This window comes from Mesoplodon bidens (genome assembly GCF_964165515.1).
Source record: "Mesoplodon bidens genome assembly, chromosome: X".
Taxonomy (NCBI): Eukaryota; Metazoa; Chordata; class Mammalia; order Artiodactyla; family Ziphiidae; genus Mesoplodon; species Mesoplodon bidens.
Window position 1 is genome coordinate 52,375,704 of NC_138163.1, and position 72,089 is coordinate 52,447,792.

Genomic DNA, 72,089 nt, shown 5'->3' on the forward strand with positions numbered 1-72,089 from the left:
GGGGTTAGAGTCTTCTGAACACAAGCAGCCAGTTCTCCTTGCTTGGCACCCAGAAAACAAACACTGTACTTTCCTTCACCGACAACCCAGCGTCAGTAGATTGGCTTTGCTGTGCAGCAGGCGAGTGGACCCAACTTCTGTCCAGTCTCGCAACTGCAACTCTTTCACCATTGTGTGCCATGGAACACTATGATTCATCCTCTATTACCAACTGGGTCCTTACTATCTTCAGATCCACCTAGACCGGATAACCTATCCCCGATCCCCACTGCCTTCAGGGCCCTTTGCTTGCAAACAATTTTGGTGTCAAGTACTCTATTAATCAAAGTCCCCACTTCCTTATGCCAGATATTCATTCTGGTTATTTTATAAAAATAAGACATCTTTAATAAAACATATCACACAGCTTACAAAAATTCTGTGAGGGCCAGAAAAGTGGGCTTGGATGCTGCACAGCCAGGGGAAGCCCCCTCACGCCGTGGGACTGGTATAGCTGAAACACCCCTGCTGCCTATGAGCTAACCAACATGTATGACAGAGACTGAATTCCAGGCACTCTGCTGTGGCTGCCCATAAAAATCAGAGATCTCTCCCATCATATGTAGCTGATCCTGCTTGTGGCTCCCACATTACTCAGTTCTACCTCCAAGATTCACTATGGTGCATAGGCTTGATACACAGAGGTCTTCTTTGGGACCCCAGACAAAAGGGGGTCTAGGAAACACACACACACACACACACAAACACACACATACTAATGTAGGGCTCCATTCTTGTTTTTAGCTTTCCAGTTCTCTACAGTACAAGAAAACATGTAAGAGTGTTTATGAGTGTTGGAATACTTGCCAGCTGAGCCAACTTGAGGTATATTCCACAGGACTAATTTTTTTGCTATCGTAAATGGTATATTCACTTTGAAAATATTATTTTCTATTTTGTGCAATTATTTTGTGTATATTAGTCTTTCATCCAGTAAACTGGTTAATCACTATTATTATAATTTTCCATAGATCCTCTTGAGTTTTATATGAAGACAATTATACTCACAGTTTTGTTCCTTTTCACTTTTGCACATGTATTAATTAATGTATGTATGTAATTTGGCTTACTGCAATGCCTAGGAGACTCAGTAAGATGTTGAACAGAAGTGATTATATGAATCATCTTTGCCTCTTCTGATTTAGAATGGAATGATTTAATGTCTCATTATTACGTACAGTGTTTGTTATAGATTTCTTAAAGCACACATTATCATTTTCAAGAAATATCTTTCTATTCCCAATTAGCTAAGAGTTATTTTTGTTGTTGTTTAAACTTGATTGGTTGTTGAATTTTATTGCATGCATGTTTTTCTGGAATCTTTGTGACAATCATCCTTTTCTTGCTCCTGTATACTATTAATGTGTTGAACTACATTATGAATCTCCTAATGTTAAACCAACATTGCAAGTTTGGTATAAACACAACTTTGCCCTGCTGTATTATCTGTTTTAGCCATTGCTGGATTAAGTTTGCCTTTATCTTATTTGTAGTTTTTGCATTTTTATAACTAATTAAGATTGACCAGTAATTTTGCCTTCTCATGCATGCAATGTCAAGAATAAGCTGAATATTTTGTTTCCCCAATATAATGTTCTTTTTTCTAAAACTTACCCATTTAGTATTAATTTTCAAATTATCAGCATATCTTTTTCATAATATTACCTTTTAAATCTTTACCGTAAATACAAGCAAGACACCTTCTTCAAAAGTGGCTTATCTGTGCCTTCTAATTCTCTTGACCCATATTGCCAAAGGTTTCCTTATTTTTTTATATTTTCAAAGCACTAACATCTAGCATTTTTATTCAACTCTTCCATGTCTGTTATCAATTTCATTAATTTTTGCTCTTATTTTTATTATTTTTTTCTTGCCAATATGGAAATGTATGAGATGATTTTTATCAAGTATGTGACAAATCCACAGTCTTTTCATCTACCATCACGTTTTCTTTTATAATTGCTGTCCTCGAATAGCATGGATATCCAAATATCCAGTACATTTCATTACTTGGAAAAGACCTGTGGCTTACCGATGAGGGGGGCTTAACTAAATCCATTGTTGGAATATCAGATGATTAAGGGAGATGGAACTGCAGCATTGAAGCAAAGGAACTTCTATGATAAGTACATATGAACTTCACTGAAGAGGACAGCATACAATATAGAAAGGAGTAGGAACAGAAAGAACACGGACTTTGAAATCATATATCCAGAATGTGCACTGTCCCTTACTGCGTATGTGATTTTAGGCGAGTATTTTACCTCTCTGAGCCTCAGTTCCATCATGCGGTAGTGCTGTTTGCCATGTGTTTCCATTTGTCCCTGTTCCGGGGACCTGGAAGAGCTGTAGTTCTTGACCTCCTTGGTTTGGGCAGGGCTGTGTATGTGACTGGTTCTGGCTAATGCGTTGTGAGTGACATGTGCTATTTCTGGGCCAGAACATATGGTTGTTGGATTGAGACCTTGCAGGGTCCTCTTCTCCTCAGGCACAGGGACTGACAATTTCCTAGATGATGGCTGCTCTGTCAGTTTGGGTCTCCAAGTCATTCCAGTAAGAATGGCTCAGACCCCCAAAGTCCACCATCCTGTGAGGGGCATGCACCTGCCATGGACATGTAGTCAAAGTGAGGAATAAGCCCCTGAGATACGGGGACTGTCTATTACCACAGCATAATCTAGCCTATCTTGATTCTTGTATCTTATCTGTAAATTAAAATAACATCCTCTCAGGATTTTTCTGAGGATTAAATGAGAAAAATGGTATGACAAGGTTTCCACAGTCCTTGATGTATAACAGGAAGTCAAAAAATGGCAGCTATAATGATTAAATAATAATAACAAACTAGTTTTGAAAAAGTGTGGAAAATTGGTATAAAATGAGAGCTATTTCATCCACTCATCATTACAGTAAGTTGTATCATCGTTTCAAGAGTGGGGCATTTTATTTGATTTTTAAGACTTCCTGATGACTAGCACTTATGCACTTATTTCTTGCCATCATGATAACAGAAACATAAATTGAGGTTATATATAAAAGAATGAAAAAGTGGAAAGATTAAGCAAAAGAGAGAATGACTAATGGCATAAGATAAAATGAGTTGGCAATAAGTAGTTTCTTAATGAGAAGAACAGATTATAATTATTAGTAAGCATACATTCTACTTAGTAAACAAAGGTACAAGGTATTAATGTGGCAGAAGAGAGTTAGTTTGAACAGGCTTTCCCAAAATGTTTTCTGAGGAACACTAGTACTTCCAGTGGACTGTGGGAAAATGTTCCATTCCCATATAGCTTGAGGAAACTACCTGCTACAGACTGAATATTTATGTACCAACCTAGGCTCCAAGGTGACAGTATTTGCAGGTCGAGTCTTTGGTAGGTGATTAGGTCATGAGGGAGGTGCTGTGATGTATGGGATTAGTGCCTTTATAAAAGAGGACCCAGAGAGCTCCCTTGCCCTTTCTGCCATGTGAGGATACAGCGTGAAGACAGGCCTTTAGGAACCAGGAAGCAGGCTCTCACCAGACACTGAAGCTGCTGGTGCCTTGATTTTGGACTTCACAGACTCCAGAACCATGAAAAATAAATTTTTGTAATTTATAAGCCACCCGGTCCATGGTGTTCTACTACAGCAGCCTGAACAAGCTAAGACACTACCCTTCTCTTTGAGATTCAAGTGGCATATTATCTAAAAAATATGACAATACAGAAATTCTTTTTACCTTCATTTTTGTATGTCCCATATTTCTTCAATGGATAAAAACATTTTTGTTGTTGCTGTCTCTCATACTGTCTTATAGAACAAACCAGAAAGTGCTGAAATGAGAGGAAAGAAATGGCTATTATATAATTTAATAAATATATCACCCCTTTAACCGTCTCTCAAACAATATTTAAATCCCTCACAAATGTGAACACCTTATTTTACTTGCTACATTTTACTCATTAAGTACCATCTACGTGATTTTTATGAAATGTATCATCTATAATTTTACTTAATATGGTTTTCTTAAATAAATTCACTGTTTTTTCCCACCTGAAGGAAAGGGGAGAGTTTTCAAGGAATGTAACAAGGAATGGTTAGAAAATCAGGAGGAAAATCAGAAGCCAATAGTGTCTGGCTGGACTAATTTAAGCCGTTTAGAGAGTCCAAGCAGAAAAAGATTATGGCATCCCACCCCACATACACTTTGAAAAACTACTAATCGGCAAAGCAAATACAGAAAACAAATTCTGAACCTTAACGTGCTGGCTACTTTCACACTTTTACTGAAAAAATATCAAATTTAAAAAAGTCTCTCTCCTTGCCTCTCTCTGCAGAACAAATTAAGAGACAGAAATTCAGATCAGATTTGAAATCATCAATAGGAACTGGCATCTAGGAGTTCTCTGCTGTTCCTAATAACAAACGTGGTCAGAGGAGCGCAGAGGACGCCATCACATGGCAGGTAGTGAATACGGATACGAAACAGAGATAAGCAAGAGTAGGGCTTTAATGTGGGGGTTGGGAAGGAAGGGGGAAGGGAGGGGTCCACCCAGTTTTCCCGAGCCTAGCTGCCGAGAGCAGCCCATGAACGCCTGCCGCCCGCTGTCCCGCCAATTCTGAGTGAACCTCTAGTACCTGCGGGCGACCCTCCTACCCGACAACCGCCCACCGCCTACCGTGGCAGAATATGAAAGTCGGTGGAAAGCTTGGCATTGGAGCCAGAGCCTCATCAAAGTTCCCCCTCAGCCAGGACAAGTACCTTAATTCTAAAGGTCTTCTTCACCTCTCGGTCTGACTCCTCAGAAGGCTAAGCCGAGCTACCCACCGTTCGGCAGGCTCTCCTGCACGCTGAAAGGGCGCCCCCCGTCGATCGCGACCTTACAGCGTCACGTGACTGCGGGATCTACGTAACGTAACGCGCCACTGTGGGGCCCTACCTGACTTCCAGGGGCTTGGCTGGCGGAGGCCACAGAGTAGAAGGATGCGTGTGACATCAGGATTCAGGAGCCCTCAGTTGTGAACTGTGACCGAGAGAACTGAGCCTCAGAAGATCACAGCATGTCCCATGACCGAAGAATATGCACGAACAACAGCCGAAGGGAAGGTGCGGTGTTCACATGACGGCAGGTGCTTTGCCTGCCATGTGATGGTAGCGGCCACATCCATGTTGACTCAGGGATCTGAAGATCCTGGTAGCCAGCAATCTTCAGGAGATTAGAGATCGCTGAGCCTGATGTGTGACCAAGGGGGATATGTGATCGACCACAGCATCCATACAACTCTCAGAAGCAGGTCACCTTTGTGACTTGGAGGGCTGAGGCTTCCACATGCCACTAGCTCCTGAGGGCCACATGACAGGATGAATCCACATGATGGGCAGGGTTTAGGAGTCTGCCATGCTCTAGCGCCTTGAAAAGCTGGATCCACCACATGATCATAGTGGCAATAGGTCCAGAGAGACTACACGAGCTCAGGGTTTAAGGGCTCATGGTGCTGACATGGCCAGTAGGTCTGGGCCTGCCACATAACTGTCTGGGCCTGGCACTTGATGGCCGCATCCACGTGAACATAGCCATAGGAGCCCACGGTGCTCAAAAGCTGCGTCAGCCTCCTGAGTGTAGCATAGTGACAGTAGGGTTCTCCCGGCTGCGTGTTTCAGGAGGCTGTTCTCTTCACGAGAGCTGGAGATCTGAGATTGCCCACATTCCTGGGCTTCCCCATTGATGGTGGTGCCTCCGGATGATCTTCCTCACAACACAAGCTGGCTTCACCTGCCCCAACCCCTTTTAATGTGCTAATGTGCTTCGTTCGTGTGCTAATTTTTTTTCCTAATAACACGTGAAATTTAACACATAAATTAACACATAGCAATGGACTAGGTCCTCCCTAAATCCATAACAATTGCCATATTTTAGGGACTACTTCAAAAACCTAAGTGGTGAGTACAGGTAAGCTCTGTTGCCATAATTTCATGCAAGTCTAAGAGAAATTAAAGCAAACTCAGTAAGTGAATTTTAGCTGTTAATTTGAAAAAAATATGTATATAATGATTACTATGTGTCAGGCACTTTAAAACATCAACTCCTTTAATAGTGGCAATTCTATAAACTAGGTACTATGATTATTATTCGAGTTTTCACAGATGAGAAAGTGGAAGCACAGATGTGTTAAGTCACTTGCCTAAGAGGTAACTGAACCAATAGGTGCCAAACCAGGGTTTACTCCCAGGCACCCTGGCTCCAGACTTTGTGTTTGGATCACCCACAAGAGTCTCCAAAGAAAATTGAGAATAAATCAGTCTTCCTTATTCTGACGAACTGGAAATCCATCCGCAGTTACTGAAAAGTTGAGGTCATAGAGGACCTCTTTAAAGTGCCATTTAAATAATTTCCAGTACTACCAGTAATTAGAACTAATCAAAGCTGAAGCCAGTTAAGGCCCTTGGATTCATTTTAAGGTATAAATATAAACTTATCCTTCATAAGTGAAGTACATGTGTATATAAAAGGTGGTATAAAATGCTAGACATTAGTTGAAAACATTTCCTTCTTTTATTTTTAAACACTCTAAAGATAAATATTGCAGACTTTATGGCTCTTTTTCTCCAAAGAGAAATATTGCAGACTTTATGCCTCTTTACGGAATTCCAAAAGTTAAATGTGAGCAGAATCTGAATTAGATATCACTGCACTTATATTTTGTTTGCATCTTCCTAGAAAGGACAGAGAAAGGGAAAGGAGAATATACAATAGAGTTTTCGGGGTTTTTTTAATTGCAGTTTTACAAACACCTCTTTTGCTGATTTGTGTGGAAAACGGAAGATCTGTGTGTATAGCCAAAAGAGGTTTGATGTGATCTTTCCCGTTTGCTGGCTTAGGCAAACTTAATGCTATACAAGCAGTGGTATTATTTTGCTGGCACCCTGCAACGTGGCATGGCTACATAAATAACCTGAAGAAAATACAACAGACCAAATTTTGCACCATGGTTAAATTTGAATATACTACCAAGGATAACAGACTGTTTGTAGTTCTAAGCCTATTGAATGAAGTAGTGATTTTTGGGAGTGACTCTGTTTGGGCACATTGGTGTTACTTAGATAATTTTGGTAAATTATTTATGGGACACATGTAAATGCATGGAATGAAAATGTAGCCACGTGTTTACAATGGAGCCTGTTATGAAACCTCAAGATGGATTTAGGAAGCATCTGTATACAATCACTGGATGGAATCCGCCATCAAGACCTGATGTCTGTCCCAACTGTAGCTTCTGTGATGGACAAATCCACTAATGGTGATTGAGGTCAACTTCTTTCACCAAAAGGCAAACCCTGGAGTTCTAATTATAACTTTTCTTGGGAAGGGTCAGATATTCTCCTGTCAGAACTAATGGTCGTATCATTTATTCTTGCCCTGCGATGATTACCAGGAGCTATTTTAGGATTAAAAAATATATTTAGTTACACCAGTGGGTGCCTGTCAGATCTTCCTTACATACATTGGGGAAGGGACGCTAAGGCTATGGATAAACCCCTATATGAACACAGCTTATGTGAGCTAGGCAGCTTAGGCACTGCACGTATCAGGTGCTGTGTCTGTTTAGGTGAGGCAGGCTGATAAGCTATTCTTCTTGAATGTTGTTTGGCAAGGTTTACTGGGAACAACTTTTACTTCTTTTATATTTCTGTTTTGGGGTGGACGTTTTGGAGGTCAGTGCTAGTGGCTTTGTTTAACACAGAGAAATGGGAAAGGAGAAGAGCAGACATTTGTGATGCTGCTAAATTAAACACAAATACTCAAATGCTTTTGGTTCAAACACAAATATGTACAACTCAAGTAGAGGTCCTATGTGAATTTACTTTCAGAAAGGAAAATTGACTTAATCTGGTACCATTATCCGAGAGAACTTATCAGATATTGCTGTACATTTATAGAAATGGTAATCGAAACATGTTTTTCTTTGTTCCTTTAAGAACCTTGTTAGTTAACTAGAAGTGACTTTACTGTCCGTGTCAAGCAATGGGAAAGAAGAGAATGAATTGTAGATAATGCTCCCTGTCAGAGTACTCAGTGTGCTCCCTTCCCCCAGCACAGTGTAAATTTTCACAGCTGTAGGTGATGAGCTCATTCCTGGGGACTACCACAGGGTGGAAACAGAAAATTACAGAAAAATGAAAACTTCTTTTGAGGGCAAAGGATGGAAAGGGGCGAGAAGGCAGGGATTCCTTACATGCTTTTTGCTCATAAACTATGTCATTTGTGATGGTATGATTCTCTGGCACAGTTTGAAAATCCCTTCCGGGTGAAGACCATTTAAAAATCAAATAAGTGTGTTTCAAGGCTTTAAAAATTATTAGGGAGAATTGAAGTGGTCCTAGCGTGCCTCTGGTTATCCACTCATTGTAACTAGTTTTTTTGCCACACCCCCCAAATAATTCTAACTATAGTCTTTGAAAGTATTGTGAGATGGGTTTTTACGTAAACAGCCACATTGTTTTCTTGTTATGATATCACACTGCCATCTACTGCTGGTGGATATGTTCCCATATGATGTAAAGGAGTGACATTTGCCAGTTTTCTTTAGAATAAAAGCAGGCTTTGAAGACTAAGTTATATCAATGAACTCTGTATTTCCGTAACATCAGCAGATGATGTTTTAATTATTTACTTCATGTAGCCCATTTGGGTCCAAAGATAATCTAAAATGTACATGATGCTCTACCTTTTTTTCCCCACAAAATCTGGAAAAACCTGGCATATCCTGTGCTCTCTAAAAACTGACATGCACTAGCAACAGTTGACTATCACTGGATTCTGAAACTCTAATTTAGTCTAGTGTTTCTGTTTTTATATGGGACACGTTGATGCAATTCAAAGTTTCCCAAATAGGGAGGGGGATCAAGATGGTGGAGTAGAAGTATGTGGAGCTCACCTCTCCCCACAAACATATTAAAAATACCCCTACATGTGAGGCAGTTCTCACAGAAAATCAACTGGAAACTGGCAGAAGATCTCCTACACAACCAAAGCTGCAAGGAATATCTCTACATATCCAGGAAGGACAGAAAAAAATTTTAAAGACATGAGGACGGTCCTGGCCCCCCTGGGGGAGATCTGTAAAGGAGGAAAGGTACACATTGGCAGACCATTGCCCCAGGGAGCCCCTTTGCCTGCTGGAAAAGCCACTGGGATAGATGGAGGGGCTGGAAAAGCCTAAATTCTACTCACAAGGAATGCATGCATGCTGGCTTGCTAACAATCAGGGCAGAGAGAGACTGGCACTAGCGGCTGCTGCCTTGCTGCACTTCCCAATCCAAAGCACACACAAGGTGGTGGGGCCACAGATGTACACAGCAACTGAGCATTGAATCTTAGCTAGACAGGTCCAGGGAGAGGACTTGATCTAGATGTGTGGAGACAGCCCGGAGGACCTGGGGTATGATCTGGGCAAAACCAAGGATCCCATTGTCAGCCCGCACATAGTGGGGGCAGGTCCTGCCACAGTGCCCATTGTCAGTGTGCACACAGTGGGGTCAGGTCTGGCCATGGTGGACTTTGCCAACACGTGCGCCAGATGGCACCACGGAGGGCACAGCAGCTGGGCACTGCATCTCGGTTGGACGGGCTCTGGACAGGAGTATGGAGCCGTTCATTTCACGGTGGGAGCACACTGGCCCCGCTCACTCTACACCATAGCTTGGTGCCAGATCTGGAGCTGACAGGTCCTGGGAGAGGTCTGACACAGAGGCAGCCCAGGTTCCAGGCAGCGGCACAACCACCTCAATTCCTGTAGCCACAGGGCCACGGCCCCCAGCACCAGCCTACTCCACACCACATCCCAGCACTAGGTCTGGGGTGAACACAACAGAGAAAGGGATGCAACCTTGGGCTGCTTCTGGGCAGAACCATGGATGCCTGCACTGGAGGCACATAGGTTTGTGGTGACCACACGGGCCTCATTACCTTCAGTGATCACCTCCTTTGCATCAGGGCTTGTGCTCAGGGGCAGTGGAACGTGACTGAACCTGACCTCAGTGCTTCTACTCCAACAGCTGGGAAGCAGACCCCAGCCCCAACAGGGCTGTGACAGCCATAGAGCAAAGAGGAGGCCCGAGCCAACAAGCAATGCAGGCTCTGGTCAATACAAATTCAAACACACCCCGTATCAAGGGAACAAGGGCCAGCCCACTTTAAGGAAATACGTGGCAAGCACCACACCATAACCAGCCCTTGCACCTTAAATATTGAACTCATGCCGTCTACACCGGGATCCTCCAACCTAAAAAAACCCCCTTCAGGAACACAGTAGATTCATGCCTGTCCTAAATTCAGAAATGAAGAAAGTTAAGTAGAATGAAAAACAGAGGAACCCATCCCAATGAAAAGAACAAGAGAAGTCCCCTGAAGGGACAAATAATGAAAGAGACCTCACCAGGCTACTAGACCCCAGATTCAGAAAGGAGGTAAGAAAAAGGCTAAAGAAATTAAGGAAGATTATTGATAGAAATGCAGATCACTGCAACAAAGAAGTAGAAGCTATAAAGAGAAATCAATCAAAACTAGACAATTCAATTGCTGAGATAAAAAGCAAATTAAAAGCAATAAATAGCAGACTAACCAAAGCAGAAGAATAAATAAGTGATCTGGAAGATAGAATAATGGAAATCAGCACATCAGAACAGCAGACAGAAAGATAAATTTTAAAAATGAAGAAAACATATGACATCTATAGGATAATATACAGCATGCGTAATATAAATAATCATATGCATAATGTGCACAGTCATATTCATAATAGGGGTACCAGAAGAAGAGAAGAGAGGCAAGGGGATAGAAAATGTATTTGAAGAAATTATGGCTGAAAACTTCCCAAACCTAAAGAAGAAAACTGATATCCAGATACAGGAAGCACAGAGGGTCCCACCCAAGAAGAACCCAAATAGAGTGACAGCAAGACATAGCATAATTAAAATGGCAAAAGTGAAAGATATAGAGAACTACAAAGTCAAATGGAAAACAGGGTTTAAAATGGCAGTAAGTTCATACTTATCAATAATTACTGTAAATATCAGTGGACTAAATGGTCCCATCAAAAGACAGAGTGGCTGAATGGATTAAAAAAAAACCCCAAGAACCTACAATATGCTGCCTATAAGAGACTCACTTCAGGGCACAAGACACAGACAGATTGAAAGTGAGGAGATGGAAAGCTATTTCATGCAAATGGAAACAACAAGAAAGCGGGGTTAGCAATACACATATCAGACAAAATAGACTTAAAGTCCATAAAGACAAAGAAGGACATTATATAACGATAAAGGGATCAATAAAGAAGAGGATATTACACTTGTTAGCGTATATACACCCAATATAGGAGCACCTAAATATATAAAGAAAATAGTTACAGACATAAAGGGAGAAATTAACAGGGATACTCTAATACTAGGAGACTTTAACACCTCACTGACATCAGTGGACACATCTTCCAGACAGAAAATCAGTATGGCAACAGAGGCCCTAAATGACACAATAGACCACTTGGACTTAATTTTTACCTACAGGACACTACATCCCCCAAATAAACAGAATACACATTCTTTTCAAGCTTGCAAGGCACGTTCTCTAGGAGAGGCCACATACTAGGACAGAAAACAAACCTCAACACATTTAAGAGGATAGAAATGACTTCAAGCATCATTTATTACCACAATGTTATGAAACTAGAAATCAAGCACAGAAAGAAAAATGGGGAAAGAACGAATACATGGAGACTGAACAACATGCTACCAAAAAACCAGTGGGTCAATGATGAAATCAAAGAAGAAATCAGGAAATACTTCAAGACAAATGACAATGAAAACACAACCTTCCAAAATCTATGTGATGCAGCAAAAGCAATTCTCAGAGGGAAGTAAAAAGCGATTCAGGCCTTCCTCAAGGAACAAGAAAAATCTCAAATAAACAAAAAGAGAAAAAGAATTCGAAAAAAAAGAACGAAAAAATTCCCAAAGTCAGTTCTTTGGGAAAGATCAGATGGAAATAAATAAAATAGAGGTAAAAATAGAAAAGATCAATAAAACCAAGGGCTAGATTTTTGGAAAGACACACAAAATTGACAAACTTCTAGCCAGGCTCACCAAGAAAAAAAGAGAAAGGGCCCAAATAAGCAAAATAAAAAATGAAACAGAAGCAACAACTAATACCAGAAAAATACAAAAAAATAAACTCACAAAAACCAAAACACATAAGAGAATACTATGAACAGTTATATGCCAACAAATTAGACAACCAAGAAGAAATGGACAAGTTCCTAGAAATATACAGCCTGCCAAATTTGAGTCAAGAAGAAACAGATAATTTGAACAGACCAATCACTAGAAGTGAAATAGAATCTGTAATTAAAACAAAACAAAAAAACCTCCCTGCAAACAAAAGTCCAGTACCAGACAGCTCTACCAGTGAATTGTACCAAACATACATATAACTTATACCTATACTTCTCAAACTCTCCCAAAAGGTTGAAGAGGAGGGAACAGTCCCAAATTCATTCTATGAAGCCACCATCACCTTGCTCCCAAAAGCAGACAAAGACACTACCAAGAAAGATAATTACAGGCCAATGTCTGTGAAGAATATAGATGCAAAAATCCTCAACCACATATTAGCAAACCGAATCCAACGCTACATTAAACAGGATCATACACCGTGATCCAGCTGGATTCATTCCAGTTGCCCTGATAGCCTTATGGGAGTTCCCCTGTATGGTATTTGTTGCTTTTCCCTCGCTGCTTTTAATATTCTCTCTTTATCTTTAATTTTTGCCATTCTAACTCCAGTGTGTCTTGGTGTGGTCTCCTTTGGCTTGACCCTGTTTGGGACTCTCTGTGCTTACTAAACCTGGATATCTCTTTCCTTTCCCAGGTTAGGGATGTTTTCAGCTATCGTGTCTTCACATATGTTCTCTGCCCCTTTCTCTTTCTCTTTCTCTTCTCCTTCTCAGCCCCCTGTAATGCAAATGTTAGTACACTTGCTGTTGTCCCAGAGGTCTCTTAAACTGCCCTATTTCTTTTTCTCTTTTTTCTTTTTTTCTATTCTGCTTCAGTTATTTCTACTACTCCATCTTCCAGCTTGCTCGTCCATTCCTCTGCATCATTTCATTTACTGTTGATTCCATGTAGTGCATTTTTCATTTCCGATAGTGTTCTTCTCTGTGTGGTTCTTCCTCATATTTTCAAAACCTTTGTTAAAAACTTCTCACTCTGTTCATCCAATCTTCTCCTGAGTTCTTTGAACATCTTTATGTTCATTACCCTGAACTCTTTATCAGGTAGATCTCCTATCTGCACTTCACTTTGTTCTTCTTCTGGGGTTTTATCGTGTTCCTTTGTTTGCAATAGATTCCTCTGTTGCCTCATTTTGTCCAGTTTGCTATCTTATTTCTCTGTATCTCTAGGTTGGTTCCATTTCCCCACTGTACAGAAGTGGCTTTTTGTAGGAGACGTCCTGTGTGTCCCAGCCGAGCTCTCCCCTCTGGTCAGCAGAGCTATATGCTCTAAGGGTGTCCCTGTTAGGGCTGCGTGTATCCTTCTGCTGTGACCGGCACACTACTGTGGATGGTGTGGTAGGTGTGGCTGGCCCCTGGTCCAGTGGGCTGTCAGGCCCTGCCTTGTGCAGAGGCTTGTGGCCACTGGTGAGTGAGGCTGGGTCATGAGGCTGCTGGCTGCAGTGCCCCAGGAAGTCCCGGGTTTAGCACTGGCCCACTGGTGGGTGGTGCTAGGCTCTGCAGAAGGTGGTGTTGGGGTTAGAAGTCCTGTATCTAGTGTCAGCCTGCTGGTGGGCAGGGTCAGTTCCACATGGCTGGCTGCCGGGTATGGGGGTGTCCAGAAGCTGGTGTTGGGCCACTGTTGAGTGGGGCTGGATCCTAGGGCAGCTGGCTGAGGGGTCCAAGGTGTCTTGGAACTGGTATTGGCCTGCTGGTGGGGGCGGCTGTGGCCCAGGGAGTCCTGGAGCTAGTGCTGGCTCGCTGGTGGGCAGAGCCAGGTTCCTGTGTCTCTGGCTGCAGGGCCTTGGAGTCCTGAAGCTAGTGTCGGTTTGCTGGTGTGTGGGGCCAGTTCCTGACATGGCTGAGTATGGGGTCTGGGGTGTCCCAAAGCTGGCGTCATCCCACTGGTGAGTGGGGCCAGATCCAGGAGCAGTTAGTTGAGGGGCCCAATGTGTCCCAGAGCTGGTGCCAGCCTGTTGGTATATGGGATGGGTCCTGGTATGCCAGGCGGCAGGGCTGTGGTGTTTCTTGGGCTAGTGTTCCCAGAGGAATATTCCTTTTAACATATTTACAAATATGGACATTAACAGAAGATGTTCTTTAATTTTATTACATTTGCATGAGACTGAATTTCTTCTAAAAGCTTGAAGCTTTTAAAGATATTCCATATTGAAATTTAATGGTGCTCTTTAAAGAAAATTGTTGCTGATCATAAATGTTGAAAATTTTCTTGCTTCTCATCTTTCATATCTTTATGAACTCTGTGTTGTATGTTTACAGAATGGTAATACTGATAAAATTGTAACTATGAAGAATCCATTCCCTTGTAGTCAAACTATCCTGACACAGTAATATCAAAGTACGATAGTAAAGAAAAAGCTTTGCCAAAAATTTGAGAAAGAAAATGAGATTCAAGTACCCTACCATGGATGCCTTTGTGGTTCTTCCTAAATTTACTGCAGGGGTGAGAGCTCTAGTGCTTTGTAACTACCCATTCACTAATTCAATGTAGGTATTTCCTGAATAGAAGTATTTGTTACCTGGAAAGACATAGTAGTTGAAAACCATTTGAGTTTGAGTACTGTGGGTATTATGCTCATATTGATAATTGTGCTTTCAAATGGGGCCTGAAGGTGACATTTTTGTTTACCTACGCAATATACATTCCTCATCTTCCTAACTGGTCTCAGATTTTCATTAGTGCATTTCCTCCCTCATACAGTCACATGTTTGGGGGGAATTGGACTGCTAGTTCCAAGGGTGAGACCAGAGTTACTCTAGATCTCACGCAATAATCCTATGTCCCTAGCCAGAGTCATTGGTTCAAGATTGGGCCTGAGTCTTTATATCTTTGAGCCACTGGATCAACTAACCTAAAGTCTCCTCTACCTCTGGGCTCTCAGTTATATAAGCAAGTATATTTCCTTATGATATACACAAAAGTGGATTTTACTTTCTGTTACTTGTAACTTTGTTACTTACTGCTATATCTGTTTTTGAAGATACGTTATCAGGTGAATGTAAGTTCAGAATTTGTAATCTTCTTAATTCATTTTCTTTTATGATTTCAGAGTAGCCTTCTTTGTTGCAATTGCCTGATGTCTATTTTGCCTGATAGTAATACAAATTAACCACGTCTCTTTCAGTTTTACTGATCATTGGTATTTTTTACCATCACTTTATTTTCATCCTTTCTGACAGTCTACTCTACCTGCTGCATGACCTACTGAAACACGTTCATAATGCCTGTATTAGACTGTTCAGACTGCCACAACAAACATACCACAGACTAAGTGGCTTAACAACAGAAATTTGTTTCTCACAGTTCTGGAGGCTGGAAGTACAAGATCAAGGTGTGAGCAGGGTGATTTCTTCTAAGGCCTCTCTCCTTGGCTTGAAGATGGCCATCTTCTTGCTTCTTTTTCACGTGGTTGTCCCTCTGTGTATACACACTTCTGCTGTCTCTCTGTGTGTCCTAAACTCCTCTTCTTATAAGCACACCAGTCAGATGGGATTAAGGTATCCCCTAACAGCCTTAAATTAACTTAATCCCCTTTTAAAGGCCCTATCTCCAAATCCAGTCACGTTCTGAGGCACTGGTAATTAGGGCTTCAGGATATGAATTTTGGAAGAACACACTTCAGTCAATAACAAAACCTAATGTTAAGATGACGTTACCATAGAAAACAAGAGAGCAGAGGCAGGAGCAATGATGCGGAGCAGGCAGGAGGATGGCATGTTAGGCTTTCATTTTCCTGTAGCTTCTCCAGTTCCTACAATTCTCTAATGGCCAATGAATCCCAGGCCTTTGACTGGGAAACTTGCATTGCTACTACCTCAGCCTGGACCTAAAGGATGGGAACTAGTCATCCACACTAGTTAAGAGCTCACAGCTTAAAATCTAACACTTTCCTATTATCAGTAGATCTGCTGTTTTCTTCCAAGATACTTGACCCTTCTTAACCTCAGCTTATTAATTAGACACAGAGACAAAATAATTAGTCATACAACTCCAACTGTGAGAATTAAATGAAATTGAGATCTACTTCTGCACATCATCAGGGCTGTTTGCTGGGTGGAAGGTTTGGAAAGCTGTTTCCTCAGCCATTTATGCACAGCATGTTCAGGCTCATTCTATTCTAACAGCTCTATATTCTAGGTCATGCCACAGCATTGTCCATGAGACATGCAGAAGGGGAAGAGTTGCATCTGTACACTGGGGTTAGACCTTTTGGGGGCCCAATTATCTCACCAAATACCTCCCTTACTATTTAGCAACCAGAGCCACTTGCAGTTCTCTATTTCGCCTCCTAATCTTCAGGAAGACAGAGACATTGAATTTCTTCATGGTCCTATCTTCCCTTCTTAGCACAGAGCTTGACATGCGCTAGGTGCATGAATGAATGAATAGGTGGGTGAATGATAGTTATATTCCAGACATACATCTTTCTTCTCTGACACTTAGTAGCCCCTGGCAGGCCAGAGCCTTAGCCTTATAGCTAAGTCCAGTGGTTACGACTCGGCACTCTCACTGCATTGGGCCCAGGTTCAATCCCCGGTTTGGGAACTAAGATCCCTCAAGCCGCGCAGCACAGAAAAAAAAAAAAAAAGATGGATGCATTATGTTGAACATAAATTATAGCTCAGTGAAGTTGGTTTTTAATATGTCGTTGTATCCCTTCCAGAATCTAGACCTGCGTCATGCTCATATGTGAAATCAACCTGTATTTTCAGATTGAACTGTACAGTTGGGTTTTTCATTTGTTTGCTTGCATGCTTGTTTTTTTGTTTTGTTTTGGGTTTTTCTTTTTTTTTTGCCACAACCAAAAATATTCTCAGGATCTCCTGACTTATACATCCAACCACATGCTCCCCACCCAGATTTTTCATAGGCTCCACAAACGACATGGTCAAAACAGAACTGTCAGTTTCCTGGCATTGCACTGAAGCTGGTCCTCCGTTCATTTCCCCATCGAAGAAAACCGCCCTAACCCAGCTGCCAAAATCCACATTGCAAGAGACACACTTACTTCCTCTCTATCCCTTACCACAAACGTGGACTTCATCAACAAGTTCAGTACTTCCAAGATACATATCATTTCAAACCCCATCTCACCCCTTCCATTGCTACGACTGTGGTCTACGAGACTGTAACCTCTCACTCTCATGTGTGTCGTAGCCTCCTAATCTTGTGTCTTGATCTTACAGTTGCTCTAGTTCAGTCTGTCCTCCAAGGAACATTTAGAATGAGCTTTAATAAAGTAGATTATAAAAATAATTTCCCTTCCTTTCAGAAAGCACCCAATGGCTCCATCATAATAAGATCAAAAGCCAGAGTCCTTACCATGGCCCACAGGACCTTCTGTTATTGGGCCCCTCCTACCATTCTCACCTCATTTTCTAACGCTGTCCTCCCAATACACACTGGCATACAAGCTGTTCCCTAAAACTGCCAAGCTTGCCCATATCTTAGGGCCGTTCGTCTTGCTCTTCCCTCTGCCTCGAGGGCTCAGCTCCGAAATCTTCCCACTGCTGACTGTGTACTTCTTGTTATTTGAATATTAAATCTAAGTTACGCCTTCAGAAAATCCTTCCTTGCCTTCCCCACCCTAGTCATTCTCTGTCACATTTTCCCATATTATTTTCTTAATGGCTTTTAAATCTTGAGTGAATCAACCCCTGTAGAATGTGAGCTCCATGAGAACAATGACCCTGTCTGTCAGGTTCTCTGGTTTATCTCCAGTGCCTATCACAGTGCTTCACATATCATTGGTAACCAATAAATATTTTTTGAATGAATGAATGAGTGAGTGAATGACGTAGATTAAGCACGCTAAGTTGTGAGGACTCAGGCATGGTCTGGGACATGGGGTTTGGGGGGATGGGAGAGGGACCTCAGGTGTCTCTGAAGCAGCAGTTTGGTTTGAACCCATGAAATCTGTGGTTGGAAAACTGGGTAGAAAGGACATGATAATTGAGGTAGTGCTTCTAGCTGCCTTGGGTATGAAAGTGTAGCATGTGTTCTATACCAATTCTCCTTCTTTCTTAAAAAAAGAATCCCACATTTATTTGGTACAGTAATGTTTCCAGTAAAAGAACATATTTATAGCCTGCTTTGCAGGCAAGCATGGTCATATGACCAACTCCTACCTAATGAGGTGATGGCAGAAGTGTTGTATAGTAGTTCCAGGAAGGTAGCGAAAAGGGAGACGAATTTCTCAGACCAAGGTATTTCTCATACCATCTGTTGTGGACTGAACTGTGTCCTACTCAAATTCATATGTTGAAGCTTTAACCACCAGTACCTCAGAATGTGGCTGTGTTTGAAGATAGGGCCTTTAAAGAGGTGATTAAATTAAAATGAGCCCGTTAGTGTAGACATTAATCCAATATGATTGGTTTCCTTATAAGAGGAGTTTAGGACACATAAAGAGATACCAGGGTGTGTATGCACAGAGGGACAACCATGTGAAGAAGGACTAAGAAGGAGGCCATTTGCAAGCCAAGGAGAAAGGCCTCAGAAGAAACCAAACCTGTGGACACCTGGATCTTGGACTTCCATCCTTTAAAATGTGAGAAATAAATTTGTGTTGTTTAAGCTACTCAGCCTGTGGTATCTTGTTATGGCAGCCATAGCAAACTAATACACCATCAGATAAGGTTTTCAATTTTGACAGCTCATTAGAATCAACGGAGGTGAACCTTGAAGATACTGATGACTGGGCTTATCCCTAGAGGCTCGGATTCAGTTGGTTGAATCTGAGCATTAGAGGGGATCCTAATGGATATCCAGAGTTGAAAACCACATGTCTAGGAGACTAGTTTTGTGCACTCCATTGAGCAGTCTGAGAGTGATGAATCCAGCATCATTTAGAAGGCATCCCCCCGTATCTCCCTCCTTCCACTGTTCTTCCTCTCCCCCATATCCCCCTTCTTTTCCCGCCCTATCCAGATCTCCACAGATGGACCCAGAGATGCCCCCACCTCTTAATCCTGTTCCATATCCAAGTTCAGTCCTAATTTGAGGAACATTTAATAGCTTCAGCCCCACTTCTGCCCTCCCTGTCAAGAAAAGTGAGTCTCGAGGGGCCTCACACTCTCTTACTCTGCCTGTTAGCCAGAGCCAGGGCAGCTCTCTAGAGGTAACTTCTTGCCTCTTAATCCAATTATAAAATCGATGAAAGACATGAACAGAGGGCAAATAGGCTTAGGAAAAGCTATTCAACATCTTTAGCCGTCATGCAAATGCAAATTAAAAGCACAATGAAATGTTAAACCCACCTATCCAAATGGCTGAAAAAAAGTGACAAAACCAAATGCAGGCGACACTGGATAAACTGAGTCACTCATACATTGCCAAAGGGAATGCAAAATGGTACAGGCCGTCTGGAAAACAATTTGGCAGGTTTTTCCAAACATGCAATTACCATACGGTACAGCAGTTGCACTCTGGGCAATTTACCCAGAGAAATGAAAATTTATGTTTACACAACAACCTTTACATGAAGTTCATCACAGTTTTACTCACAATAGTTAAAAAGGGGAAATAGCCCCGATGGCTTTCAATGGGGGAATGGCTAAACAAACTGTGGTACATTCACACCATGGAATCCTATTCAGCAATAAAAAGGAACAGACGATAGACACACCTTACAACTTGGATGGATCTCAGGAGAGTTATGCTGAGTGAAAGAAATCCATTCCTACAGGTAATGTACTATAGGATTCCATTTCTATGACATTTAGGAAATTATACTACTCTTTGACAGAGTTCAGGAATGTGGGATCAGGAAGAACGTGGGTGTGGCTATAAAGGCTAACATGAGGGAAACGTGTGGTGATGAAACAGTTTTTTATCTTGTTTGTGGTGATAGTTAGAACACTTACACAGCTGGTAAAAGTGCATGGAATTATATATATAAGTATTATACACAAGTGTTCTAACACATAAATGAGTGCATGTAAAATGGCAAAATTGTGGTAAACTCAGTGGAATGTACGAATGTCCATTTCTTAGTTTCGATACTGTACTAAAGTAATACAAGGTGTTATCATTAGGAGAAGGTGAGTGATGGGTATACATGACCTCTCTACACATTTTTTTGCAACTTTTGGTAAATCTATAATTATTTCAAATTTAAAAAGTTAAAAAAACAACACAGGATTTGTGGGGAATACAGTCTTTGGTACAGAGCCTAAGAACCTAATAAAAATGTTAACAAAGCTTTAGACCTGTTAAATGACTAAGAAACCCATAATTATTGGAGTAAATATGGTACTTTACTTGCTAAATCCATTATATTTGTTTATAGAAGTGAACATCAGAACGGTCACAACTTGTGAGTACTGAAGTGGTGGAGAGAAGGTTATCAGGAGGCAAAGCTTGGATTTTAGGGTAGTCCAGGAATGGAGTTGTTACTGTATAATTTTCAAGCACTGTGTAGGTCAGATATAAATGCTAGAGACTTCCAGGGATGATGCGGGAGATGGGACCTTTTGGTCCTGGCCCCACTAACTCATGGTTCGGTCAGGGGAAAAGCAATCCAAGACACACAACATATAATGTGCAATGTTACTCTTTAATATAAAGATAAACAAGGATCATGCGTGGGAAAAATATAGAGCAACGGACAGGCCTACATGGTAACCTTTGGCTTCGTGATTAGCTGGACTGCAAGCTAAGTCATGGATATGGCTTCAGTTAAGAGAAGAGAGGTAACAAATATGATGAGGATGAAAATGACATCTAAAGGCTCATTTGCAGAGTTTTGTTCTCAAGATCCCAGGTCAGTGGATGAGGGTCTCATCTGGAATTTTGCCCTTGGACTGAAGAAAGTAAAGACAAAGAATTGGGATGTCAGCAGAGCCAGCAGCCGTGAGTGTCAACCCCAGGGCACCTGACTTCTGTCCGCCTTCACCTTCCTGAAACCCTAGAGGTCTATTTCGTCTTATCTCTGAATTCTCAGAATTCACTTTTTGATGAGTAAAGAAATGTTTAGCTCTGGTATAGTCTAGTCATTGTACTGAAAGCACCTGTAGTGCGGGAGGATAGATGACCTCCCTTAGGACCAAACTGGAGACACGTGACCACACAACTTCACTGCTAAATCTATGCTACAAGAGCAAGCCTTCAAGTTTACCAACATGTATGTACCAGAATGAGCAGATGCCATTGCATGTAATGCTGAAAAAGAGTTGAAAAGGTAAATGGCTATCAATAGTAGCTTATGGCTTCCATGAATTCAATTGTTTGATATATTGATCTTAGAAAGAGTAATGTAGCTTCACATATACTGAGAAGAAACTATGCTGGTACTACTAATAAAAGAAGTTTCAAAACAGTATATAAGATAGGAAACCTATATTTTATAGTACATGGAAATGTATTAGTGTGAAATTAGGGACTTTTTCACAAGTAAACATTTGTAAGAAAAAATAGATTTAAAATAATGACCTGAAAATTCCCATTAATCCCTCCTCTACTCCTCCCAGCTCCCTCCTATCCCCATGCAAACTCAGCACTCACTTCTGAGACCACTAGAGGTTCATCTCAGATGGGGTGGAGGATGCCTGCATGATGTCCTGCTGCAGCTGGGAGATGGTATACATGGAGCTGGAGGTGGGTGTAGGCACTGGGAGGCAGAACACCGCTGGGTCTCACTGGGGTTGGCATCCCTCACAAACAGCTCGTCATTCAGGATGCACAGACTGAAGGAAAAATGGACCCCCAGACAACTGATGGATGGACACCCTCACCCCCAATACTGACTCTGCTCCCAGTGGCACTCAGCAACCAGATTCCTTCCACGTCCCTCCTGTGTCTGTCTCCCAGGTTCCTTGACTGGTACCTCTGCCCCTCCCCACAGAGCCCACCTTTGGAGAGGCTGTCTACCACCTTCACTCGATTTATAGGTTTATCCCCAACCCACGGGCAATTTCGCATTTACCCTTTACCACAGCCCAAGGGCTGGACACTCTGATCCCCATTCTCAGAAGAAGACACTGAGCCACACAGAGGTCATATGACTTGACCAAGGACACAGCGAGTGAGTGTTGGGGAAGGAGTGAATGCATAGGCCGATTCCAGAGCCCATACTCTTCTTAACCACTAGGCTAGACTGCTCCTGGGATCTCACTGCTGGCTTTCCACAATACCGAGTAAACCTAAGGTCTGTGCCACCACATTCCCACGCCCCTGAGCCCAGGCGAGGATGGGTATTCCCACCCACGACAGGGCTCTCACTTGCAGTAGCTGGCAGGGGTAGCGATGAAGGTCCGCGTGAAGGCACGCACACAGCCCTGAGAACTTCCTTCCACTTCAACAGCAAACAAACAACAGTACCCCTGAGAGCCGCACGTGCTGTACATGCTCACACGGCGGTCCCCAGTCAGGGAGTGACTGGACACTCATGCTAAGAGGGCAGTTGTTAACGGGGGCCAGGGTGTCGCGAATGGGGAGGGCAGCTATAGGAGCAGTCTGCGCCCAGTGACATGGCCGCTGACAACCACTACACAAGTTCACGGGATGCATTCTTCACAGCCGCCCAAGAGGTGGATACTTCTACCCCATTGTGCAAATGAGGAAACTGAGAGGTTCAATAGCGGCCCAAGTTCTCACAGTAAGGATCTGGGATGAGAGGCACCAAACTCCACAGCCTATGTCCCCAACGCCCAGGGTGTGCAGGGCAGACAAACACGGACACAGCTCAGACCTGGGTTGTCTGTGGGAAGCCTGAGGGCTGGAGAACATAGTGGGGGAGGGGAGGGGAGGGGGTCAGGGAAGCTAGGTGGTTCTGGGAGTGAGCCTGGCCAGGGGGAGGCAGCAATGAGACATCAGTGGTGGGGGTCTACACACACTTACCTTCCTCGAACAACCCGCTGACGGAGAAGCAGAGCATCGTTTCCTGAAAGGGAAGAGCCCAGGCGCCCAGTCACCACCTCCACCTCCTACCCACCCATGGCTTCCTGGGCCCGCCCGAGGGAGGAAGCAGGCGCTCACCATCTGGAACCAAATGTCCACCACGAAGGAGCTGAAGTCATGCTGAGTCTTGGGCAACCCACAGAGGGTGTGCACAATGACACGTTTTGTGTGCTTCAGCAGCTGAACCCGCAGGTCTGTGAGGGGAGGGCAAGCGAGCGAAGGTCAGGGGCTGCCACGCCCTGGGCCCTATGATTGACCCCTTCACCGCCCTTTCCCACCCAGTCTTCCCATCGCACACTCACGGGGGTCCTTGAGCTTCTTCATATTCCTGCTGTCCTTGAAGTACTCGCACAAGCTGCTTCTAGGAGACAAAGAGCAACAGTGGGTGGTGCGTATTTGCAGGAGCTGGCCTGTATCTGCTGGGGAGCCACACGGCCTAGGAGCAGAGCCTGTGCTGTGATACTCACGGGGCTGGGTCCTCGGGGTGGAAGGGAATGGTCAGGGAGAAGCAGGCCTCCTCGTGATAAGCCCCTGCGAGAACCTGTCGGTCTCCGTAGTCATGGATCAAGTAGTACCTAAGGGAGGGCAGTGAAGACAGTCTATCTCTGTGGTCTGGACCTCAAATGAGACTTGAAAACTCCCCTGAGCAGACCTGTGCTTAGGTGGCCTCACCTCTCATAGCCCTCCTCCCCTTGCTCAGCTTCCAAGAGGTACTTACTGCTTCAGGAATTGCAGGACTAGGCTCTTCAGCTCATCAGATCCAAAGTAGCTTCCCTGGAATCAAAACAGTCCTCAGGACCAGGGCTGACACACCCTTCTCATGCTCCACTTAAAACCCGGCTTGATCCTCCATCCTCACCTTGCAGGTTGGTAAGCGCTTGCAGGCTTCAATACCACACTTAGCCAGTGGGGATGTCTCCTGGCCATCCTGGGGAAGAGAAGAGGATGTCAGCAGTGCAGACCAGGAGGTGGTGTTGGATGATCAGGGAAAAGGATGGGCCCAAGAGACGGTGAGGGTCAGAGGTCAGGGGTGAAAGGGCCCTGGAAATTCCATGGGCAGGACTACAGTTTGGATCATCACCGTGGGTTCCCCAAAGCCTGTGAAGAACATGGCTGAAGAAGATCCAGAGCCTCTGTCAGGTTCCCACAGGGGCTGTACCATCCCCCTCCGCCCAGGACGTTTAAGGGTCAGTTTCAAAACTGTAACTGTGGCAAGACCTAATGGGGTTCAGAGTAGTTTGTGGGTGCTGTCAGTGCCAGTTAGAGGAGTCTGTGAACAAGGAATACACTTACCAAGGTTAGTAACTTGGGGAACAATTCCAGGATGGAGCTGCCAAAATCAAGACAAAACAGAAAAGTCAGCGAAACTGTGGAGGTGACCCTCTTCCTCATGGGAGCAAGTACACCCACACCCCAGTGTCCCAGCCTTCCAGGGCCCTGAACACGTCCCCCATCGACTGACACAGAGGGAGAGCATGCCCTGCCTCCCTCCCCGCCTCCCTCCCTCCCTTCCTCTCCTTCCCCTGGGTAGCTCCCCGCTGAATGCGCGGACTCCCTTCTCCAGTGTCACCATGACCAGCATTTCAAACTCATGCTGCAGGGCTTCCTTCCCCTCCCTTCCTTCCTCCAGGGCCCGGCTGAAGGCTGTGGGGAGAAGAGGGATTGGGGTGTGTGCCCGAGGCTCTGCCACCTCACTTAGGGTCCTGCACTCTGCCAAGACCTGGACCAAGACCTGGACTCCCCCCATGGGTGGCCCAGGATGCTGGGGCAGGGAGGTGAGTGAGGTGGGGCTCAGGGAGGGAGATGGAGGGGGATGAAGACAGAAAGGGAGTGAAGGTAGGAGGGGTGAGATGACAGAGACATACGGGCCTAGAGACAAGGGAGAGAGAGAAAACAAAGGGAAGGGAAAGAAGCTCTCCCATGGCGGGGGTCAGGGAAGAAGAGAGAGGAAATGTGAAATGGCACCCCTTTTGCAGCTCTTCACCTGCCCCAGAATGGCTCAGACACAGCAGGTAAGAATGTAAAATATGCACACGTTGGGCTGGGGGCCCATATGGATTGTGGTTGAAACTCTGTCCACTTTGTGATGCACAGAGGAGAGCATAGGGTCTATAGTCCTCCCTGAGGTCCACATCAGCTGCCCCTTGCAAACGGGCACTTTCGGGAGTAGCTCAGGCTGCCAGCGGGTAACAGAGGATACATCTGACCTTATGTTGGTTGACTTATCAGGGAAGGTGGTGCACAGGGGGTTTCTCTCTGCACACATCCCTTCTGACTCCAGCCGCTCACCCTTGTCCATCTCCCCTGCAGACTTCACCTGTGATTATGAGGAGGAACCACATGGGTCAGAGAAACTGAGCCAGGATGGCCGTGCACCCATAGTCCCTTCCTTTTCCTACAAAACCATTTCCCTTCCTCTGTCACCATCACATGAGCCTTCCCACCTTCCCTTCAAAGACGGATCTGGGTACCACACCTCACCTCAGTGTTGGACAGGTTCCAGTTCTTGGTGTTGGAAGCATTCGGCATAGTGTTGGACAGGCCGTGCAGCTGGTAGGGTTTCTTATCACTCAGGTCCAAGGCCAAAAGCTATGATGAGGAAAGAGTTAGAGTGAGGACCCCAGCAGGGGATACCTGAGACCAATCTGCCTCTTCTACTTAATCTCTCCCACCATCACCACCAGCCCCAACATTGGGTCTAAGGTCCTCATCTTGGGCATATTCCCTGGATGGATCTGCAGGCAGGGAGGCAGCCATGCCATTTCTAGGGTTTTGTGCCATTCCAGTATCACGGGTCATCAAGTCTCCAGGAAGCCAGGAGGAGGGAATCGGGGGCTGAGAGGCTCCTGGCTGGTACAGCTCCAGCACCAACCCCTCCCCGAGTTACCATTCCTGAATATCCTTCCCAGCTAGACCCCTCTGCTCTCCCCTGCTCTACAATTGCTGCTGTCGCCGTACCAGGGTCGGAGCGGACTCTCTGGATGTCACGAGATTGCTGGGAGGCATCATATCGTTCCTTCACGGGCAGCTGCTGAGTTAGGGATGGGGTTCAGGGGCTCTGAGTCTGAGGTGGTGATCGGGGGCAATAGGTGGGTCTGGCTGTGAGTGCACAGGTTGTGTTGAGTCTGCATTACCTTTATCTGCTCCACCTTTTCTGACCTCAGCTCCTTCAGCACAGAGTGGGGTGCATCACAGGGATCAACAAAGATAGATATCTGTTGAGAACACGAGAGGGGCTGGGTAAGCTCCAGGAAATCTGAGCCCTGGGATCAAGCAAGACCATGCCCCTGCCCTGCCCTCTGGCTCCCAGCTAGCCCTGCTCATGCCCTTGACACACACCCTTTCATTAGCCTCATTGTAAATCTTGCCATTGACATTCTTCAGTGCGGAGGCAATGTTGGCATTCTGAACGAAGAACTGGGCCTCCATTTTCTCATAGTGAAACTGTAGGGAGAGTGACAAGAGAAGCATAATATGAGACCAGAGCCATTTCTCATCTGGGCCTGCCATCTACCCCGTTTCCTCTCATCGGCCTCAATGTCCTCTCTTACTTCGACAGGGGTGAAGGGGACACTGCATTGCTTGTGAATCAAATTCAGCAGCCACTTCTCATCATATTTAATACCGAAGGGAACCTAGGAGGCAAAGAAATAATTGGGGAAAGAAAAGTGATACAATGGAATCCAAGGTTAAGATAAGACCCAGCTGTGTCTTGCTTTAGGACCTTTTTTCAGGCTTTAGGTAATTTCTTAAGATAGGACAATATCTGTTATCGCTAACTTTTACACCAGACACGGACTTCCTATATACCCTTTCTTTCCATTTAAATACTTTTCCTGAAATAATCGACTTCATATCTTTCACACGTACTTACTTTTATAAAGTTCTAAGAGATCCTACCTAAGGCAGACCTGGCCTGCCCCTCTGACGAGGATCCCAGAGACTCAACCTCCTCCCACACTCAGCTTGAGCCAAACTGCGTCTTCTGGTGTGGAGTTGCTCCATCTCCTTGGCAGTAGTTTCCTCCTTTGTTTTAGACAGCGTCTCCCATGCTCCCTGCAGTCAGTCTGCTCCCTTTATATTGCTTCTCTGAACCTGCCCTCACATGATCTAGGACGTTAACTCCTAGTAATAACAAGACAGATTACCAGCTCCACTGCCACGAGAGAAAAGTCCCAGCATCTCTACATGCGCCCAACATGACCCTCTCTGTCATCTTCTTCTACATGTTAGGTCCATTTAGCCAGCACACTCACTCTGATCTTGAACCAGCTCCCCAAGGTCTCATCCTGCCTGTTTCTCTCCATTCTTCTCTCTGGAGGCTTTTGCTCTGTCTCCTTGTTAACAGGGGTTTCGTCTTGTTCCTGAAAATTGCCTCTCCGATGACAGGATGGAAGGGCATAGGGAGCACTGTGGGGAAGTGGAGAGAAGAAAGTGGTCCGTATAGTCTTGGGAAGTCCTCTCTACATTTTCCCCAATGATAGCAGAGCTACAATAAAGATTGCTCAGCCGTTAACCTGATCCCATCATTCCTCACTCTTCCAGGTTAGAGAGAAGAGTGACATATTTAGCTACATGATTTTGTTCCACTAGCTGGTGCACTTCAGCTATTCTGACTGGTCACTTACTATCTTACTCCATTGTCCTTGTGAACATCACTTTCTGCTTGATCTCCATCTTGTTGTTGCTGGGATGAAGGATGAATACCAGGCCTGACTTGTTCAGACCAGCTGTTATACCTCCTTCTGTAAATACGACAGCATCTTGCTCTTCTTTGTAAGGAGTTTACTTGCTTATTGTACCCTGAAATTGAGAATATCACATCAATGGTCTCAGTACCAGAAAAATTCCTGGGTAAATATCACAGCTAATGAAGAAATACCACCAACTTTATAATCTAAATAGGAAATTATCATAGTTAGGAAGAAAAAAAAAGGCTGAGAGACTTCACTGTGGTTCCAATTCTCAGGAAATGATAGGTGGGGAGTGTTCACAGCCAAGAAGAAAGCAAGCACAGACGAAAGGGTCTGGACCCAGGGTTTAGTCTGTGATGTTAGTCCCTGCTCTGCTTGGTTCAGGTTATGTGACCTGGGACAAGTGGCTTTTCACCTCTAACTCTCTCTTCTCTGCTCGGCTCTAGGGGCACAATAAAACCTACCCTGAAATCTAGCCTGGTGTGGTGGTTCAAGGGTCAAAGGTGATCTCCCTGCCTGACGAAAGAATTAGAGATATGAAAGATAAGTCCGATGAAAAGATCCAGAATGCAGCCTGGAGAGACATAGCATGGAGAATACCAAAAGCGAGGGGGAGATAATTAAAGGTGATGCAGTGAACATAGCTAACACATGGTTAATGGGAGTCCCAGAAAGAAGGGGAGGGAACAGTGGAGAAGTGGTATTTGAAGAGATCTTTCTCGAGAAGTTTCCAAAAGTAACAAGATATCAACTCAGTGTAACAGTATTATTGTAACAGGAGAAAAAGTAAGCTTTAAAGAGAAACATTCTTTAAAAAAAGGCATTCATTTCTTCATCCTGTAACAAAAACTCGGAAAATTTGTGACCAGAAGACTCAAACTAAAAGAAATATTATAGACTCTTTCTTGGGCAGAAGAAATATCTTCCCAGGTGGAGGCACATAGATACAGGAAAGAAAGACTAATGACATTTGTGAATATGTAGGCAAATTTAAATGAGTGTTGATTATATAACACAATGATAGTAATTTCTTCTGGGGATTTAAATATATAGACAATGAAAATGCATGACAATAAATTTGGAGGGTATATGGAATCAAAGTGTCTCAAGGTCCCCTAATTGTCTGAGGAGTTTTAAAGAACTAATTAACTAACACTAGACTGAAAGGGCAAAAATGTACATTGTAATCTGAAGGGTAAACACTACAAGAATGGCAAAAGAATGTTTATCTAGCCACATGAGGTAACAATTTAATAGTTATAAAATGTTAATCATTTCAAAGGAAAGGAAAGGAAAAAGAACTTAGAAGAGACAAAAATAAATATACAGTAAGATAGTATGTATAAACCAAATTACATCTACTTTTACATTAAAAATTTCAGACTATTATTCCAAATAGAAAGACAGCTATTATCAGACTGGACAAGAAACCCTCCATCAAATGCTCCTGAAAAGAGACACATGCAAATTTTAATCATCTAGGAAATTTTAAAATAAAAAAATAATGGCAAAATGTATACCTTTTCCACAGTAACCTACAGAGAGCTGGTATAACCCTATTAGTAAAAGTAAAGGTACAGTTTAAAGAAAAAAGAATCACTAGAGAAAGAAGGAGATTTCTTTTTGATAACAGGTTCAATGCAATAAGGAGATATTAATATAAAATTCTAAATTTGTATGCATGTCCTAAAATAGAGCCAAAATATGCAAAGCAAAATCTAACAGAAATAGAGCATGGACAAATTCACAGTCACAGTGGGAAATTTTTACACAGCTCACTGAGTGATGCACAAAATGGCAGGCAAAAACTCAGCTAGAGGGAGAAGGTTTCAAAATGTTACTTAAGTTAACAAATGTATTTAATTGACATAGAACAATGCACATAAGAACTACTCATCGAACATTCCAGGATAGATCATATGCTGGGCAACAAAGCAAGCCTCAGTAAGCTTCTATGGACTAATACAATTTACCCTGACTAGTTAATGTAATATTCAGTGGTAATGGTGGGTTTTCTGTCCCTCCCCCACCTCATATAAATCCAAGGAATATTAGTTTACACAATCCCACGCCCCACCTAGATGACCCTCCCTACTCTCCAAACCCTAGACCTGAGAAGATCACATGACTTTTGCCTTTTCCTTAGCCAGGGGAAATAATTCACCTCAGCCATGGCCATTTCCATAAGAGGGGAGGTTTTCCACATGGAATCAGGATGGGTGTGTCAGAGCCCACTTGGCCCATTTCCTCAAGAGAGTGGGAAATAGTGAGCCTGAGCCCTCTGCATGCCTTCTCTAAAGGGGGGTCAGCTTGCTGGGGGTCCTGTGGGTTGAGGTTAGGGAGGGAACCCGGAATCCCTCCTGCCCTGTGGGGATCTGAGGACAAGGTCTCATGCTGACCAACTCACCCATGGGGTGGCCTGAAGGCAGTGATCTGTCACCACTCTCCTCACAGGCTGCTCGTGAAGAGAATCTGTGGGTCTGGAGCTGGAGGTTTGGAGAATATCAGGAAGGGCTGCCGAAGAAGGAGAGTGCAAGCCCCAAACCACTTTGTCAGAGCCACACAAACAAGATGGAGTCCTAACAGGAAGTCCCTTCCCCAAGGGCATAGAGGAGGACAGCCCTGGGGACCAGAGGAGACTTCACTTCCTGTAATTACTGCCCCCTGAGTTTGCTACCAGCCTAACACCCAGGGAACTCTTTCCAACTGTACCACCCTTGCAGAGGAGGGCATCTGGGATCAGGAGGCTTAGGGGACCTTGGTACTTCTGGCTACAAACACAGGGAGCTCTGTATGCCAGACTCTGGTTCAGCTACACTACATTGTGTTCCTTCGTACGGCAAACCCAGAGAACTCTGTGTGCTAGCTGTACGCCAGGCTCTGTACTTGCTACATTGCCTCTATTCTTTCATGAATTCCTCACAAGGGGCTCTGATATCAGAATCACCAACTTTCCAAGGTTGCTGAGGCTTACTGAGGTGCTGGAGCTTGTCTAGGGTCATTCAGATGCTACCTGGGGAAACAGAGACTGAAATTGAGCTCCACGGAATGGAAGATGACTCCTCCAAGCATAGATTTACCAAGTTATTGCTGTAGTGTGGCAGATTGTCTTAAGTTAGTTTGTACAAAGTAACAGAATTTTCTGAAAATAGTCAAATGGCTGGAATTAACCTCAGCCCACCTCAGAGAGGTAATACCAAAAAACAAACACTTCCAAAAACCAAACAACAAAGAACAGACCTGAAAACTATAAACGAAATAGCAGTCAGAGTTTTGTGGGTCCCTGTAATGACAGTAAAAGAAAACAAATCATGTATTTTCCTTTAAAAAAAAAAAAGTCCTCAATGTAGATAGATGCCCCTATGGTCAGAGCCGGAATTGTAGCTCTGAAAGTTCCAGACCAGAGAGGTTTCAAGGCAGAGGGAAGGAGAGAGGAGATTGGGCTCCAGTGCATTAGTTGGACATTTCTGGAATTTTCCACACCATGTCTACAATCCCTTCCTGGATCTCAATGCCCTGAGAAAAGTCCAGCCACTGAGAGAGGTGAAGAAAAATCTGCATATAAGTGTGTGAACATTTGGGGGTAAAAGAAGTGTAAGACAGAAATGCGCACACCACACAGACAAACTGTCAAGTCTAAAATTGAAATTTTTTATTTTTTATGAAACAGTGTCATGTGAACTCTTTGATAACATGGTAAATATATGTGAACTTTTTTTGTTAGTTGCTTACTAGATATTTTCAAGTGTTCCATCTCAACAAATTAGCCTAATCACAAAATATTAAACATTAAAATCATTAAAAAACATTAAAAATGCCACCAGGGAAGCCCGCCACTCGTTTTTAAGTTCACACCCTCTGTTGTGTAGCCTATGAATTTGGATGTCGTTTCTCTAGGTCTGAGAGCCGCCTGGCAGAAACCCTGGCCAGGCGGTGCCCAGGCCACAAGGATAGACACTTGGCCAAGGAGATGCAGGAGGGTGGGCCTGGCACCTGAGAAGAACCCTCTCACCCATAAGGTTCTCTCCCCTCGGTCCCTCTGGGTGGGGTCGGGAATCTGGCCCCGCCTCCCAGTACCTTATACATTGAGCTATAGGGGGTCACGTGACCTGAGCTGCACCAATCCAAGTCCTTTTCCGGTGAGCTTAACTTTGAGAGGGAGCCATTAAGACACCACGTGCCGCCAACACTGAGGCGGAGGGCAACACTGTGGCGTGTCCGCTGTGATTTCCGGAGAGGGAGGAAACTGCTCCTACTGCTGGGGTCTTGGACAGCTCAAGTTTTTTCCAACTCTTGTTCCAATCAGGTAAATTACAACAGCATTCTTTCTATAAATTACGCCTCTATTGACCTAAATTAAATTACCCAGGATCAAGGTTTGGGGGTTAATAAGAAAGGCAGTCGAACGGATTGCTGGGTCCACTGTCCTGTCCACGCGCCGTGCGTTCCTCTTTCCTCAGCTGTGATTCGCTTCAGTTGTGTGGCTAATCATTTCGCACTCTCTCTTTGAAATCCCTCAATCAGCCTCCCGCTTGTTAAGAAAAAAAAATTGTGTTTCTCCTTTGCACCTCAGTTTTGTTTGCGGTTTGTTTTGATACCTCAGACTTTAAATTGTAAGTATTGAAATGTTTGTCTCTCTCTCCCCCCTCCCCCACCTCTATCTCTCTCTGGTCTCTCCTTATCTATATATATATGGTATTTCATTGCGTTTATACTTCAAATGGTTATCTTCTGAAGAGCAGATAAATACTCATCTACATCTTGGAGATGACTGCACTTTCATTTATTTTAATGGGCTCTCTAAAGCAGTTTGAAATAGTTTTGTGCTGGATGATGTGGCACGAGCATTTATCCATCCTCCCAACCGTATTTCAATAAGTTAAACTATTATTAAACAGTGTCGTTTATACCATAACCATTCCTTTAACCACTGAACTTTTTAAAAAATTCTTTATTTTGAAATAATTTTAGGCTCACAGAAACTTTGCGAACAGTATAGAAAGCCTTCACCCAGCTTTCCCTAATGTTAACATCTTATATAGCCATAGAAAAATTATCAAAATTAGGAAATTAACATTGATGCAGTGCTATTAACTAATTTACATACTTTATTTGAATTTCACCATTTGTCCCAGTAATCTCATTTTTTATTCCAGCATCCCATTCTGGATACCACATTGCATTTGGCCATCACTTCTTAGTCTCCTCCAGGCTGACAGTTCCTTAAGCTTTCTGGGTGTTTCCCAGTCTTGACGCTTTTGAAGATACTGGTCAGGTATTTTATAGAATGTCTGTCAACTTGGGTTTCTCTGATGTATTCTTGTGATTTGATTGAAATTACAAATTTTTGGCAACAATACCGGTTTTATTCTCCTCCCCTTCATCCCACTGATGATGGAGGAATTTCCACCCTAGTGTTATGGGGGTGGCTGAACACACGACACCTGACACTGGACAGATACTACCCACAGCAGCTTATTAGTAACATTTACTCACAGCCTGGGGAGGAGGACACTACTGGCCAGGTAGAGCCCCACAGGAGTCATTCTCTGGAAGAGAGTGAACAAGCAGGGGCTGTGGGGGACAGTCTGTAGTAGCAAGAGGACGAGGTGACCCTTGGTTCACATGGGTGGATGTGATTGGCTTGTTTGAATACTTCTGTGAGCTGGTAGGGAACTGAAACCTGATAGTCAGGGGCGAGCAGGCACTGTGGCTAGTTCCCCTGATAAGGCTGGTTCTTTGGCTAGGGGACCTTCTTCCTGGGAGCACAAAAGGGGAATGGGAACTTGTGGTGAGTCCATTTGAGACCCTCTGGGTTTTCCCCCAAATGTCAAGGCATACATGTCACTGTGCCTTAATTTTAGGTCTTATACCACGGCGCTGCAAAAGCGATTCTGTTCCCTTCTCCAAGCATCATGTGTGGGGGTACATGATGTCCATATGTTGTATTAGTGATGCTATTCATTTGCAACACTTGATTAAGGTGGGGACAACTGTGTGCCTCCATTGTAATGGTACTGTTTTCCTATTTGTAAGTAATAAATATCGTGTAGGAAATACTTTCAGACTATGAAAATATCCTATTTCTTCTCAGACTGTTATTCACGACTTTTAAAATCCATCTGTTGATCTTGCCTACAACAATTATGACTTAATGGTGACTTTCTATTTCCTTATTCCTACTACATTGGTTCATTGGCATTCTGAAGAGCTGTCTTTTCTCCCCCATTTATTTATTTATAAACTTTCAAGTTGTTTATAAAAATTGTTTTATTTCAAATTATTGAATCAAATAACTAATCAAATTATTTATGTCAGTATTGAATCATGAATAACTATGTTACATTGTGACTTATAATCAAATTATATCATTATTTAGTTTCTTGAATTGTTCCAGCTTTGGTGACTGCAAGCATCTTTTGGTGGGGTCTGTGTTCTTTCAGCAAGACCTGATCCTTTTTTGTGTACTTCCTTGCTGACACTGTAAGGTATTCCTGTTCATCTTGTGTTTTTGTCCCCACCACGGCCCTGAAATAAAAACAAAAAACACTTCTGCAAAGAGCCAAGCTTCCTTTCCTTGGAAAATGACATTTAGAAACCAATATCTCAGTGTGTGTTCATTGCTATTGCGGTTTCATTGCTGCTAAGTCCTCCCTCTCCATCCACAAATGAAGGAAATATACTGTATGTATATACTCATGTTTACAGATACTTCTCAGTTTCTCTACCTATATGTATAGATATTGAAAGCCAGGAGCTCATACTGATACTTCTTATGTTAATCCATTGTAGCCTTGTTTGTAACTTCTTTGTGTGACCTGGCTCTCCTTATCTTCAATATTTACTTACTTGTTCATTCCTGATATATACATGAAGTACTTGCAGAAATGCTACCCAATACACCTGTTAGAAACAGATTTGATAACTTGTGTTTGTGTACAGTTCTTTATGCCTTAGGCCTCAGAGGATGCAATCAAAGAAGTACTATTTCCCCACATTGCTTAGCTTAGCTATTTTCTTTCTCACCTCTTCAGCTGTGGTTAAGACATTCACTTGTCATATAGTTAGGTTAATTTTGTGGTGTTTGTATTTGAGCTTGCCTCCTCCCCACATCTTAGTTGATTTTGATTTTTTAATTAATTCTGGGGTATGTGAAATATTACTGTGATTCAAAGAGTCAGGGCTGCACAGAAACATCTATTAGACAAGTGTCACTCTTTCGTCATGCCTTCTAACCCCTTCCCGTTCCCCACTTATTTCCCACACTCCCCCTGTAGATAACCAATCTCTTTAGTTTCTGGTTTAATCTTTCCTGTGTTTACTCTGCACAAATGAACTGATCCATATATGTTTTCTTATATTCCCTTGTTTGTTAAATGAAGGACGGCACCTTAAAATGCTCCTTTGCACTTTTCCTTTTTCAGTTAGCAGCATTCCATAAAAAAAACTCTTTATGCCATAGAGGGCTTCATTGCTTTTTTGTTTTTGTTTTTGTGTCTGTGTTTTTTACAGCTGCATTGGACTCCGCTGACATATGTAGGGGCATTTAACTTGTTTTCAACACTCTGCAACGACAAACAATGCTGCAGTGAATAACCTTAGGCATAAGTACTTTTGTGTTGGTGGAAATGGATCTTCAAGTTTTATTCCCAGCAGTAGTATTGTTGGGCCAAAAGTGAAGTGCATGTGTATTTCTGTTAGGTATTTCCAAATTTCTCTCCAGAAGGCTTGTACTGGTTTTCACTCCCACTAGCTACTGTGACTGTTTCCCCACAGACTCACTAACAGAACATGTTGCCCTACTTTTGTGACCTTTGTTGATGTGGTAGGTGAGAAATGATATCTCGGCATTGTCTTAGTATGCATTTGTCTAATTATGAGAAAGTTTGACTATATTTTGAGGACTGTTTTATATATTTTTTGTGCATTATCTGCTCATATCTTTTCCCATTTTTCTGTAGAAATATTAGCCTTTTGTCCTTCCGTACTTCAGAGTTCTGTATATACTTGGACTATTATTCATTTGTCCGGGAGGCTTGCTGCAAATACTTTATCTCAATTTGTCAATTGCCTTTTGATTTAGTTATGATGTGTTTGCTGTACATTAAAAAAAATCCTTTGTAGTCACACAGATCATTGTTTTCTTTCATTGCCTCTGGAAATTTGAGTCACAGTTAGAAAGTCTTTCCCTATGCTGAGGTTAAAGCAAGGTCCTGCCATATTTTCTGAAAGATTTTGTTATGGTTTCATTTGTTTAGATTCCTAACCCGTTTACAGTTTATTTTTGTGTATAGTGTGTGATATGGATCTACACTGATTCTTTTCCCAAATGTCTCAGTTGTTCCAGCATCATTTATTGAACGTCCATCTTTGCCTCAGTGATTTTAAATGCCCTTTCATCATATACTGAAATTTCCATATATTATGGTTGTTTTTCTGGGTTTCCTATTCTGTTTCACTGGACTATTTGTCTATTCATGTACCAGTACCACAGTGTTATAATTACCGAGGTTTTATAGCGTGCTTTAATGCCTGGTATCATTACTCCCCACTTATAGGTTTTCTTTTTCACTTATATCCTGGCTATTCTTGCATGATTTAAAAAAATATCAATTTTACTATCCATTGATCTACAACATAAAAACGTTCGCTGATATTTTTGAGATTATATTAAATTTATACATTAGTTTAGGGAGAACCGACATCTTTTTAATGTTGAGTTATTCTATCCAAGAACATTGACCAATGTCTTTGTGCTTATTTAAATTTCCTTCTATGTCGTTCAGGAGTGTCTAAAATTTTTCCTTGCATAGATGCTCTCATTAAATTTATTTCTATGCATTTAAGGTTTGTTTTTGCTATTGTATATGGAATTTTCTCTACTAAAGTGTCCTCTAGCTGTGTGTGTGTGAGTGTACACAAAGACCATTGACTTTTGTATGTAACTTTATATCCTACTACCTTGCTGATCTCTCTTATTGTTTTGCTTAATCTGTCGTTGTTTCTATAGGGCTTTTCAGGTGTACAGTAATATCATCTGCACACAGAGGTGGCTTTACTGCTTGTTATTCATTCTCATAAATCTAATTGATTTCTCTAGTCAACTGACTAATGCTTGTAGTTGAAGACTGAACAGGAATGATATAATGGGCATACTTTTCTTGTTCCTGACCTTATTGGAAAACCTCTGGTAGTCCCCCACTAAATAAAATACTTGCATGAGGAATTAATTATATATCTTTTATCATGTTAAGAATGCATCCCTCTTTCCCATTTCTTGAGGTTTTTCTTTTCTTAACACTGAATGGGTGTTGAAGTTTCCCAAAGATTTGTTTGGCATCTGTGGTTTTAATCATATGATATTTGTCCTTAATTATATTACTATGGTGAATGATATCAATGGAATTCCTAATATAGAACCAGCCCTGTATTAATGGAATAAATTGCACTTCATCACAGTATATTAGTTTCTAAATGTACTGTTGGATGTTTGCTAATATTCTATTTAGTATTTTGGTATCTACGTTTTACCTGTTAGCATCCTACTGGCTTCATAAAAGAAGTTAGGGAAGTTTCCTTCCTTTCTAATGTTCTTACATAACTCATAGAGCTTTGGTACTTTTTGATCTTTGATGGTTTACTAGAATTCACCTGTAAAACCATCTGAGCAAGGTGCTTCTTGGGGGTATTGCTGTAATAACTTTATTTCTTCTTTGAAAATTGCCTAATTTAAGCTTTCTAACACAAGAATCAGAACTTTGGTAATCTGTATTTATCTAGGAAGTTACCTATTTCATATAGATTTTCACGTTTATTTGCATAGATGTTGGCAAAGTAATCTCTTTTTTTTTGTTTCGATGATTATTTCTCCTTTGTCATTTATTATTTTGTCTATGTGTGATCTCTCCCTTTCTTCCTTCATCAAGCCAGCTAGGGGTTTGTTCATTTTGAAAAACAAGATTTCGTTTTTCTATTTTGTATCTCATTCATTTCTGCTTTTATATTTTGCTTTCTTTAGTTGTTCTTTTTTTCCTAGCTGGTTTTTTTTTCATTTTTTGAGGCCATACTTTAATTAATTTATCTTCATTCTTCCATTTTTACTCATAAAAGTGCATACTGTGTGAATTTGCCTCAGATCACCGCACTAAATGTATCCCATAGATGCCGATATGTAGTTTTTCATAGTCATTCCTTTAAAAAATTTCTTTACAACTTCAGTTTGCATTTCCTCTTATGTTCAACAGTTTCTAAGAGAAGCCTTAAAAATTTTGTTCAGGTGGAAAGGGCTTTCTGTTTTCAATTTTCCTTTTTTTTTTTTTTCTTTCTGTTTTCAATTTTTGTTACTAACTTTTATTGCTTTGGGTTTAGAGGATTGTTTGTACTTTTTCTACTTTATAGAAATCAATTATCTAATCTCTGTGAGATAATTATGATCCATTTTGACAAATATATATTCCCTATATAACATTATTGATTAGCTTTCTCTTTTTTTTATATGACTTGATCAGCCTTAGACTGAGTTTGGTGTATTAAATCTCCTACTGTTACTGTTTCCTGTTATTATTTTATCTACGTCTCCTTTCATTTTTGGTTTATAAAGGTGTTTGTTTGTTATTGGTGCATAAATATACCTAAGGGTTATATCTTCTTTGTGAGTTTTGGCTTTTGTCATTGAGACATGTTTTTGGTCACGTTTAATGCTTTCTTAAAATCATCCTGAACCACCTGTTTTCTTAACACTTTACTCTCTGGCCTATGCATTTTTTCCTCCCGTATCATTTAACACTCACCTACTGCATTATGATAAAATGTTTGTTCTATTTCCTTCTACTTCTCTCCCTTCTCTCATTTTTAGTTGCACAGTTTCTGTGTTCTTTTTTCACAGCATAAACCTTTTGTACATTAGTCTTCTCCTCTTTCCTCCACCTTGATTTTACTATTGTATGTAAAATACTCTCCATTAGGTATTTTGGTGAAGTTTTCCTTCTCATCGCAGTGGGACCACAATCCCAGTTCCTGTTTTAAATTACTTGACAAACATTCTGTAAAGAGAAGTATAGGAAGTATTGTAAGTTCCTGGGTCACAGTGTCACTGTCTCTCTACTCAACTTTGCTACTGTAGTGCAAAAGCATTCATAAACAATACATAAATGATTGATCATGGCTTTGTTCCAATAGAGCTTTATTTACAAAATCAAGCAGTGGGCTGGATTTGGATCATTGGGCCAGTTTGCAGACCCCTGCTCTAGTAGATTCCTTAGGAAGGGCTGAGGGGTGCAGAATTTCCTAAGTTTCTGCAAGTTGAAAAGCTTTTTCTATAGGCTGTGATATTTAAGGGACACCCCAGTTGGTTATAAAATCTTTGCTTCAGCCTTTCTTTTTAGTCAGTCACTGTCTTTTCATTTTTTAAAATATTCTGTTTAAGGTGGGTTTCCTATCCTCCAATGCTTGCTTGAGTGTAATTAATTTTGTTTGGAGTGTTGACTTCCAGTCTTTTTCTCCTTCATGGTTGTTTAATATATATGCACTTTTGTTTCCTCATCCCTCTTTTTTTTTTTTTTACAAAGTTTGATATGGAATTCCCTTCATTCTGTTCAGCTGTATGATACTGGTTTTTTTCAACAAGATTCCTAGTTTAATAATGTGATTTTTTGTTAGTATGGCAAAGTCCAGATCCTTTTTATTTTGTTTGTTTGTTTTGGTGATGAAGGGAGAAGTCCTGAGTGCTCTGATTTTGCGGTTCTCTTATGTCTTGCAAGATCCTTAATTTTCCCCTTTTGTTTCTTTTCTCCGTCATTACCCAAGTGCCGATGGGTGCTTCTCCCTAACTGTTTGCCTTTATTCTTCCCTAAGAGTTATATCTTTCAAAGACTGCACTTTAAATCATCCCTGTCCCTTCGTAAGCTCTGATTGTGGAGTACGTTCCCTGTAGTCCGGGCTTTCATATTCTAGGACACCTTTTTGGTATTTTTAGATTTATTCTGGGCTTAGGCATTCTAGATGAGCTTTCATCCCTTTTCCATCTTCTTTCCTCTCTCTTGGCAGCTTTTCTTGGTCTGTCTTTTGTTTTCCACAAAGCCTAGTAATGGGAGTGTGACAAATCTTATGCCAGGATTCAAGATTTTTCTTTTTTACTCACAATTCTTTTGAATTTTTGGCCTTTTCCATTTTCAAGTAATGATGAGGGTGTGGCTTTTGTGTAAATATAGATTTCCCTTCTTATTGGTTTGTATCCTTTGGGGAGAAAATGATTTTTTAACATCTTTATTAGAGTATAATTGCTTTACAATGGTGTGTCAGCTTCTGCCTTATAACAAAGTGAATCAGTTATACGTACACATATGTCCCCATATCTCTTCCCTCTTGCATCTCCCTCGCTCCCACCCTCCCTATCCCACCCCTCTATTTGGTCACAAAGCAACGAGCTGATCTCCCTGTGCTATGCGGCTGCTTCCCACTAGCGATCTATTTTACGTTTGGTAGTGCATATAAGTCCTTCACACTCTCTCACTTTGTCCCAGCTTACCCTTCCCCCTCCCTGTATCCTCAAGTCCAGTCTCTAGTAGGTCTGCATCTTTGTTCCCATCTTGCCCCTAGGTTCTTCTGACCATTTTCTTTTATTTATTTTTTTTAGATTCCATATATATGTGTTAGCATACGGTATTTGTTTATCTCTTTTTGACTTACTTCACTCTGTATGACAGTCTCTAGGTCCATCCACCTCACTACAGATAACTCAGTTTCATTCCTTTTATGGCTGAGTAATATTCCATTGTATATATGAGCCACATCTTCATTATCCATTCATCTGTTGATGGACACTTAGGTTGCTTCCACGTCCTGGCTATTGTAAATAGAGCTGCAATGAACACTGTGGTACATGACTCTTTTTGAATTATGGTTTTCTCAGGGTATATGCCCAGTAGTGGGATTGCTGGGTCGTATGGTATTCTATTTTTAGTTTTTTAAGGAACCTCCGTACTGTTCTCCATAGTGACTGTACCAATTCACATTCCCACCAGCAGTGCAAGAGTGTTCCCTTTGCTCCACACCCTCTCCAGCATTTATTGTTTGTAGATTTTTTGATGATGGCCATTCTGACTGGTGTGAGATGAGATCTCATTGTAGTTTTCATTTGAATTTCTCTAAGGATTAATGATGTTGAGCATCCTTTCATGTGTTTGTTGGCAATTGGTATATCTTCTTTGGAAAAATGTCTATTTAGGTCTTCTGCCCATTATTGGATTGGGTTGTTTGTTTTTTTGATATTGAGCTGCGTGCGCTGCTTGTAAGCTTTGGAGATTAATCCTTTGTCAGTTGCTTCATTTGAAAATATTTTCTTGCATTCTGAGGGTTGTGTTTTCGTCTTGTTTATGGTTTCCTTTGCTGTGCAAAAGCTTTTAAGTTTCATTTGGTCCCATTTGTTTATCTTTGTTTTTATTTCCATTTCTCTAGGAGGTGGGTCAAAAAGGATCTTACTGTGATGTATGTCATAGAGTGTTCTGCCTCTGTTTTCCTCGAAGAGTTTGATGGTGTCTGGCCTTACATTTAGGTCTTTAATCCATTTTGAGTTTATTTTTGTGTATGGTGTTAGGGAGTGTTCTAATTTCATTCTCTTACATGTAGCTGTCCAGTTTTCACAGCACCACTTATTGCAGAGGCTGTCTTTCCTCCACTGTATATTCTTGCCTCCTTTATTGAAGATAAGGTGTCTGTATGTGTGTGGGTCTATCTCTGGGCTTTCTATCCTCTTCCATTGATCTATAGTTCTTTTTTTGTCCCAGTAAAATACTGTCTTGATTACTGTAGCTTTGTAGTATAGTCTGAAGTCAGGGAGCCTGATTCCTCCAGCTCTGTGTTTCTTTCTCAAGACTGCTTTGGCTATTCGGGGTCTTTTGTGTTTTGATACAAATTGTGAAATTTTTTGTTGTAGTTCTGTGAAAAATGCCAGTGGTAGTTTGATAGGGATTACATTGAATCTGTAGATTGCTTTGGGTAGTAGAGCCATTTTCACAGTGTTGATTCCTCCAATCCAAGAACATGGTATATCTCTCCATCTATTTCTATCATCTTTAATTTCTTTCATCAGTGTCTTGTAATTTTCTGCACACAGGTCTTTTGTCTCCTTAGGTAGGTTTATTCCTAGATATTTTATTCTTTTTGTGGTAATGGTAAATGGGAGTGTTTCCTTAATTTCTCTTTCAGATTTTTCATCATTAATGTATAAGAATGCTAGGGGTTTCTGTGCACTCATTTTGTATCCTGCTACTTAACCAAATTCCTTGATTAGCTCTAGTACTTTTCTGGTAGCATCTTTAAGATCCTCTATGTATAGTATCATGTCATCTGCCAACAGTGACAGATTTACTTCTTTTCCAATTTGGATTCCTATTATTTCTTTTTCTTCTCTGATTGCTGTGGCTAAAAATTCCAAAACTATGTTGAATAATAGTCACGTGAGTGGGCAACCTTGTCAATTTGCTGATCTTAGTGGAAATGGTTTCATTTTTTCACCATTGAGGACGATGTTGGCTGTGGATTTGTCAGATATGGCCTTTATTTTGTTGAGGAAGTTTCCCTATGTGCCTGCTTTCTGGAGGGTTTTTATCATAAATGGGTGTTGAATTTTGTCAAAAGCTTTCTCTGCATGTACTGAGAGGATCATATGGGTTTTCTCCTTCAGTTTTTTAATATGGTGTATCATGTTGATTGATTTGCATATATTGAAGAATCCTTGCATTCCTGGGATAAACCCCACTTGGTCATAATGTATGATCATTTTAATGTGCTGTTGGATTCTGTTTGCTAGGATTTTGTTGAGGATTTTTGCATCTATGTTCCTCAGTGATATTGGCCTGTAGTTTTCTTTCTTTGTGACATCTTAGTCTGGTTTTGGTATCAGAGTGATGGTGGCCTCGTAGAATGAGTGTGGGAGTGTTCCTCCCGCTGCTATATTTTCGCAGAGTTTGAGAAGGATAGGTGTTAGCTCTTCTCTAAATGTTTGATAGAATTCACCTGTGAAGCCATCTGGTCCTGGGTTTCTGTTTGTTGGAAGATTTTTAATCACCATTTCAATGTCAGTGCTTGTGATTGGTCTGTTCATATTTTCTATTTCTTCCTGGTTCAGTCTGGGAAGGTTGTGCATTTCTATGAATTTGTTCATTTCCTCCAGGTTGTCCATTTAATTGGCAGAGAGTCGCTTGTAGTAATATCTGATGATCCTTTGTATTTCTGCAGTGTCAGTTGTTACTTCTCCTTTTTCATTTCTAATTCTATTGATTTGAGTCTTCTCCCTTTTTTTCTTGATGAGTCTGGCTAACGTTTTATCAATTTTGTTTATCTTCTCAAAGAACCAGGTTTTAGTTTTATTGATCTTTGCTATCGTTTCCTTCATTTCTTTTTCATTTATTTCTCATCTGATCTTTATGATTCATTTCCTTCTGCTAAGTGTGTGGGGTTTTTTGTTCTTCTTTCTCTAATTGCTTTATGTGTAAGGTTAGGTTGTTTATTTGAGATCTTCCTTGTTTCTTGAGGTAGGATTGTATTGCTCTAAGCTTCCCTCCTAGAACTTCTTTTGCTGCATCCCATAGGTTTTTGGTCATCGTCTTTTCATTGTCATTTGTTTCTAGCTATTTTTTGATTTCCTCTTTGATTTGTTCAGTGACCTCTTGGTTATTTAGTAATGTATTGTTTAGCCTCCATGTGTTTGTATTTCGTCCAGATGTTTTCCTGTAATTGATATCTAGTCTCATAGTGTTGTGTTCGGAAAAGATACTTGATACGATTTTAATTTTCTTAAGCTTACCAAGGCTTGATTTGTGACCCAAGATATGATCTATCCTGGAGAATGTTCCATGAGCACTTGAGAAGAATGTGTATTCTGTTGTTTTTAGATGGGATGTCCTGTAAATATCAATTAAGTCCATCTTGTTTAATGCATCATTTAAAGCTTGTGTTTCCTTATTTATTTTCATTTTGAGTGATCTCTCCATTGGTGAAAGTGGGGTGTTAAAGTCCTCTACTATGATTGGGTTACTGTTAATTTCCCCTTTTATGGCTGTTAGTATTTGCCTTATGTAGTGAGGTGCTCCTATGTTGGGTGCGTTAATATTTACAATTGTTATATCTTCTTCTTGGATTGATCCCTTGATCATTATGTACTGTCCTTCTTTGTCTCCTGTAATAGTCTTTGTTTTAAAATCTATTTTGTCTGATATGAGAATTGCTACTCCAGTTTTCTTCTGATTTCCATTTGCATGGAATATCTTTTTCCATCCCCTCACTTTCAGTCTGTATGTGTCCCCAGGTCTGAAGTGGGTCTCTTGTAGACAGCATATATACGGGTCTTGTTTTTGTATCCATTCAGTCAACCTATGTCTTGGTTGGCACATTTAATCCATTTACATTTAAGGTAATTATCGATATGTTATGTTCCTGTTACCATTTTGTTAATTGTTTTGGGTTTTTTTTTATTTTAGGTCTTTTACTTCTCTTGTGTTTCTTGCCTAGAGATCTTCCTTTAGCATTTGTTGTAAAGACGGTTTGGTGGTGCTGAATTCTCTTAGCTTTTGCTTGTCTGTAAAGCTTTTAATTTCTCCTTCAAATCTGAATGAGATCCTTGTTGGTTAGAGTAATCTTGGTTGTAGGTTTTTCTCTTTCATCACTTTAAATATGTCCTGCCACTCCCTTCTGGCTTGCAGAGTTTCTGCTGGAAGATCAGCTGTTTACCTTATGGGGATTCCCTTATGTGTTACTTGTCGTTTTTCCCTTGCTGCTTTTAATATTTGTTCTTTGTATTTAATTTTTTATAGTTTGATTAATATGTGTCTTGGCATGTTTCTCCTTGGTTTTATGCTGTATGGGACTCTATGTGCTTCCTGGACTGGATTAACTATTTCCTCGCTCCCTTCTCTGGAGCTCCTTTAAGCAGAGCTCCTAAACCCCTCTCCTTGTGCACCAGGAAACAAAGAGGCAAGGAAAAGTGTATTGTCTCTTCAGCAGCTCCAGACTTTTTCCCTGAGTCCCTCTCAGCTAGCCATGGTGCACAAGACCCCTTCAGGCTGTGTTCATGCAGCCACCCCCAGTCCTCTCCCTGGGATCTGAACTCCGAAGCCTGAGCCTCAGCTCCCATCCCCCGCCTGCCCCGGCGGGTGAGCAGGCAAGCCTCTCAAGCTGGTGAGTGCTGGTCAGCACCAACCCCCTGAGCGGGAATCTCTCCACTTTTTCCTCTGCACCCCTGTTGCTGCGCTCTCCTCCATGGATCCGAAACTCCCACCCTCACCACCAGCAGTCTCTGCCCACGAAGGGGCTTCCTAGTGTGTGGAAACCTTTCCTCCTTCACAGCTCCCTCCCACTGGTGCAGGTTCTGTCTGTATTCTTTTGTCTCTGTTTTTTCTTTTTTTTTACCCTACCCAGGCCCTTGGGGAGTTTCTTGCCTTTTGGGAGGTCTGAGGACTTCTGCTAGTGTTCAGTAAGTGTTCTGTAGGAGTTGTTCCACATGTACACGTATTTCTGATGTATTTGTGGGGAGGAAGGTGATCTCCATGTCTCCCTCTTCCTCCATCTTGAAGCTCCTCAAGAGGAAATAATTTGACGAAGTCAGCTAGGTGGTAAGCATTGTCTTCTGCTAACATACCTCTGATTTCTAATGGCATTTTATCTCATGTAAATGTGTGTGTGTGTGTGGGCGTGCGTGCGTGTGTATACACATATATAATTAAATTACACACAAGTCCATTTTTATTCTATTCCTATAGTAGAGGTCACTTGAGTTGGCCCTATGATTGACCACATACTTATTCAATAAGTATTTTTTCCATAGCTAACCCTGGATGCAAACAAGTGACTATAGATATCTTCTCAGGATTTCTAAATATTCTCCACTGTGAAGCAGGTTTTTGAAGATGGACCACAAGACCACAGTCACCCTCCTTGAGCTTGCTGCAAAGAGTCTGCTGAATAATGAGCCTGTAGCTATCCATGCCCTGGACGAAATCCCAAGAGACCTCTTTGTTCCATTGTTCAACGCTGCCTTCTTGGGTGGGCATAAGACGATGCTAACGGCAATGGTGAGGGTTTGGCCTTTTCGCTGTCTCCATATTGGGTCATTGTACACACAGAAGTCATACTATGACATCTTGGAAGCCATGATTGATGGTCTGCAGATGCTCCCTGTCCAGAACTCATCCTCTTGGTAAGACTATGATGAGTGGAGACACAGGGAGTCAGCAGGAGGGTATGCTGTAGCCTGGGGCAGGGGAATACCTAACCGTCTCCCAACAGTAGCCAATGGTGAATACTGCAGTCTTTGCAGAGCTGTCGGTCAGCACTTGGGGTCACCTTCGGGACTCTATTGCCTTATAGAGTTGATTATAGAATAGAAGTGCTTGAGGATACTATGAATGGATTTGAGTGCGATTACACACAAGTGGAATATGGGCATTGAGGCAGGGAAAGCCTGGAGGTGAAGGAGGGGGTGGGGAAAGGATGAAAGATGCTGCATTTGTGTGGAAAGAACTTCTTGTTGAATGGCAGTGAAGCGCAAACCAGGGTTAAAGTGCACTGTCCCTGCTTCTCATCATTGATCTTGCTGGGTTATATTAAAATCAGCTATCTCTCATGTGTTCTGTCTCTTCCTTTCCTTACAGGGGGCCCAGACTGAGGATCCTAGATTTAAGGCATGACCCGGAGTGTAAGACAATATGCTCTGAGATTCGGACCACATTCCCTTTCTGTTTTAAGTCATGCAAATACTCTCAGCGCTCTATCCTTAAGATAGAAGAAGCTCAGCATAGTGTCAGGCGCCTCGGGATTGGTAATTCTGGGTCTGCGCCTCAGTCAGCTCAGGAACCCATGGAATTACTAGTGGATATTTCCTTCAATGGTACCTTGAGAACAGAGCAATTCCTCTCTTTCCTTTGTAGTAAAATTCAGCAGGACTTTGGGTCCTTGCACATCTGCTGCAGAGATTTGCAAATCGATAGAATGTCTGCCCACAAAAGTATCCTGCAGTTTCTTGATCTGGGGTGCATTGATCACCTGGAAATGGATGAGACTGATCTGAGTGAAGTCCTCACCCTTTTGGCTCGGGTGATCCACCTGAACAGCCTTACTCTGTGTAACATCCCCTTTAACTCTTATCCGAGAAGGAAGTTCATATCTTTTCTCCTCTCCCTTGGGCGGCTGGACAACCTCCAGGAGCTCAGCTTGCCTTTCGTCTGCCTCACCAATCAACTGCACAAACTGCTCAGGTGAGGGGATGGGGAGGAACCTGTGTTCCTTGAACACCTCATTGTTAAGACAGAAGAGACCATGCTTGGATCTTCCTAAGCTCCTTGTAACCCATTTCTCTTTTTACCTCAGTGTAGGCACTGCTGGGAGTTTGAACCTAGCCGGGGGAGAGAGGGGTACCTTATGGTGAGCAGCAGATGAGGTTAGAAAAGGAAGCTGTTCTCATACATTCATTCATTCATTCAGTGACCGTGGGCAGACACTATAATAAGTGTGTAAATATATTGGTGAAAAAGACTCAGTCCTTCTCTTATTGGACTTTACAGCTCTCTGGAGAGGAAGGGGAGGCATTCAGATGGAGAAACATTAAGCTATAGGACTAATGCACATGCCCATGGATGGGCCCCAATAGTTAACACTGCCAGATAATTTTGCTCCTGTATTTCCCCCAAGCCTTAGACCCTGAATGGAGAGCTTGTCATCTGGGAACTAGTCAAAGGAAACCCTCAGTTGGCTGCTTTCCCAGACCCATCCTCGCCAAATAAGTGAATCAGATGCAACACTGATTATGTCATATATACTAAGTGCATGCAATTTCTTCACTTAATCTTTCCCGCAGTTCTTTATAATAATTACTACTGTGCACGTTTTCAAGATTAAATCCCTGTACCTCAGAGTTGTAAAGTAACTTTCTCAAGGTCACAAATCTATAAAGTCTGATCCCAAAGTCCACATTGTTAACCACCTATTGCAAACCGTGAACACAGTACTTTATTCTAGAGCCTTAGGTACCTATAATTTGGGGCTCATTGCCCTCATTCTTCTGAAATAACCTTACTCTTTTCTCTCTATAGAGTTGTGCCACGTCAGTTGGATACACTGTATCTACCTTACTGTAGCCTTTCTAACAGAGACATCACTGTCCTGTCCGAGAGCTCTCAGGCCACCCACCTAAAGGAACTGAGTCTCAGTAACAACATGATCTTCTCAGAAGGATATGAGCCCTTCCAGGCTCTGCTGGAGAAGGTCTCAAGCACCCTGCAACATCTGGAGATAAACAATTGTATGATAACTGATTCTACTCTGTCTGCCGTCCTCCCAGCCCTGAGCCACTGTACCCACCTCAATTTCCTTAGCTTTGTCTTCAATCCCATTACGATGCCTGTGCTCAAGAGTCTTCTACAGCACTTGACATCCTTGATGAAGCTGAAGTATGTGATTTATCCTGTCCCTCTCCATTGCTACGAGCAAGGGAATTTTCATGACAGTTTGGACCAACAAAAACTTGCTGAAGTTCAGGCTCAGTTGCAGGCGATGCTGCACGGGGCACAGCGGAACGACATGAAATGGGTCCCTTGTTCAAAGTGATTTCCACAGTACAAGGAGGTGTTTCAACACTGATGTTTGGCCATGAAAGCGTTCAATTTTTTCTTTTTTCTTTTTTTTGCCTGAAACCCAAGTTTGTAGAGACACATATGTAAAGTTCTAATGTTCTAGGAAACTGGGGTTAGGAACAGTGGATATGTAAACTGATCTTTATAAAAGAGGAAATTTTAAAGGGAAACAGAGGAATTTGAAAGGTTCTCTGGATCTCTTGCCCACTGCCTTCTACATCTTCTGGTTACTAACCACAGTGTTGAGTATGTGACGTAAGCTGACCCAGTCATGGTATATCGTTTGCTTATCCACACTGATTGGTTCACTTATCCTTTTATGGGCACTTGACACAAGTCAGATCAATTGAAACTCTTCCTAGAGGTGGTAGTTGTTGAACAATTTTACCCTCTAGGGACCTGCAGTCTTCTTGTGTTTCTGATTACCTCAGGTGGCTTATGAGAAACTATATGCAACTAAAAGGAAACAAACAAACTATGCCCACTACCTACTGGTATCCTCATCAGCATACTGCTGCCTGATTTCCCAGGTCTCAGATCCCTGTCTCAGTTATTCCTTATTCCACACACATTCACCAAGTATCTGTTATGATTTAGGTACTTTTCCAGGTGCTAAGAAAGATAAGGTCCCTGATCTCACTCAGAGTGTAGACATTCCTATGATTTATCAGTTTCTCTACTCTTTCTTAGAGGACTTGGGAAATTATTTATTCCCCCATAACACAGTATTTTTTTCACTTTTTCCCCTTACATAGTCTGCTCAAATAACATTGGCCTTTTAATGCTCAGGCCTCAGTTCATGGCTTAAATAGTACCTCCTCAGTTAGGTTTTCTCTTACTTCCCCATTTAAGTAGATTTATTCTTCTGCCGCTTTTTCTTAAGGTACCATATGTATTTCCTTCATGGTACACATTGTTGCATATGTATTTGCTCCCTCAGCTCTTCCACTAGAGTTGCACTGCTCAGTATGGTGCACACAAACCATATGTGGCTTCTGAACTCAAGAAATCTGGCTACTCTCAAATGTGATGTACACTAGGGTTGAATGCACACTGTGTATCCACGAGTTAGCAAGAAACTAAGGATGTAGAATAACTAATTGCTAATTTACATGTATTGTTTACATGTTGAAATGATAACATACTGCATATCAAAGACAGTAAAGGTAAAAGAATGTAAATTAAATTCTTTATATCCTTATGTGTTAAAATGATAGCTTTGTATTTCAAAGACTTAGTAAGAAAAATGTTATAATTACCTGTTTATATGTTTATATGTCAATGTGATAAAACATTGCATTCCAAAGACTAATTGGTAGAAAATAAAGTTAATTAATAGGTTGTTCCTACTGTTTATATGTTGAAATGGTAACATAGAAAATGTCAATGATCTGATAACAGAAAAGAATGGAAAAATTATTAGTATTTTGTGTATAGTGTTTCCTGGTTGAAATGGAAACAGATTGCATTTTCCTTGTTGAAATGAAAACAGATTGCAGTTTAAAGACTTAGTAAGAAACAAGAATGTAAAAGTAATGAATGATGTTTACATTGTTTCCTTGTTGAAATAATAACACACACATTTTAAAGACTCAGTAAAAATTTTTTACAATTATTTTTTCTTGTTGCTTACATGTTGAAGTGATAAACTGCATTTCAAAAACAGAAAATAATGTAAAACTTAATTAATACTTAATAAAAATAGTTAATAACTTGTTCTTACCTCCAGTTTGCTACTGCATTTCTGACTTAGAAAGACAAACATGTTAAATGAATTGTATATGTTGTTGTTTTGTTGAAATGATAACACATGGCATTTCAAAGACATGATAAAATAAGAATGCAACAAGGCCACCAATACCCTGACACCAAAGCCAGACAAAGACACTACAGAAAAAGGAAATGAGAGGGCAATATCTTTGATGAATACAAATGAAGAGGTCCTGGACAAAATATTAGCAAAACAAATCTAACAATACATCAAAAGGACCATACACCATAAATCACTTAGGATTTATTCCAGGGTCACAAGGATGATTCAACATTTGCAAATCAATCAGTGTGAGACACCACAGCAACAAATTGAAAGATAAAAATCACATGATTATCTCAATAGACGCAGGAAAACTTTTGACACAATTGAACATCCATTCATGACAACAATCTCAACAAAGTCTGTATAGAGGGAACATGTTGCAACATGATAAGGGCTTTTAAGACAAACCCACAGCGAACATCATAGTGAATGGTGAAAAGCTGAAGGACTTTCCACTAAATTCAGGAGCAAGGCAAGGATGCCTACTCTCACCAGTTATATTTAACATAGTATTGGAAGTCCTAACCACAGCAATCAGACGAAAAAAGAGATAAAAGTTACCCACACTGGAAGGGAAAATGTAAAAGCGTTACCCTATGCAGATGACATATTTGTATAGAAATTTCTAAAGCCTCCAGCCCAAAACTATTAGAACTAATGAATGAATTCAGCAAACTTTCAGGATCCAAGATTAACATACAGGAATTTGTTGCATTTCTATACACTAATAATGAAATATCACAAACAAAGTTTATTTTTTTTAAACTCCTGCACCACTCAGCCAAGCTAGCGATACTGGGGGGTCTCTGAGGACTGTTCTGTGGATTCACCTACTCTGCCCCTCTTGTTCCATCTTGGGAAGGAAGTGTTTGGATGATACACGCCTTTTCTCAATTGCACAAAGCCAGGACACATGCTGACAGACAGCCTCCTGTTTATTTTCCCCATTTCAGTACCCTGAAGTGTTTAAGGTATGTCTCTTCTCACCATCCAGCAGAGTGGTGCCAGTTCTCTTTATGCACATGTGCATGATCTGTTGAGGCATGAGTGCACCTTCTGCAGGGGTGTCCATGAAATGCCGGTTCTCAGGGGGACAGGAACATGGAGTGCTGGATGTGCTCATGGGCAAATTGAGGCTTCTGTAGGTGATGGGTCCTATGGGGTTTGTAGGGTACAGTCTGTGAGGCAGTTAGAAGAACTGCAGCCCTTTGTTGAGCTTGGTGCCCTGTTTGCTGTGAGCCCTTGCTCTTTCCCCTTCTCCTTGCTATCCCAAGACTATTCAGCCATGCTCCTCGCCTCTGGGTTCTGGGTTTGGGCAAGACAGCAGTGAGATTCCTGGGCAGCGGCTAGCACCACTGGGTATTCAGGTGCTCACCACACTCTCACTAACCCCCATGGGAGGAATTGCAGGCCTAGTGCATCTATCTAGGCATTGATATGTGTAGCCTTGGGGGAAGTTTGATATTGGTAGGGTGAAGCTGTTCTTCCTACTCTCTTCAACGTGTCTGTCCTTGGATTTCTTTTTAATGGATCAGGGTGTTGGGGCTTCATCACTGGATACTGAGGCTCCCACAAAAACACACTGGCCCATGGCTGATTACGCAAAATGTTTATTTGGAGGCTCCTATTCTGCCAATTCCCTGACATCACACTCTAGAATTATGTTTTGAATGGGAAAATGTTTGACTGGATAAAAAGAAGCAGCCCAGGAAAACGTTCATTCTCGACTAGTACTATGAAAATCTATGAACCACAATTTTATTTTCAATGGTTTTTATGTGGAAGCGGTTTCCAAATTGTACTGGAGAGTCATATCATGAGAAACAACACAGCTCATGATTAAACACCCTGTACACAATCCCTGTCTTCTCACTTCTCTCCATCCTTTGCCCGGAAGAAATGTTAATTGTGGATATAATTTCCTATTTCCATGACATGCTAATCCTCACAGGATGAGCCTCCTTTCGACCTATTGTATTCAACCTAGGGCTGTTGAATTTTCCATCGTGATGGTTGGTGGGTAGGGATATTCAACTCTATCCACAGGACAGTAACTGCAACCGTTTCTCTTCTTTCGAGGTGGATGGACCTAGAGTCTGTCATACAGAGTGAAGTAAGTCAGAAAGAGTAAAACAAATACCATATGCTAACACATATATATGGAATCTAAGTAAAAAAAAAAAGGTCACGATGGATCTAGGGGTAAGATGGGAATAAAGACACAGACCTACTAGAGAATGGACTTGAAGATACAGGGAGGGGGAAGGGTAAGCTGTGACAAAGTGAGAGAGTGGCATGGACATATATACACTACCAAACGTAAAAGAGATAGAAAGTGGGAAGCAGCTGCATAGCACAGGGAGATCAGCTCCGTGCTTTGTGACCGCCTGGAGGTGTGGGATAGGGAGGGTGGGAGGGAGGGAAACGCAAGAGAATGGAGATATGGGAACGTGTGTATATGTGGCTGGTTCACTTTCTTGTAGGGTGGAGGCTGGCACACCATTGTAAAACAATTGTGCTCCAATAAAGATGTTAAAAAAAAAACACTGACAATAAAATTACTTCCATATATCTTAACGAATATCCCAAAGGAACAAAGAAAAACAGGTTCTGAATGCAACTTGCATAATGATACAGCCCCATCTGACGCTATCTCCTGTGTACTGTTGCTAGGTAAGTCAACTTTGCTTTCTGAAAATAAAGTCACATAGGACATCTAGTTCAGTTGTACATAAGTGTGTTAGAACCAGAAGAATTTGAGTATTTACCTTTAGGGAAACAGCATCACAACTGTTCTCTTGCTCCCCTTTCCCACTTCTCTGTGTTACAGAAAGCCACTCCTCCTTCTTAAACCACTGGCACCAACTTCCAAAGTGGCCACCTCAAAACAAAAATGTAAAAGAAGGAAATTTTGTTCCCATGAAATCCTGCCAAATCACATTCAAGAGAAATCGTTTATCATGATGCCTAAACACAGTGCCTGATAAGTGTAATGCCTAAACTGGACCCCAGATACACAGATCTTTAATCATAGAGTTTCTTCCCCGCCCCCACGATATATAGTAGAGGGTGGAGACAGGGCCCCAGTGATGCAACTAAATGTTTTTAAAAGGTCCTGAGGAACTCCTGATTGTCATCTCAGAGAAAGAATGATTTTGAGTTATCAGGTCTGACAGGAGCAAAATCTGACGTAAGAGGGATAATGAGGAGGCCAGAATTGGTCTATTGGTGAAAAAAGTTGTCCCCAATCAGCATCAGGTGACCATAGTTAGGCTCGATAAAATTGTTCTGCATCTTGCGCTGTTGATCTGCTCATCTGTATCTAATTATAACAACTATATCAGGTCTTGGTGTCAGATTCCATCCTATGACTACCTGGAGATGTTCCCTAAATCCAGCCTAAGGTTTCATAATAGGCTCTATTTGAAATAAAGATATGACTCCTTTTTTGTCTCCTGAATTTATGTGTCCCACAAATAATTCTCCACAGTTACATGAGACACAGTGACCTGCACAAATAACTGTTTTCTCTTACTATTCGATACCCCAAACTAGGACATTTCTCAGTAGGCCTAGAACCACAGAGTCTCTTGTCTTTTCTAAATACCTCAACTTTAACCACAGTGGGAAATTTGATCTGTTGCATTTTTTTCAGCTCATTTATGCAGCCATGCCACATTGCAGGAACCTAGAAAAATAATCCGAACAATGTATAACATTGTTTACCAAAGCCAACAAACTAGAAAGATCAGATCACACTTAGTTTGGACATACTGATGATCCTGCAGTTTCCCACACAAGTCAGCAAAATAGGTGTTTCTGGATTTGCAATACAAAACCCCCTACAATATATATTCTCCTACTCCTTTCTCTGTTCTTTCTGGGGAGACACAGACAGAACATACACTGTAAAATCTAATGAATTCAGATTCCACTCATTTGTAACTTTTGTAAATCAGGCACAGGGTGTATGGTGACTAATCTGTATGATATCTACTTTTCAGTGTTTATTTAAAAGAAGGAAATGTTTTCAGCTATCATCAAGCAATTCATAAACCACTCATATACACTTTTCACATATTAGATATACGTTTATATCTATACACAAGCCTTAAATAGAGGCCATGAAATTTACTCAAATTTGACTGGGTCTAATTAGCGTGGCATCCCAAAGAGATCTCTCATGATCTCAACTTTTCAGTAATTTGGGCTGATTTCCCAGATTTTGTGAATTAGTAAGGTTGAACCCAATGTTACCTTCCGGTGAGGAACCTGGTGGGTGAGCAGAAATCAGAGTCTGGAGCCAGACGGCGTGTGGGCCACTCTTGGTGTGCCAACTGCAATATCCGTGACCTCTTAGTCAAGTGAGTGATTTAATACCTCTGGACTTCAGTGTTCACATCTGTAAAGTTCCATAACAGTACGTAATCTATAGAGTTACCTCTCTTAAATGAGTTATCCTTCTTGAGTGCATGGCCCGAAGTCATCACTATACACTTTTCCTCCGAAATTAAAAACTACAACTCATTAGATTTGCTTTAATTTCCTTTAGACCTGCATGAAACTGAAGTCAACAGCACTTACCTGTACCCACTGCTTAGGCTCTTAACAGTAGTTTCTACAGCATACCGAGAACTGTGGTTTTGGGGAGGACTTATTTCATCCTTATGTGTTAATTTGTTATGTGTTAAATTTCATGTGCTATCGGGGGGAAAAAAGCACATAAAATGAACACATTAGAGAGGGGTGGGTGTAGGTAAAGCCCAAGCTTGTGTGCTTAGAATGTCACTCGAGGCACCAACATCACGGAGGAGATAAGGAATGTGGGTAATCTCAGATCTCCTGTTCTCCCAAAGGTAATGTTCCCCTCAAACTTGCAGATCAAGTAGAAACCTACTGTCATTGGACCCTACTGTCAGAAAGTTGACTCAGCCCTCCCAGGCACATGAGCTGTGTGGGTTGCTAAGGGTGCGGGTCATGTAGATGCTGCCATCCTGTGGACAATAGTTACCTGACAGGCCAAGCCCTTCTTGTCCGGTCAGAACCCTGGGCTCTTAAACCCAAAGGGCATGTGGTCCCTTTGGCCCTGTTGCCGCCATGGCCCTGTGGTAGATCTAGCCCTTCAAGTCACTAGAGCGTGGTGGACTCCTAAACCCTGCGTGTCACGTGGCTCCTTCTCTCATGTGATCCTGACTAGCTACAGCATGTGGTAGCCTCACCCCTTGATGTGATCTACTGCTTAGGGTTATGTGGATGCTATGGCCTGGTACCCTTCCCAGCATGGTACATGTCACGCTCAGCAATCTCTATCACGTGAAGGTTGTGGGCTACTAAACACTGTAGATCCATGTATGGGCAACAGTGTGGCTCCTAACACACGTGGCACCCAAGGTTCTTCTACTCTTGTGAACTCTGCAGCTTCTGGACCGCTGTTGGTCAAGTGGACCTTATGGTCATGTGCCAGCATGTGGTCACGTGAGACTCAGGCCGTTCAGTCATGTGAAGATTGAGGGCTCCTCAGTTCGGTGGTTCAGGTGGTCTCCGACGAGATGTGATCACCTATGGTCATGCAGGTTGGGCTGCCCTTTAAGAGTGGGGTGGGTCTATTGAACTGCAGCTCGGCTTAACCTCCAGAAGAGTCAGACCCATAGGTGCAGAAGACCTTTAGACCTGTGGTGGTCACTCTGGCTGAGGGGGGACATTGAGGAGACTCTGGCTCAGATCCCAACCTTTCCACCAACTTTAATATCCTGCCGTGGTGGGTGGTACTCGGGTAGGAGGTGTCCCCGCCGGTACTAGAAGTTTACTCAGGGAACTGGGCTTTTAGAGGCGCCCAAGCAACTTCAGACCGAGGTCCGGCAAAGAGCTGAGGGCCCGAGAGAGAGTGTTGGATGGAGGTGGGGGGCGGGAGGGGGCTTCTGGACACGGCCTAACTGTTGTACAGCTGGCAGAGAAAGCCTGTGGGTGTGAGTGGCCTGAACCTGGACTGACGGGAGCAGCTTCTGGTAGAGAGTGAAGTGGAGAAGGAGGATGGCCTGGCCTGGGTGGGTGGGGCGGCCTTGGATGGGGTGGCTGAGGTTCATGGACTTGGATGTCATCTCTCAGCAGCAGGGTCCTGGTCTGTCATGCAAGTGGTGTTGAATGAGTCAAGTTGAGCAAATAGCAAAACTGTGTTTACATTTATGGGGGAGAAATACTTCTTGATACTTGGCTCAAGAATATTGTCACTTGTGATCATTTATATTACATGATGCTTAAATAATCCACTTTATTTTTCTCTCACTTCAGCATTTCCAAGCTTGTTTTGCAAAACACTAGGGCCACAAAAAAACAGCGAAATTGGACTCTACTTCAGAGACGTGTGGAACATACAGGACTACAGATAAATGAATTTCCTATACCATAGGATGTTTTTTAGATAATATGGTAATATGCAATATGAATGTCAAAGGGAGGGATAGTTTCCCCAACTTATGCGGGAATGATACATTTTTCCACAGAGCATCTGAGGAACGAGTGTTCCCAGAAAATATTCTGTGAAGACCTGTCCACACTAAATCTCCTACCACTTTAAGACCTTGTGCCTTTGCTTACTAAGAGCAAGAGAATGTATGTTTATAATTATTATAATCTATTCTTCTTCTCTTTAAGAAATTATTATTGCTCTGAAATGCATTTTATCTTATCTCATCAGCCAGTCTCTCACCTGCTTAAATCTATTCACCTTTTCTTCTTCAGTGGTAAACTCAATTTCTAAACATATGTCTGATAGCGTGGTGGCAAAGACAAGTGCATAAGTGCAAATCACTAAGCAGTCTTACCTATAGCAACAAATATAGTGCGCCCCTCTGGAAAGCAAAGTACAACTTACCTGTCAGGATGAGCAGACACCATACCTCTCATTGTATACAAATATCCCACACTTTTCCAAAACAGTTTTATTACTATGTAATAATTAAAGCTCCCATGTTTTGAGTCCCCATTATATGTCAAGCACTGTGATAAACTTGTCATGGAAGTTAAGTCATTTCGCCCACAAAAAAATCCTGAGAGGGTGTTATTTCAGTTGGCAGATGAGACACGTGAGTCAGGAGAGGCTGAGCTATGCTGTGGTCATAGACAATCCCCAAATCTCACTGGCTTATTCCTCATTCCCACTACATGTCCATGGCAGGTGCACGTCCATAACAGGATGGTGGATGTCGGAGATCAGATCTCTTCTTACTGGAATAACGTGGAGACTGAACCCGACAGAGCAACCACCATTTAGAAAGTTGTCACTTGCTGTGCTTGAGGGAAAGAGGGCCCTGTGCCTGGAGGGAGGTCTCACACCAACAACCATATGTTGTGGCCCAGAATTATTTCACATATCACTCAAACCCATTAGCCAGAGCTAGTCACATTTATGTCCCCGCCCAAACAAAGGGGATAAAGCAAGAAGTGCAGTTCTGCCAGGGGCCTGGAACAGGGGAGAAGTGGAAACACTTGGCAAACAGGACCACTGACTGCTGCATGATACAACTGAAATGCAGAGAGATTGAGCACTTGTGTAAAGTCACATGGGCAGTAAGGGACAGAGCAGGATTTGAATCCAGACAGGTATGTTTTCAAAGTCGAGGTTGTTTACATACTCTTTTGTATATTGTATGCTATTCTCTTAAATGAAATACATATATATTCTTGACCCCTGAACAACGCGGGGTTTGGGGACGCCGACCACCTGCACGGTCAAAACTGTTCAGATAACTTTTGAGTCCCCCCAAAACATAACTACTACTAGCCTACTCTTGACTGGAAGCCTTCCCAATAACATAAACAGTGGATTAACACATATTTTTGTGTTATATGTGTTATATAGTGTATTCTTGCAACAAAGTAAGCCAGAGGAAAGAAAATGTTATTAAGAAAATCATAAGGAAGAGAAAGTATATTTACAGTACTGTACTGTATTTATTGATACCGAAAGTTTGCATCATCTGCTTACAAAATGAATCATCTGTCCGTCAGTACCTACATCAATACTGTCTTATATGATACAAAACATGGTAGATGTTATATGTACTACTAACACTAGACACCGAAAGTAGAAAGATTGTGTGAAAAAGAAATTCATATTTTTAACAGGTATAGGGATTTGTGCATTGATAACGAAGAAGCAGCCATATGATTGCTTTATGGTTGTCTAGTGTGATGGATACCATTGCTTCATGGTAGCCTAGACCATATACTAATGAATGAATCATTATAAAACTTTTATGGCATACAGTATCAGAGTCATATTCATAATACAGCATTGGAAACATTGTTATACTAAAAAAAACACATACCTGTGGTGGTGATAGGCTGATGCATAGTTTCTCCAATTATTAGAGAGACAGAGAGAGACAGAGAGATAGAGAGACGTACTGTATGGGTATGTAATTATTTGAAAGCAAAGTTATAAAACATTAAGAAAACAAACACGTCATTAATTTTTTATTAAATATCACTCACCTTATGCCTGTGTAAGGATAGGCTATCCACTTCAATACCTGTCTTGTACATGATGATCTACACATGTATTTTTTATACATTTCTTGAAAAAAAATGCATGTATAAGAAGACCCACGCAGTTCAAACCCTGTTGTTCCAGGGTCAGCTGTAGTTATAGTAGAGATCCTATTACTTCAGTGCTCCAGTTCCCTCTTCCTTAATCATCTGATGTGCCAAGAGTGGAACTGAATACACGTGGTGGCAATGGCAGCACTGCAAAGCTTTGGGCCTCTTCCAAACAGATGAATGGATTGGATATTTGTGTGTTCATTATATTCAAACATAAAAATTAGAAAATAAAACTTGGTGGTAGATGGAAAGCCTGTTCATGGATCATTTACTTTATAAAAATTAATCTCATGTCTTTCCACTCTTGTCAAGGAAAAATAATAAAAATAAGAACAGAAATTAATGGAACGGATAACAGATATGACAGAGTTCAACAACAACAACAAAATGCTAGCTGCAAACATTTTAGAGAGAGAAGAAAAGAAGGATACATCTGGAAACAAGGGTCAAGAAAATTAGAGATAAGGCACGGAGAAGCCACTCTGAAATGAGAAAAGCTGTCACACTTTAACTTTCAGCAAAGATTCAAAAGATACAACGGTGTAATGGAAAAGATATGCTGATAAATTTAAAATTTAGAGAAAACAGATAAATCCCAGGGAAAAACACGATTTTCCATGCTAAAGAAACAGAAAATCTTAATATTATAAAAAGTATTCTTGACAAAGAATACACAAGAAGGCAAAATTATTAGCCAACCTCAGATAGTTACACATATGCAAAAAGTATACATAAATTAATAGCAAGCTAAATCCTGCCACGGCCAAGACAGGAAACACAGGATGACAAACTCGTGTTTAACCCCAAGCATGCCACGTTGGTTTAACATTAGGAGATCTGTGACCTTAATTTAGCCCATTAGTGAAATAAAGGAAGGAGGAAAGGAAGATTATCACTAAATATTCAGTAAAAAAAGGCCTACAAGAATTGAAACAGCCAATCAGCAGTAAAACTGACAATAACGGGAATTCTCAGCAACTCATAAATTGAAGGATGTTTCTTTAGACTGACAACAAATATTAAAAAAAGAGTAAACTGCATCAAACATCATACACAACAGCAAAACGTTGGAAGCATTCCCTTTAAAATCAGAAGAGAGACAAAGATGACTTACATGACCACTTTGTTTTAGCATCATACTACATCTCCTAGGCAGTATAGTGAGCCAGCATGTATATATGCATCTATACACATGTGAATTAATAAATGTGTACAAGGGAAAATAAAGCTCTCAAGAAAACATAGTTACCTTCATGTAAATTCAAGAGAGGCTAAGGAAATTAAGATTAATGATAGAGATTAATAAGTTTGTTGAGTATAAGACCAATATACACAAAATAATTGTGACAAGTACAAAGTACCGTTTTCATTCTGAATATACCATTTACAGAAGCAAAAATTATAACGTTCTATAAAATCAACTATGAATCGGATTCCATTGGCAACTCTTCAGACATACCTGAACACTCATATGCTTTCCTGTTCTTTAGTGAACAAAAAGCTAAAGACATGAAACCAGTGTCTGTGTGTGTGTGTGTGTGTGTGTGTACACATTAAGCAGAACGCCTTACAGCTCGGTTTTAATTGGTATCTCGGTTGTATCAAGCATATGCACCATCCTGAGAATTGGAGGTGTAACTGAATGACATGGGAGCCACGTATGGCTCAGTGACTTGATTAGCTGTGTATGATGGGAGGGGTCTCTGGTTCTTATGCAGCAGTCACAGCAGAGTGCCTGGAATGCATACATATCAGATAGCACACAGGCAGCAGTGGTGTTTCAGCTATAGCAGTCCCAAAGCGTGAGTGGACTTCCCCTGGCTGCACAGCATCCAAGCTGGCTTTTCTGGCCCTCACAGAGCTTTTGTCAGCTATGTAATATATTTTATTAACAACATCTTATTTTTATGAAATAGCTATTAGAACGAATAGCTGGCATAGGCAAGTGGGAACTTTGATTGATAGAGTCCTTGACACCAAAATTGGTTCAAGCCAAGAGCCCTGGAGGAAGTGGGAATCTGAGAAAAGTTATTTGGCTTAGGTGCATCTGAAGACAGTAAGGATCCAACTGACATTAGAGGATGAAATATTGGTGTCCCATGGCACACAATGGTGAAACAGTTGCAGGAGTTGTCGCCTGTGGTCACTTGAATGAAATGCCTTTGAAGTCAATGTGTCCGTGGTCCAAACAGATGCTGTTAGGGACTCAGAGGAGGCTCCCTTCCCCACAGCACTGAGAAACACATTAGTGCGGAGGGCATCTTCATCTTCGAAGTGTTCTGAAGTGGCTGACTTGTGTAGGCCACAGATGAGATGGGAGATCCCCTCATTTCACTGGGGATGTTGTGGTCCTGGAGTTGCAGGCCCAGTAGGAACACTTAACCTCCTGCCTCAAGGTGAGTGCTGTTTACCTTAATAAGCAGCAAGGCTGGAAGGGTAGTCACAGTGGTTTGACCTACAGCAATCTTTGAAGGTGGCTAATTGATCAACAGATCCCTTGGATCTTGAAATATCTGAACATACTCCAAAGTTGCATTTGATCAGTGTAAAAACAAATAAAATATTAATAAGTATTGATTTATAATAAAATATAAGAACATAAAAATAAATAAATCAAGCTCTAGGCCTGGTGACTTGAGCTATCGTGATGGCGAATGGTAGTCTGTTAGTCAATTCCCACACTTGACCCAGAACACGATTAATGAGTGGACTACTGAGGAAGGACCCTACAGTGAAGACGCAAGTAACTACAGTAACTTTTCTTCCCAGGCTTAGCGAGCGGAACTGTCATCAACTTACCGCTGTTACTGTGCATTTGCTTTAAGGACACTTGTTCTAAGCCAGAGCTCAAAAAACTTTTCCTGGAAAGGGCCAGATGACCAATATTTGAGGCTTTGCAGGCCTTTCAGTTTCCGATGGAGCTATTCAGATGTGCATTGTAGAGCAAAAGCTGCCACTGACACAGCATGGCTGTCTTCCAATAAAACTTTAAATACGGACAGGGACATGTGAATTTCAAATAATTTTCACATGCCAGGAAATACGATTCTTCTTTGGATTTTTTTAACCATTCGACTATGTAAAACATTCTTAGCTTGCAGGTCATAGAGAAACAGGCTCGTGGGCCATAATTTCCCAATCCCCACTGTAAGCTAATGGAATCACTAGGTCTCCAAAAAGAGCACTGAGTGGAAAGTCAGCAAAGTGAGGTGGCAGGCATTCCTAAGGTCTTCTGCCAAGCATAACCCCAAAGCTGATGCCTTTTAACATAGTGGTTTTCAACCTTGGTTACACACTGCAATCACATGAAGAGTTTTTAAAATGTGATTGCTTGGGTCTGCCCCCATATCTGTTTTAATTGTTGTGGGTGTAGGCTGGCTCTGGTGATTTTTTCAATCTTCCCAAGTGACTGTAGTGTGTAAACAAGGTTGAGAACTGCCTAAACAATTTAAATGATGAGAGTGCAAGTATTTTACAATATTTAGTTTAAAAATCTTATAGTTGTGGTTTTGGAATAATAATATTCCAATAATGAATACATAGAATATTCCAATCATAATAAATACATAACCGTGCTCGAAAGTATGAAATAAGAATTCCCATGTAATAAATGGAGAATGCTCTTCTTCAAGGAAGGAAAGAAGGAAGGGAAGGAGCGAGGGAGGGAGAGAGGGAGGTAGTGGGAAAACGCAGTGGTAAGGCAGGGGCCACCAGTGGTAGGGTCAGGGAGGAAGGCTAAACCACTGACGAGCCCAGAGCCAGGTATGGGTTAAAGCCAAGCACCCAGGAGCCCAGGGCTGACTCGACAGTGAAGTCTTCTCTTCAGGAGACGGTCACAACCCAGGGTAAGCATGGAAGGGACAGAGCAAACACAACACATGGAGTGACTGGCACTGAGGGAAAAGGAAAAAGAGAAAAGCCTGGAAAAGACCTAAAGAGAGTATTTCCCTAGAGAGATAAAGGAGTGGTAAAGTTTGAAATTATATCCATTGTGTAAGAAGAGAACACTGACCAGGAAGATGGCTGATTGAACACAAGGGTGGAGTTTCACTTCCTCCTGAAACTTCATTAAAACAACATGAAAGGTAAACAAATCAATACAATGGTATATTACCCAGGAATAAAAAGGCAAGAACATGGGTGGATCTGAAGAAAAAAAAAATTATCCTAAGTTAAAGAAGCCAGACACAAAGGATTACAGGATGTGTGATTCCATTTATACGAAACTCTAGAGCAAGAAAAGCTAATATATAGAAATGGAAATCAGATCAAAGTTTGCATGGGGCCAGAGGAAGAAGAGGAGATTAACTGGGATCCTTTAGGGAGAGTGGTACGTGTGCTATATGTTAATTAAGCTGGCGGTTAGCCCTAACCCCTGATTTTTACATGTAAGGAACCGGGCATCAGGAAATGTTGGGTGAGTCATGTAAAGTGTTGCAGCTTATTAATCAGCGAGGAGATACTCATATCTGCTTATCAATAATAAATTGTCCTGTTATGCTGTGTAAGGAGCCAACAGGTATAGTGCTTCACCCTAAGCAACTGGGAAGACGCTGACCCAGACACAAACATCCTTTTATACAAGCAAAGCATAGATCTGAATGAATAACTATTGTGAATTCCAATCACCCATTTATAAACATAGTTGACACTCTCACGCCTTCCTTTGCCGTGACTTCTTAATGTTAATTATTTATTACACATAAAAAAATAGGGCTTCCCTGGTTGCGCAGTTGTTGAGACTCCGCCTGCCGATGCAGGGGACACGGGTTTGTGCCCCTGTCCGGGAAGATCCCACATGCCATGGATTGGCTGGGCCCGTGATCCATGGTCCCTGAGCCTGCATGTCTTGAGCCTGTTCTCCACAACGGGAGAGGCCACAACAGAGAAAGGCCCACGTACCGCAAAAAAAAAAAAATACAACAGAAAAAACATAAGCATTCATTAATATCTTCTTCTGAGGAACCATACTGTAATATACAGTTTTATACCCTGAGTGTTTTTTTTTCACATTGTATCATGTGGTGTCAGGAATATTCTGTCTTGCTTTTTGCAACCTACCACTTAAACACAATCCGTTTCCTTTCTTTCAAAATATCTTTAATGGAGTATAATTGCTTGCTTTACAATGGTGTGTTAGTTTCTGCTTTATAACAATGTGAGTCAGTTATACATATACATATGTTCCCATATCTCTTCCCTCTTGCATCTCCCATGAGACTAGCAGCCACATTCACGGTGCTTCTTGCTGGTCCCAGGGGTCATAATATGGATCTTGTTCTCCCCCAAAATTGTGATTGTGCCTTCTGACCTCTATGGAGGACCCCTGAGGGTATGGCACAGAGGATGAGTTTTGTTTCCCACGGCCCCTCCCAGGCATGGAGTGGCTTTCTTGGTTGTGTTTCTCAAAAACATCTAAAAACGTATCATACCCATAGCTGCCTGGGGCAAGGTAAAGAAGATAAGGCAAGCAGCAGAGAGCCCCCAAAGCCTGGGAAGGGTGACGGTGATGAGGAAAATTCTTGGGGGAATAAGTGTTTTGAAGGGCATCACAGAGATTCCAGAGTGCATTGCATATGTACAGGGTAGGACACAGGCTCAGCAAAGGTCTGACAGGAAGCCAAGCTTGCACATGTGGCTGACCTTTGGGCTCCTCAAAAGCCGGAGGTGAAGGCTAAGTCAGAGTTGGAGGCAGCCTGGCTAAGCATTGGTGGAGTGTCCCAGATCAGAAGCCAATCTGCAACGACTAGACAATATTGTTTTCCTTTCCTTTTTGGCTCCAGGCCCTTCAGGAAATCTCTGTCAAGTCACTATCTGACCACTGATGAAATAGAGGGACAACTTCTGTGACCACATATGACAAGGATTTCAATCTTTGCAAAAATACATATTCCAATGTGTGTATATACTACAATTTGTTTACCCACTCATCCCTTGATGGACAGATGGGTTGTTTCAACCTTTTGAATATAATGAGTAATGCTGCTGTGTGCATTCACGTACAATAATTTGTTTTGGCACCGCTTTCATTTCTTTCGGGTATACAGCTAGGAGTGCAGTAGCTGGGTCATATGGTACTTCTGTGTTTAATTTTGTGAGGAACCAACAAACTGTTCTCCACAGCAGCAAAACCATTTTTATCCCCACCAACAATGTACAGAAGTTCCAATTTCTCCACATCCTCACCAAAGTTCATCTTGTTATGTTCCTTTTTTAAAAAAAGCTACAGGCAATGTAGTAGGTGTGAAGTGGCATCCTATTGTGGCTTTGATTTGCGTTTACTTAACGACCAATAGATTTTCCTCTGATCATTGCTTTTGCTCTGTCACACAAGTTTTGGTATGCTGTGTTTCCATTTTCAATTGTCTAAATGTATTTTTAAAGTTCCCAACTCGACGCATGATATATGTAAACCCATCTAGAAGGGACATAAAGGAGTTCTGAGGCATGCACTATAAATCCCATTGTTATTCCATTTTTGTGCAGAATCTTCATGTTTTATAAATGGAAAAAAAGTGTATAAAAAACCCACTTGTTTGGGTTAGAAGGTGCCTCCTCCTCGGGGCCAAAGGCAGGGACGTTCAGTCCTGGACCTACTGTCTAGTGATTGGGGCAGGGAAGAGCAATGGAGGACACTCGACATACAGCTTGCAACAGCACTCTTTATTATGAAAACAAACAGCAATCGTGAGTGGGGAAAAGACAAAGAACAGCTGACCCTTCAGGTGGCTATGTTACCTGGCCTACAACGTAACTTTGGATTCTTGGTCAGCCAGGCCTCCAACCCCAGGCATGAATGTGGCCTGAGGCTGGAGACAAAAGATGATGTGGATGAAGACAAGGATGGCATCCAAGGGCTCCTTTTAGGGGATTTCTTTGAAGGCCTCCTCTGGGATCTTGTCCTCGGTCTGGAGAGAAGGAGTCGGAATGTCAGAAGAGCCCGCTCCCCGAATTCCATTCCCAGGACACCGGCCTCCACCTTCTTGGCCTCCCTGAAGGGCCACAAACGTTCATCTTTACCCCACTTGAGTCCCAGACCTCACCTTGAGCATACTGCAGACCTGAACAGCTCTGGTGTAGTTCCATTCGTTGTCCTGAAGGCACCTGCAGTGGGAGAACAACAGGTGATCTCCATTAGTACCACAGTACAGTCACGCTGACCATGCAATGCCACCGCTATATGTATGCCACTTTCTTGCTGGGACACATGTACCAGTATGAACACTATGTGTAATGACGAAGAAAGACCCAGTGAAAAGCAAGCCATCTATCACTAGCATTCATGCCCACTAGAATTCAAAACAGAAAAGGAGAGCTGGGCAAAAGAACAAGGGAATTCAATATATACTGATCAAGAAAGACGTTCAAGGAAATAGCAAATGAAAAATTCTAAAGTACAAGTCTCGAACCATCTTTTATTGAGATATAATGCACACACCACTTTAAAGTATACAAATCGGTGCTTTTTCGTACATTCACATGATTGTGCAACCACCACAACTATATAATTCCAGAGTAATTTTACCACCTCAAAAAGAAGCTCCTTAACCATTAGTGATCACTCCCTATTCCTCCCCTTCCCCCAGACCCTGGCAACCACTAATCTGCTTTTGGTCCCTGTGGATTTGCCAATTCTGGACATTTCATACAATATTTGACTTTTTGTGACTGGCTTCTTTCATCTAGCATCATGTTTTCAAGGTTCATCCATGTCATGATATGTATCAGAACAGTATTCTTTTTTATGACTGAATAGTATTCTACTATATGGATATACCAAGATTTATTCATCCTTTCATCAGCTACAGGACATTTGGGTTGTTTCCACTTTTCATCTATTATCAATAATGCTGCTATGAACGTTCCTGAACAAGTTTTAGAGTGTATACATGTTTTCATTTCTCTTGGTAGGATACTTAGGAGTGGGATTACTGGGTCTTATGGTAACTCCGTGTGTAACATTTTGGGGAAGTGCCAAAATGTTTGCCCAAACCACTGCTCCCTTTTAGATTCCCATCGTAACACATGAGAATTCCAATGTCTCCACATCCTCACCAACACTTGTCATCATTTGTTTCACTAATTAAAGCCATCTTAGTGGGTGTGACCTGGTAACACACTGTGGTTTCAATTTGCATTTCCTTGATGACTAACGATGTTGAGAAGTTTCTCATTTCCTTCTTGGCCATTTATATGTCTTCTTTGGAGAAATGTCCATTCAGAGCCTTTCCCCAGTTAAAAAAAAATGGGGTGTTTGCCTTTTTATTGTTGAGTTGCAAGGGTTCTTCACATATTCTTGCCAGATATGTGATATGCAAATATTTTCTCCCATTCTGTTGGTGGGCTTTTCACCTTTTGGATGCTGTGCTTTGATGCTCAAGAGGTTTTAATTTTGACGAAGTCAACAGTTTATCTACTTTTTTTCTTTGGTCGCTTGTGCTTTTGGTGTCATATGTAAGAAATGATTGCCTAATTCGTGAAGACTTACACCTATGTTTCCTTCCCAGATTTTTATAGTCTTAGCTCTTACTTTTAGATCTTTGATTCATTTTCAGGCTAGGTTTGTACATGGTGTGGGAGTCAGGGGTCAAAATTCTTTGGTTTGCACGCGGATACCCACTTGTCCCAGCACCATTTTTTGAAAACAATATTATTTTCCCATCAGATTTTTTCAGCACTCTGTCTGGTTGATCATCAGTTGACCATAAATGTGAGGGTTTATCTGTGGACTCTCAGTTCTATTCCACTGATTCATACACTGTCCACAGGCCAGTACCACGTAGTCTTTATTACTGTGGCTTTGTAGCAAGTTTTGAAATTGGGACGTGTGAGTCTTCTAACTTTGTTCTTCTCTTTCGAGATTGTTTTGGTGCACTTCCATATGAAGTTTAGGATAACCTTGTCAACTGTTGCAAAGAAGGATTCTGATAGGGACTGCATTGAACCTAGTTTGCTCTGGGTAGTACTTCCATCATAATAATATTGCCTTCCAACCCATGAAAATGGAGTGTCTTTCCCTTTATTTAGGCCTTCTTTATTCTTTTCAATGCGTTTTACACTCTGGAGTATGAGATTTGCACTTCTTTTGTTACATTAGTTTCAAAGCTTTGTACTATTTTGATGCCATGGTAACTGGGCTTGCTTTCTTAATTTCATTTTTGGGTTGTTCATTGCAAGTACATGGAAATATAAATAAGTTTTGTATATCGGTCTTGTATCCTGAAAATTTGGTGAACCTGGTTATCAGTTCTAGTAGGGTGTTTTGTTTTTTTGTTGGTTGGTTGGTGTGTGTGTGGATTGTCCTCGATTTTCCATATACAAGATAATGTCACTGAGCATTATACTATCTTGAAAACCCTTTACACATATACTAGTATGATACCTTTCTCACGGGCTCACTTTTATTTTTTGGAAGCAAAATATTCAAAAAGATATTTTTCCAAATTGCTTTCGAGTTTCCATGATTCACTCCCCTGCCGTTCTAACCCAACCTCATTCCCATGCACACCCAGCACTCACTTCTGAGACCACTCGAGTTTCATCCCAGACAGGGTGGAGAAAGCCTGCACCATTTCCTGCTGCTCCTGGGAGAGGGAGGAGGGTGTAGGCATTGGGATGGAGAACGCACTCTGAGTCTCACTGGGGCTGGCGTCCCTCACAAACAGTTCGTCTTTCACAATGCATAGACTGGAGGAAAAATGGGCACTCAGACAACTGGACAGATGGACGACCCCACACCCCAAACAACGATCTTGCTCCCACTGCCACTCAGCAACTAGATTCCTTCCATACCCCTGCTGTGTCTGTCTCCCAGGTTCCGTGACTAGTACCTCTGCCCCTCCCCACAGAGCCCACCTTTGGAGAGACTGTCTACCACCTTCACTCAATTTATAGGTTTATCCCCAACCCACGGGCAATTTCACATTTACCCTTTACCACAGTTCAAGGGCTGGATGCTCTGACCCCCATTCTCGGAAGAAGACACTGAGTCGCACAGAGGTCATCTGACTTGACCAAGATCACACAGTGAGTGAGTGTTTTGTCAAGGAGAGAACCCATAGGCCGACTGCAGAGCCCATGCTCTTCTTAACCACTAGGCTAGACTGCTCCTGGGATCTCCCTGCTGGCTTTCCACAATACTGAGTAAACCTAAGATGTGCGCCACCACATTCCCATGCCACTGAGCCCAGGCTGGGATGGGCATTCCCGCCCACAACAGGGCTCTCACCTGGCACAGCTGGCAGGGGTAGCGATGAAGGTCCGGGTGAAGGCACGCACACAGCCCTGAGAACTTCCTTCCACTTCAACAGCAAACAAACAACAGTACCCCTTAGAGCCGCACGTGCTGTACATGCTCGCACGGTGGTCCCCTGTGAGGATGTGACTGGACACTCATGCTGAGATGGCAGTTGTTCACGGGGGCCATGGTGTCGGGAATGCGGAGGGCAACTACAGCAGCAGTCTGGGTCCAGTGACCTGGTCCCTGAAAAACACTATACAAGTTTACGGGATGCATTTTTCACAGCCACCTAAGAGGTGGATACTACTACCCCATTGTGCAAATGAGGAAACTGAGAGGTTAAGTAATGGACCAAGTTCTCAGAGTAAGGACCTGGGATGCAAGCCACCAAATTCCACAGCCTGTGTCCCCATGCCTGTCTGCCATGCACACCCTGGGCAGGGGGAGGGAGCAGTGAGGCATATGGGGAGAGGGTCTACACACACTCACCTTCCTCGAACACCCCGTTGACAGAGAAGCAGAGCATCATCTCCTGAAAGGGAAGAGCCCAGGTGCCCAGTCACCACCTCCACCTCCTACCCACCCGCGGCTTCCTGGGCCCGCCCGAGGGAGGAAGCAGGTGCTCACCATCTGGAACCACATGTGCACCCGAAGGAGCTGAAGTCATGCTGAGTCTTGGGCAACCCACAGAGGGTGTGCACAATGACACGTTTTGTGTGCTTCAGCAGCTGGACCCGCAGGTCTGTGAGGGGAGGGGAAGCGAACAAAGGTCAGGGGCTGCCAGGCCCTGGGCCCTATGATTGAACCCTTCACTGCCCTTTCCCACCCAGTCTTCCCATCGCACACTCATGGGGGTCCTTGAGCTTCTTTATATTCCTGCTGTCCTTGAAGTACTTGCACAAGCTGCTTCTAGGAGACAAAGAGCAACAGTGGGTGGTGGGTGTATGCAGGAGCTGGCCTGTGTCTGCTGGGGAGCCACATGACCCAGGAGCAGAGTCTGGCCTGTGATACTCACGGGGCTGGGTCCTCGGAATGGAAGGAAATTGTCAGGGAGAAGCAGGCCTCCTCAAGATAAGCACAATGGATATGCAGTCGGTCTCCACACTCATGGATCAAGTAATACCTGAGGGAGAGTAATGAGGACAGTCGATCTCTGTGGTCTGGACCTCAAATGAGACTTGAGAACTCCGATGAGCAGACCTGTGCTTAGGTGGCCTCAACTGACTTAGCCCTCCTCCCCTTGCTCAGATTCCCAAGGGTACTTACTGCTGCAGGAATTGCAGGACTAGACTCTTCAGTATCACAGAGCCTATACAGCATTCCTGGAATCAAAAGGCATTTGAGATTGTGTGGCTGATAAAGCCTCTCCTGCAACTCGCCAAATGTTGTTTGATCCTCTTCGTCACCTTGCAGGGCTTTATTACGTAGGGAGTGTCAACGTCAATGTTAATTGGTGAAGGTAACTCCTGGCCATCCTGGAGAAAGGAAGAGGAAATCAGGAGTGGAGACCTGGGGGGTGGCCCTTGATGACCGGGGAAAAAGATGGGTCCAGGAGGGTGAGGGTTAGAGGTCAGGTCTGAAGGGGCCCTGGAAATTCCATGGAAAAGCTTACAGTGGATGTCTTCATCATGAGGTCCTGGAAGTCTCTAGTGTTATATTCAACTTGTGTGTGTGTGTGTGTGTGTGTGTTGTGTATTTATGGGTATTTTTCCAGAAACTATATCCATGTCATTTTCAGGAGTCCATGTGCCCCAAAATGGTTAAGGGTCTGATGCCAACATGTACTCTAGGCAAGAACCAAAGGGCTTGAGGGCAGGTGCAGAGGTCACCGACATTCGTAAGAGACAATGATTTTCGTAGGCACTCTCAGGCATAATAACTTCGGGAAACATTCTCTGATTGCCCTGTCCAAAACCAAAAATAGCGAAGAGGTGTTGATAGTTCAAGGTTGCAATGCTTCCTTTGAGTTAAAGCGCTAATACCAAAAACAGATATCAGTGTGTTCTGGCCTATCCAGCAGCCCAATTTGCCCACCTCTGCTTCTGATTTTAAGGGTTTTCGGTCCACTTGCCTGTTGAACACTGAGCATCTGTCATCCTACTGTCCGAAAGGCACTGTCTCCTCATCTCTCTCAGTACCTTCACTTTAATATTCCTTCCCTCCCTTCTTCTCCTTCGCCTTGGTAGCTCCCACCCAGACTACTCAGACTCCCTTCTCCAGTGCCACAGGGACCAGCATTTCAAACCCATGCTGCAGGGCTTCCTTCTCCTCCCTTCCTTCCTCCAGGGCCCCACTGAAGGCTGTGGGGAGAAGAGGGCATAGAGTGGGAGCCAGGGGCCCTGCCACCTCACCGGGAGTCCAGCACTCTGGCAAGACCCGGACACCCCCCCGGGATGGCCCAGGATGCTGGGCTAGGGAGGTGAGTGAGGTGGGGCTCAGGGAGGGAGATGGAGGGGATGAGGACAGAAAGGGAGTGAAGGTAGGAGGGGAGACATGAGAGAGACCTAGGGGCACAGAGACAAGGGAGAGAGAGAAAACAAAGGGAAGGGAAAGAAGCTCTCCCGTGGTGGGGGTCAGGGAAGAAGAGAGAAGAAAGGGGAAACGGCACACCCATTGTGTCTCTTCACCTGCCCCAGAATCGCCCAGACACACCAGGTAGGAATGGAAGCTATGCACATATTGGGCTGGGGGCCCAATGGATACTGGCTGAAACTTTGTCACCTGTGTGAGCTCAGCCAGACTTGGGCATGGGAAAACGAGCAGCCATGGGGGCAGATCTTCCCCAGATGGAGGCAAGGGTCAGGTACCAGCTCCGTATGGGGCTGAGGATCCGTGGCCCCCTCTGATGACCACCGTCTTCTCTCCCGATGACCCCTGCATCTGTCTGAGTTGGTTCTTTATC

The 72,089-nt window shown here is 42.4% G+C and overlaps 3 protein-coding genes across 3 annotated transcripts in view; 1 reads left to right on the forward strand and 2 right to left on the reverse strand.

Annotated features, from left to right (window-relative positions):
* Positions 1 to 21,828: 21,828 nt before the first annotated feature.
* Positions 21,829 to 45,560, reverse strand: LOC308608816 (nuclear RNA export factor 3-like; the record flags this gene model as incomplete). The annotated part of the gene is made up of 16 exons (XM_081222148.1): positions 21,829 to 21,923; positions 23,153 to 23,195; positions 23,291 to 23,406; positions 23,515 to 23,573; positions 23,680 to 23,787; positions 23,931 to 23,986; positions 24,072 to 24,140; positions 24,506 to 24,542; positions 25,420 to 25,529; positions 25,694 to 25,801; positions 26,347 to 26,427; positions 26,552 to 26,656; positions 26,764 to 26,847; positions 27,469 to 27,622; positions 27,841 to 28,015; positions 45,542 to 45,560. The coding sequence occupies 16 exons, from the start codon at positions 45,558 to 45,560 to the stop codon at positions 21,829 to 21,831; spliced, it is 1,419 nt and encodes a 472-aa protein (XP_081078274.1).
* A 249-nt stretch (positions 45,561 to 45,809) lies between these two features.
* LOC308608817 (melanoma antigen preferentially expressed in tumors-like) lies at positions 45,810 to 48,504 on the forward strand (the record flags this gene model as incomplete). Its single annotated transcript, XM_081222149.1, has 3 exons — positions 45,810 to 46,099; positions 46,554 to 47,156; positions 47,991 to 48,504. The coding sequence occupies 3 exons, from the start codon at positions 45,810 to 45,812 to the stop codon at positions 48,502 to 48,504; spliced, it is 1,407 nt and encodes a 468-aa protein (XP_081078275.1).
* A 20,413-nt stretch (positions 48,505 to 68,917) lies between these two features.
* Positions 68,918 to 72,089, reverse strand: part of LOC308608819 (nuclear RNA export factor 5-like) — a gene marked incomplete at its 5' end in the record, with an annotated part of 8,769 nt that continues 5,597 nt past the window's right edge. The window contains 10 exon segments of the mRNA XM_081222151.1: positions 68,918 to 69,086; positions 69,176 to 69,248; positions 69,677 to 69,719; positions 69,815 to 69,837; positions 69,840 to 69,929; positions 70,032 to 70,096; positions 70,203 to 70,310; positions 70,454 to 70,509; positions 70,594 to 70,713; positions 71,052 to 71,091. Of these exon segments, the coding sequence (XP_081078277.1) occupies positions 69,041 to 69,086; positions 69,176 to 69,248; positions 69,677 to 69,719; positions 69,815 to 69,837; positions 69,840 to 69,929; positions 70,032 to 70,096; positions 70,203 to 70,310; positions 70,454 to 70,509; positions 70,594 to 70,713; positions 71,052 to 71,091 (664 nt within the window). The 3' untranslated portion in view covers positions 68,918 to 69,040.